This window comes from Quercus robur, chromosome 12 (genome assembly GCF_932294415.1).
Source record: "Quercus robur chromosome 12, dhQueRobu3.1, whole genome shotgun sequence".
Classification (NCBI taxonomy): domain Eukaryota; kingdom Viridiplantae; phylum Streptophyta; class Magnoliopsida; order Fagales; family Fagaceae; genus Quercus; species Quercus robur.
In genome coordinates this window covers 1,866,851-1,938,939 of record NC_065545.1, presented here as the reverse complement: position 1 = coordinate 1,938,939, position 72,089 = coordinate 1,866,851, and the positions used below count along the sequence as shown (strand labels likewise).

The following is a 72,089-nucleotide window of genomic DNA, read 5'->3' as shown; positions in this document are numbered from 1 at the left end:
GGATTTTTAGGAGTAAAGGAGTTCCAATCCCTCAAGACATCAGTTCCATGTCTACACCCTCTGCAATCAACAAGCTTACCTGCAAAAGGATAAGTGTTAGGCTTCCAGGAGAAGAAGATGAAGGTGATGAAGGAGAGGCTGCTCCAATGGAGACTGAAGCAGAAACAGCTGGACTTGCATCAACTTCAACACCTAGGAGAAGTGGCAAAAGACATAGAGCTTCAACCTCTGCAGACACACCTCCAGATGCTTTCCAGATCATTCTGGAAAGGCTTGATGGGATCAGGGCAGTCCAGAATGAGCATTCTGACAGGATGAGAGCCATGCAAGACCAGATTGATGTCTTGGCTGCTACACTTGACAGCTTCACAACTCAGCATGACAAGTGACCCTTTGGCCATTCCATGTCAAAAAGGGGGAGAAGTTCATTGATAATTGAGAAGCAGAAAAGCAGCTCTTAAGGGGGAGTAATTTGTTGAGGGGGAGTAATTAGTGTTTTTATGGTTTTTATGGTTCTAATACACTGGGTTTTGGTGTATAATTGTTTCTAACTCTTTTCATATACTCTTGGTTTAATCTTTAATATATGTTGATGATGTTATTCAGGTATTTGTTAGTTTGTACCCATATGCTTTTGTAAGCTTTTAGGGTTTATGTTTTATGCATAGTTTGTAGGCCTTGTGGTATGTACCATGCTTAAGTGCAGTCTTTAAGTTATGTTGAAATCAGTACTTTAATCTAAATGTTCTGCATTGTGATTGTTGTACTGTCACTCTTGTGCCCTTGTAGGATTGTTCCTAGATGCATATGCCATGTGAGCTATGCATTGGTTGAGTGTTGTACATACAAGTGTCTTGCCTTGTGCTTGTTAACTTGTATGTCCTTGTGTTCATTCCAAGTGTGAATGAATACTGTGATCACTACCTTGTGGTGTTCACTTGGTTGATCAAGCCATGGTTTGTTTATTAACTCCATCTTTGCTTGATCACATATTGCCTGTTTCATATGCATTTATAATTTTCTGCTTACAATGATCATGGTGTATTGTTGTGTTTCAGGAGTTTATGTTCATATGATTCAAGTGCTTCACAGCTTCTAGAATTAGGTGTGAGTGAGTTTTGTTCAACTGTTCCCAACTCACATGTTAAGTCTAGAGTCTGTTTTAGGGTTTTGTCACGGAATAGCCAAAGGGGGAGATTGTAAGGTTGAATTTATTCAACCATCTAATTGGCTTTATTCCGTGCCAAATTTGCTTGTAATTCAGCATTTAGTAACCCTGTATTTAGGTGGGATTGTTGTAAGGGTAGTGAGTGAGATAGTGTGAAGATTGCTCAAGAGTGTGCAAGAAAACAGAGTGTCGCGGCTGGGACTCGCGGCTGGACTCGCGGCTTCAACTCGCCAGAAGATGCACACGTGCCAAGCATGCTGGAAGATGAACAGTCATGCTAGCTGGAGCACTACAGGACAAAACAGGACAACTGGCCATACGGTTAACTCGCGACTGGAACTCGCGACTTAGTTAAGCCGCGAGGTCAAGCCGCGAGCCACCCCTGTTTTGGAAAAACCTGACGTTTCGCATTCCACTCCACTTCAGTATAAATACCCTTTTAACCCACGATTGAAAGAGAGCTTCCAGAGAGAATTTTGAGAGAGAAACCCTAAAGAAAAACCAGATTGTTTCACCCACAATCTCTACCTTAGAGTCTCATCAAATTCCCTCACTCTCTTCCTCTCCATTGTCAAATCCTTGAGAGGCCTTTATACCAAACCTGGTTCTCACCATTATCATCTCTGTGAGACAGACGTTTGGAGTTCTGGGAAGCAGTTAGGAAGGAGCCAATATTCATTGGTTGATGCTACGGTGTAGTAGCGGAATCCGGAAAGCTAGAAAAGAAAAAGGTTCGGTGCAACCTCGTTGGAGCAAGAAGCTTGGAGGGCTTAGGTGCATTGGGTAGATTAGGCTTGGAGGGTCTATTGCTGTCCTTGTATCCCAACTGTATTTTCTAGTGGATTGATTACCGCTTGGAGGGCGGCGGAGAGGTTTTTCGCCGAGGTCTTCGGTTTCCTCTTCGATAACATATCTGGTGTTATCGCTGTGTTTGCATCTTCCTTCCTCTCTATCTCTGCCTTTACATTATCTGATGTGGTTTATTTTGTTGTGGCTTAGATAGTTGTTTAATCAATTCCATGTTATAGCATATGTTAAGTTTCCGCACACTAGTTGTTTAACATATTGCGTGTGTTGATTAAATTGGTTTTTGGGGGTCTAAACGTTCAAAAGTGTATTTGTACACGTTTTTGAACTTTCAAAGATAAAGATAAATCACTACACAGCCTACACTCTAAATACTAACTACTATCTCAAATATTTATAATCCACATAATAATATAAAATTTACAAAAAAAAAAAAAGTGAAAAAAAAAATTTACCCTGCACTTGATTTTTTGAAAGTAAACTAATGTACTATACAAAAAGAAAAAGAAAAAAAAAAGGATAAAGATAAATCACTCCACATTCCACCCTCTAAATACTAATTACTATCTTAAAGATTTAGAATCCACTTAATAATATAAAATTTACCAAAGACATAAAAAAAAGAAAAATCAAAATTTACCCAGTACTTAATTTTTTTTTTTTTTTTTGGTATGATACTTTACTTGATTTCTTGAAAATAAAGTACCATACAAAGAAAAAAGGAATAGAAAAATCACTCCTATTGACACCCCATTTTGCAATTCGCATTTAACCTCACATGGAGGATAAAATGGTAATTTCACCTTGTAAATAAGCATCTTAATTGTGGCCACTTGATCCTTAATTTTATTTCATTAAAATGAATTGATGTTATAATGATCAAATTGACTGGTCATAAGTCCTAATCGCACTATCGGATTAAAAGTTATTATCAAATCAAGTTTTAGTGGCCGAGATGCACTATTACAAATTGAGTCCAACCATATGTGATTGATTCAAATTGGTTATAATTATAATTAATTTGAGATTAATGACGTGTCATAATTTGATTGGCTAGAATTACATTTTATTGTAAGGTTGCACACACTTAATTAATTGGATAGTCAAACATTAATTATTCAATGAGTAATTTCTGCAATTATTTTTTTAATTAAGGTAAATATGGAACTAATTAAGTCTGAAATGGGAGTGATTGGAGCCTATTAATGTTCAATTTGAGCATAGGAACGAGACAATTCCGGTCAAAATTGAGTAAGATATGATTTTTTGAATTTGGCTCTACAGGCTATTATAGTAGTTACGGGAAAACCAAATCTTGCTTGCTCATCACTCCCACCAATCTCTACATTTAATGTATCAGATTTCCGCAAAGTCTAAAACAAGGTCTAGGTTCATGATTCTTTTTTATCCTTTGTTAACCCTCATCAAATGACATTCTATTCATATTTTTTCTACCACTACTATATAAACCCCTTATCTCCTTCGTTCCAAGGCACACAGAAACACTCTCTCTTCTCCTCTCTTGAGTTCTAGTGAAGTTGAGTAGTTGTAGACACTCAATTTTGTAGCTATGATTTAATCAAGGAGAATGACTAAAATGATCATTCATGTACCCAAAAATCATGATTGCATTACATCCATTAATTTGTTCATTACATATCATAAAAATGATTGTGAGATTCTAATGGTCGTGACGATGTGCCCGGTTTCCAAATCGGACCATCGGATCGAAAGATATCGCATGATTAAATTTGCACAGTCAGCATGCATTGTGTCTAGGTAGAGTCGACCACGCATGATTAATTTAAATTAATTCTGATTGGTTAAACAATTAAAATTAATTAAATAATTTTGTGATTGGTTGATAGTTAGTGTCTAAAGTAGGATTGCTTGCATGGAAATAAAGGGAATAGTTGGATAACAATAAAATTGTGGATAATCTAGACTTTATCAAGATTTATTTTAGAGTATTTATCTACAAGATAATTGTTGCTGAAAAGACCTGAATTATCCAGAAAAGAGTTAAAATTTTAGAATACGGATTAAAAAACATGTCTAAGTGCAAGTCCCAGCTCAAGAAAACCTAAAAAAAGAGTCCAAAACGCACCCGAACATGAAAGCATGATTGGCATCCAAAAGTGCCATTTGGCTCTTTTGGAGTGTCGATCAACACTTTCAAATTGCCGAATGGCACACATTAGGGTTTTGGCCCTACGGTCTTCAGGTGACGTTAAAACACATCCTTTTCGACTTTTTAGCGGAAGGACGTGTCCTGGTTTGTATTCTAATCGTCTAAACTATTTTTTTGAGTCTCCTAGCCTCTATAAATACAGACTACATCTCAAAATTCAAGAGACTTTTTCACGCTTCCAATTTCTCATATTTCTGACCCCCCCTTTCTAATATTCTCTTTCTTACGTTAAAGAGATTCTGGAGGTTTTAGTCTTAAGAATTTCTTTTTGGTAAGCAAGGAATTTTAGGTTTCAAAGACAATTGCATAAATTTCTTTGAACACTAAAATATTCTCTTGAGAAAAAAAGAGTATGTCCATGCAAGAGGTAGCTTTTCTTTACTTCTTCTTTTATTTCTTTTAATTTTGTGATGCAAGAATAAATATGTGTTTAGTTTGATTTTGCAATGCTCATCTCATATGTTAATATTTTCTTTATTAGAACATGTTTATGATACTTTTATTGTTGAGATTTATTTTTTTATTTCAAAAATCTGCTTGTTGTCATATCTTTTCTTAATCAAAAAACTTATTTGCATCTTTATTAGATGCAGATCTGGATTTTCTCAATTAAAAACTGATTTGCATCTTCCTTAGATGCAGATCTGAATTTTTCTCAAATCAAAAATTGATTTGCATCTTCATTAGATGCAGATATGAATTTTTCTCAAATCACAAATTGATTTGCATCTTTCTTGGATGTAGATCTGAATTTTTTTTGAATAAAAAACTGGTTTGTATCTTCCTTAGATACAAATTTGAATTTTTCTTATTTAAAAAAATTGATCTATGTTTTCTTTAGATGTAGATCTAATTTTTTTAGCATAGCAGATTAAAAAAAAAAAAAAAAAAAAAAAAAAAAAAAAAAAAAAAAAAAAAAAAACGGATCATGAAAGTTTTGTTTGTTTTGTGCAGTGCATGTAACATAGATTTATTTTATGAATATAGTCCTCTTCTCAAAAAATCTTTTTCTTATTTTTCTTTACACATAAAAACAGATCTTATTTTTTTTCAATATACAAATCTGATTATTTTTATTATCATAAGACAAATCTGATTTTTCTTTCACCAAAAAACCAATTTTTTAGTTTTAAAAAACATATCTGATATTTTTTTTTGAACCTTAAGACTTTGATTTATTTAATAAACATAGATTTGAATCTTTCACTCCAAAAACTATTTTTTTTCTACACATAAAAAACAAATCTCATTTTTCTAAACCAAAATCAATTTTTATCAGAACACAGATATGATTTTTTAGTAAAGAAAAGGATGCAATCATAAATAAACTTTGATAGGCCAAAAACGAATTGACCCTTTGTGATAGATTAATTGATTAATTAGCCAAATTTATTAATTAATCAAAACATGCAAATGCGTGGTAGCACAAACAAATCACCAATAAACTAAGTATGCAATGGAAAATAAATTGACACAGTGATTTGTTTACGAATGGGGAAAACCTACACGGCAAAATTTCACTAGGTGATTTTAAGGTCACCTCCTAAGAATCCACTATTATCACAATGAGTGGTTACAAGTAAAGGAATCACAGTACCTTATACCAACCTACAGTTGAATCCTTACCCCAATACTCAGTTGGACTTCTTCATTAGTGACAATCTCTCCTTGTAATACACGGCTCCTAGTACAAGACTAACTAATTGCGCGGATCCTAGTACGCGACTTCAATCACCAACTAGAGAAGGTTGTTGGCTGCAAAGTTCTTCAATTCATTACACGATGGAGATCGAGAAGATGCTTGATCACAAAACCCTATGGTGCACAAACACAACAACTTCTACACAAGAAAGATGAACTAGGGCAAATTCTGTCTCCAGTCACAATTTGTTTGAACAAACTTTGCTCAACACTTGTACAACTTGTGTTCATTTTGACGGCCCTTAAAATAATCATTTTATATGTCTAGGGTTGTAAGAAAAGAAAGCCCAAACATACAATCACGGATTGTAGTCAAAATAGAACTGAAATTCAGTTTTTCATAAACCTCGATAGATGGCTATTTGTCGAGCTGTTGTCAAGCCACGGGGCTAGAACAACTCTTCAAACTCGATAGATGGCTAGCTGTTGAGCTTTAATGACAGACACTTTCTCAGCTTGAATCTTGGACAGGCTTGCATGGCTTTAACACTTGATTTTGAAACATGGTTTTTTGAAGTATTAAACACATCCTAGATCTACCAAAATATAAGTAAAGTGCGTTTTGTCAAAGAATTAGCCAATTACATAAAATAGTGACATATCTTCCTAACAAGTGAATCACATATGTCCTAACATACTTATGTGATTTAGTTTTGCTCATGTGTGCAACATTTCATTCATGTCATACATAAAGGGGTACATTAGTTATGAGAGTCTAGAAGACCAGACTCTGTCTGGGCGAAATGGGTACCTAACATCTTCCTATTCCGTAACCTAGCTTCCGAATTTAGTGTCTTTGGATAGGTAGACCTAGGGTTATCTTTGTTTTTTATTTTGGATAGATTGTAACTAGGACAAAAAGCCATGTAATTATTTGGTAGTTTGTAATTAAGACCCAAAGCCATGTAATACTCAATTTATCAAATATGTATTCTTTTTTATTAAATCAATGAGAATGGAAAAATTCAGTCATGTGTTTTGTATTTAGTTTTTTTTTTTTTTTTTTTTTTTTTGGGATAAAAAAATAAGTGGGGACTCCACACCACTTACCCAAAAAGAGAGGTGTCTTTCAAAGCACCCAAAAATCTCTTTTTTGAGAGGCACTTTTGTGGTCTCACACAGTAATCTTGTCATATCTTGGTCTTCTTGAGACTCACTCTCCCTCTCCTCATTCTTCTCTACTCCACCTTTAGGATCTCCACCAAGAATCTCCTCCTCCACTGTGTGGATCTTGCATATAGGTGTAATCTCTTTTCCTAAAATGTTTTATTTTTTTTAATATAGTATTATGATGAGATTGAGATTAGAGCATGCTAGTGTTTATTTAATTTCCTTGAATATGTTTGAATGTTCTTAAATGTTCATATGCATTCTTCACATATTTTTGGTTGTTCATCACATGTTCATGCATAACACTAGTTTAAATCCACATAAAAAATATAAAAAACATGTTTGTTTCATAATTCTTTCAAATCCTTGAATCTAGGATATCACCATCCTCACACATTCACTTGAATTTATTTTTCAATCCAAATGCAATGCTTAATAAATTGAATTAGGGTTTATCAAATGCACACACATTAAATTCAACATGCAAATTGATTAATAACATATTGGATGATATGATATGAATGTTGGTCACTATAGTCTAGAAGACCGGTTTCACCGGGTAAGGTGGGTGTGTAATATCTTCCCACCTTATAACATAACATCTGAGTTTAGATTAAGCGTTGATAGATAAATGCTTATCCTTGTAATTTTCAATTTCTAGATTGTAACTAGGAAACAAAACCATGTACTTTATCTTAGATTGTATCTAGAACTAAAACCATGTAATTTCTTTTGATCAATGTAAATTCATTTGCAAATCAATAAAATAAGGAATTTTTCAATTTTGGTTTTCTTATTTATTCCAATAATTAAATAAGTGGAAACTCTATTGTAAAACCCTTAATCCAAAGAGGAAAATATAATTAGTCCAACCTCTATTTTGAGAGGAATAACATGACTCCACCCATTTATGTGGGTTTGGCCCAACACCAAAAAAGGGCTGGGGGTGCGGTTTCTCACAACTTCACAGTCAACAATTTAAATACTAATTACTAACTATACACTCCTAGTAGGCAACCTACTATACTAGGTTACCAAAACATCATATTTGACGATTCCATCCTCATATTGGGCAGTTCCAACATCACATGTAACAGTTCTTTTGTCACATTTGATGGTTTCCTGATTTTTTTCTCACATTTGATGGTTCCATCCTCACATTGTGAAGTTCCAATATCACATATGACTATTCTTTTGTCACATTTGAATCACATGTGACAGTTCTTTTGTCACATTTGATGGTTCCCATATTTTTTCTCTCATTTAACAGTTCCATCTTCACATTGTGCAGTTCCAATATCACATGTGATAGTTCTTTTGTCACATTTGGTGATTCCCTTATTTTTTTTCCCATTTGACGATTTCATCCTCACATTGTACAGTTCCAACATCACATATGACTATTTTTTTATTACATTTGAATCACATATGACGGTTCTTTTGTTATATTTGGTGGTTCTCTTATTTTTTCTCACATTTAACAGTTTCATCCTCATATTGTGCAGTTCCAACATCACATGTGACAATTCTTTTGTCACATTTGTTGGTTCTCTTATTTTTTTCACATTTGACTATTTTATTCTCACATTGTGCAGTATCAATATTACATGTGGCAGTTCTTTTGTCATATTTGGTGGTTCCCTTATTTTTTCTCACATTTGACGATTCCATTATCACATTGTACAGTTTCAACATCACATGTGATAGTTCTTTTGTCACATTTGATTGTTCCTTTATTTTTTCTCACATTTGATGGTTCTATTTTCACATTGTGTAGTTTCAACATCACATGTGACAGTTCTTTTGTCACATTTGATGATTCCTTTATTTTTTTTCTTACATTTGACCGTTCCATCCTCAAATTATGCAGTTCCAACGTCACAAGTGACAGTTCTTTTGTCACATTTGGTGGTTCCCTTCGTTTTTCTCACATTTGACAGTTTCATTCTCACATTGTGTAGTTTCAACATCACATGTGACAGTTATTTTGTCACATTTGTTGGTTCTCTTATTTTTTTTCTCACATTTAACGGTTTCGTCCTCACATTGTGCAATTCCAACATCATATGTGATTGTTCTTTTGTCTCATTTGGTGGTTCCCTTATTTTTTTTCTCTCACATTTGACGGTTTTATCATTACATTGTGCAATTCCAACATCACATGTGATAGTTCTTTTGTCACATTTGATGGTTCCTTTATTTTTTTCTCACATTTGAAAATTTCATCATCATATTGTGTAGTTTTAACATCACATTTGACTGTTCTTTTATCACATTTGGTGGCTCCCTTATTTTTTCTCACATTTGATGGTTCAATTGTTAAATTCGGCAGTACCAATGGATTTAAAAAGCCATTGATTTTAAAATTCCTTGTTTGGGTCTTTTTATACAATGAAGGATTTGAAATTCCATTATTTGGATACCTAAATTTGGATTTGGATTTAGATTTAGATTTAAGATAAATAAATAATTTTTCCAATTTTTATTTTTCTTAAACTTTCTACATTTTAATTTTAGTAACAGTTGATAGGCCAAAAACGAATCGACCTCTTGTGATAAATTAATTGATTAAATAGCCAAGTTTGTTAATTAATCAAATTAACATGCAAGATGCGTGGTAGCACAAACAAATCATCAATTAAACTAAGTATGTAGCGGAAAATAAATTGACACGGTGATTTGTTTATGAATGGGGAAAACCTACACGGCAAAAACCCCACCGGGTGATTCTAACATTAATAGATTTTAAAAGCTTGATTTGATATCAATGGATTTAAAAAGCCATTGATTTTAAAATTCCTTGTTTGGGTCTTTTTATACAATGAAGGATTTGAAATTCCATTGTTTGGATACATAAATTTGGATTTGGATTTAGATTTAGATTTAAGATAAATAAATAATTTTTCCAATTTTTATTTTTCTTAAACTTTCTACATTTTAATTTTAGTAACAGTTGATAGGCCAAAAACGAATCGACCCCTTGTGATAAATTAATTGATTAAATAGCCAAGTTTGTTAATTAATCAAATTAACATGCAAGATGTGTGGTAGCACAAACAAATCACCAATTAAACCAAGTATGTAGCGGAAAATAAATTGACAAGGTGATTTATTTACGAATGGGGAAAACCTACACGACAAAAACTCCACCGGGTGATTTTAAGGTCACCACTCTCGAGAATCCACAATTATCAAAACAAGCGGTTACAAGTAAAAGAATCCTAGTACCTTATACCAATCTACAGTTGAACTCTTACCCCAATACCCAATTGGACTTGTTTTGTAGTGACAATCTCTCATTTTGATGCACGGCTCCCAGTACGTGACTAACCAATTGCGTGGATCCTAGTATACAACTTCAATCACCAACTAGAGAAGGTTGTTGGCTGCAAAGTTCTTCAGTTCATCACATAATGAAGATCAAGAAACTCCTTGGTTACAAAATCTTATGGTGTACAAACACAACAACTTCTTAACAAGAAAGATGAACTAGGGCAAATTCTATCTTTGGTCACAATTTGCTTGAACAAACTCTTGCTTAACACTTGTGCAACTTGTGTCACCTTTGACGACCCTTAAAATAATCATTTTATATGTCTAGGATTGTGAGAAAAGAAAGCCCAAATATATAATCACGGATTGGATGAAAAACATAATAGAAAATCTGAATTTCATAAACCTTGACAGATACCTTATTTGTCGAGTTGCTGTCGAGCCACGGGCTAAAACAGCTCTTCAAGGTTTGATAGATGCTAGTTGTCGAGTTTTAATGAACAACACTTTTCACATTTGAATCTTGGACAGACTTGCATGGCTTTAACACTTGAACTTGAAACCTTGTTTCTTGAAGTATTAAACACATCCTAAACCTACCCAATTACAAGTAAAGTGTGTTTTATCAAAGGATTAGGCAATTACATAAAATAGTGACATATGTTCCTAATATGTGAAACACATATGTCCTAACAACAGTTTTTTAATAAATACATGAGGTAATGAAAAAACCACTGATAATCCAATTAACAAGATAATGACTAAAAATCTATCATCTCAGCCAACTAATTTTTTTTTTTTTTTGGGCCAACTATTGACCACTAAAATGTTCTATATCAACATAAAGAGAGAACCCAAATTCATGAGTTTTTTCACAACATTTAAAACTCAAACTAATTTTTTTTTTCAAAGTTCTGAACAACTAAAAAGTTCTATATCAAGAGAGACGATAAAGTATCCAAAATATGTGTTTTTTGAGACAAAATTCAAAACAAAGAGACCATTGATACACCAATTGACAAGATAATGACTAAATATCATCCATCATAGCCAACTAAAAAAATGTCTTGCCAACTCTTTTCAACTAAAACATTTTAGAGAGAGTACCCAAAATACATGGGCTTTTTTTTTTTTTTTTTTTTTTTTTTTTTTAATAACAATATTCAAAATCTCAAACTAAAAAATTGTTTCAAAGTGGATCTTTTCTACTCTTTTTTCTTTGGCAAGGCTCAATTGCATAACTGATTGATACCAAATGTTGACGTGTTGTGGTGCAATAGGAGAATTCATCACTTTCTCCTTCCTTAGTCATAATTTCAACTTCATCATCCATATATTTTGCACCAACACCAATAGCTCTATACCTCCCACACAAGATCTCAATGTCCTCTAGTTGTTGCAAGACTGATGACTGCTTTCGTCAAAATGGCTTTCAAAAGAGAAAATGTGAGCCATTGCTTTATGTCAGCATGAAGGTACTAGAGATTTTCTGTAAAATGTGTGATGGGCAGTAATCAACAGCCATGCAGTGCTTACCAAATACCAACTCTTACCAAGCTCATTTGGCCCTCACATATACTTCCTTTAACCTATACAAACTCATATAGACATTTTCATGCAGTACTTCAACAAAACATAAATTTCCTTTGACAAACAAAACAAATTGATTAGTAGGAGTTTCAACAAGACCAAACATATCGCATCAGACATGTCGTAGTGAAGCTTAGTGACAGAGTCTCCATGGCCAAGCTTCTGAGCAACTACATACGCAATATAAGTCTTTGGGACCCATATCTGACTTTTTGGGCAATTGGAGAGAAATGTTTAAAATACACTTGTGTAGATGTGTATATTCCTTAAACGGCAAGCAACAAATAAACTCATCACCATGACATGGCAAGTGTTCAAATAAAGTAGATGGAGGCCAATCTTTTAACTTCAGTATCAAAGGCCATGAACGATAATCAAACTGACCTTCTGTATACCTGGTAAAAAACTGGCAGATGTTGATATTAGTCTGCGATTCATCACAATAATTAGTATAAAAAAACAACATTATCAAGGACTATTTGCATATCATTTTATTATGCCTGAGTAGATAGGTAGAAAGTAAAAACACTTTAAACAAGAAGGGAAAAGTAAAAGGAAAAACAATGACAATAACTCCAAAAAAGTAAATTGGTCTTAACAATCACTAGCGTGAATGAAGAACCACCAGAAAGTGGTGGTCCTCCAATTTTTAATGGGGCTTTTTATTATATACTAATTTGAGACTAAAAGGCAAGGGATCAATAAGAAGGCATTCATCTCCCCTTGAAATCAATTGGAAGGAGTACATGCAACTGCTAATTCTCAAGTGAGGAGTATTTAAAGTACTTATTTTTTGTAAATGACCCGGAACACTAATGAACAAGTTGCAGGATAGCATCTCCCTTTTTCCCTTACTTGGATTGAGTAAGATAACCATACTAAAACTTTATTCCTATTTCTTCCAGATTGAAAAACTATTATTAGTGGTCATCAAAGGTTGGGAATTGAATTACTGTGTTCAGAACTAAAAGGAACTTCCTGAGAATAAAATAAATTGAAAATTCCTAGAAAGAAAATCTCTTTTTTCAAGAATTTTCAAACAGTCTTAAAACTGATAAAGCACAATGTATCAAGCATAAACTTCAAGCTTCATAAATATTTTCTGAACTTGAATCTAATCATATTTTTCATCCAATTTTATAATTTTTGGAAAATAAATTAATTTGAAATATAAATCATTTTCATTATCTTTAAAAGTCAAAAACAAAAAATAGTAAGACCCAGATGAAATATTCTTGACTTGTAGACCAAAAACATCCTAAAGATTAGACAAGAACCATCTTAAAATGAAAACAAAAGATGGGGTTCACTATCTCTTTCAAGGTCTATATTACTTGAATGAAATTTAAAAATGCTATACCACACAATGACCATAGAGTTTTTATTTTTTAACAAACCAGAAACAGAGCATGCTAATTGCAAGTATACATGTTTTGTCATTCTCTCAAACACCTAGCATGCATGCCCACTAAAACATTGCAACTTAGATAACAAAAAGTTATAAACTTTATAGTGAGTATGAATAAATAACACAGTCTGATCAACCCAAAAAAAAAAAAAAAAAACAATAATACATACACACTACAACAAAATGTATTTTCAGTGACGAAAAAATTCGTCACTAAAAGTCCAGTTTTTCGTCACTAAGGACCTTTAGTGACGAAATTGGACTTTTAGTGACGAAACTCATTTCGTCACTGTAGCCCCGTCACTAAAAGTCCTGGTGACGAAAAATTTCTTCACTAAAAGTCTGATTTGATTTTTTTTTTTTTTTAACTTTTAGTGACGAAAACCTTTCGTCACTAAATGTTTTCCTCACTAAAAACACCATTCAGTGACGAAAATATTTTGTCACTAAAACACTTTAATTTATTAAGTCATATTTAGTGACGAATAATTTCGTCACTAAAACTATGTTCGGGTATATATAGTGACGAAAAAGTTTATCACTAAAACTATTTTTAAGAAAATCCAGACACATATAGCGATGAAAATTTTCATCACTAAAACCATTTCTTACAAAATTTTGCTACATTTAGCGACGAAATATTTCGTCACTAAAACAATTTTTTGTTGCTATATTTGTGACGATAAAATTCGTCGCTAAAACTTATTTTCTGTTTTTATTTTTTTATGGCTTTGATATTAACCTGTAACCTGTCATTATATTATTAAAACCTCATATTTGAATAACACATTTATTTCAACAACACATTTATAAAAAAAAAAATCCATACATTCCACAAGTAAAAAATAAAACAAATATCAAATTCAAACTCATTACATACAATAATTGTTTGCAATACAAACAATAATTCAAGATGTTTTATAACAATACAAAAAGGGTAGCATAATATAATTAGAACTAACAGAAGATGTCCTCATATGTTTTCAAGTAATGCCAAAAGTAAATCCCTAAAAGCCACCAATAAGAAATCTGCACAAATATAAAAACAATATTACATTAAAATCATAAAGTAAAAACATTAATTATGTTATAAGAAACATTTCTAACAACTCATTAAGAGTAACCACACCAATAAATTAAAATCACATTTGCAAGAATTGAAAAACACTCTCAATATATATTTGAATCACCTTATAATACCATGCAAGCCACCCGCTTGCTCCAACACAACATACCACCACAAATCCAATTTCTAATATCACAAGTATAGAGTTTTATAAGTTTTTAACTAAAATTTACTTACTTTGCTCAAGCTACAATAAATTAAGTAAAAACAAATTATAGCAGCAGCAAATTAAGATACAGTAAAACAATCCAATAGTTATAGCAGCTGCACACGTACAGAAGAAGAATTATACAAAGTAAAAATTATTAAAAACCAAAATCAGTAAAAATCATTATTATTATTATTATTTGATAAGACATACATACTATGTTGATTAGTCTGCTTCTTTTTTTAGTCATCTTCTAGCTTTGGAGTTTATGTCAGACATTTTTCATCTTCTAGTAGGCACACATGATTACGTTACCTTTTGGTCAATCTCTTGTAGCTCCTACCAATTTTTAATAATAATAATAATAATAATTTTTATTATTATTATTATTATACAAAGTAAAAATAATAATAATAATATTCTGTTGGCAATCATCAATATGCGTGAACCCATCCCTTCTCAAGGTAGAATGACTACAATTTGTATGTATTATTTATTTTAGATTGGGAGCTTTAAATATGCCAGCCTGTCCACTGTCCACCTATAAGCTATTCTAAAACCCGCATTTTCTCTTAACTCATAGCATAGCTACTCTTCTGTTTTCACCTGCATCAGCACTACATGACTCTAATAACATGCCTCCAATCCAAAAATGGAAATTTCCAGAGTCATGAAGAACTCTAAAATCATAATTTCCATTTACTTTCAGATATTGGATGAGAGTTTATATATTTGCACACAATAGTTTTATTTGTTCACAAAAATAGGATGAGGGTTTATTTATCTAGTACTCCACTACATACATTTGGTATTGTTCTTGTTGGATTATATCTTTAAGGTTTATATATATATAATTTTTTCTATTTCTATTCTGCAACAGTTGGACATATCATTAAATTCTTGATCTGACATAGGATAAACAATAAAAGAAAATTGCAATAAAGAAAAAAAAATTATAAAAAAAAACTTGGAGTCGACACCCAAGGTTGCATGAAGTTGACACCAAGGAAGATAGAAAGCATAGGAGTTAGCACCAAATTACTGGAAAAAAAAAATCCAAAAGAAAATTTATTAATCAAACAAAACTGTAAACTTTGTAGTACAATAGTGTATTTATGAAGAATACTATAAATACAAAAAATAACCTTGACTCTAGCAAATGAATAAAATTCAAATGAATTCTAAAATAAAACTAAATTAAAATAAAATTATCTTCACGTTTCCAGCATCATTCTCCCCCTAGTGGAGACAACACTTTCTATTCACATGGTAACTAAAAAAGGCACAACAAGATTTTTCCAATTCTGTCAAAGACAAAGTTTTGGTTACATACTTCTACGTGATTCAACTGATTGCTTCGCTGGACACTGCCAAGCCCTCAATCCAATTCCAGAGAATTGTTAAAACTTGAGACACCATCACTAGGTCCATAAGTTTACCTGACTCATTCAGGAAAATTTCAGCCCATTTCAATTAGCCCAATAATTTACCCAACCGATTTAAAACAGCAAAGGCAAAACCTTCACCCTTCCCAAAAAAAATAAAATAAAATCAAGCTTCTCATCCAACATGGCCCATTAAAAAGATAAATAAATAAAGTAAAAAAATCAACCTGGTGTAATTATTTTATAATTATTTTTTCGTTTGAAAAAAAAGGCCTAACCCATCACTTATGCCTAAGCCAGAGTCCTCCTTAAGCCCTTTTAATCCAAGGTTTGTGATCTATCTAGTGTTGCCATAAGCTATACTCAATGGGGTCAACTTTCTCCCACACCAGGAGAGTTGATGTAGACACTATATTAATGCTGATTGATTCCATTAGTCCAGATTATGGGATTTGAATTTTAATTTGACCATTTTAAGGGATTTGATTGCTAGCTAAATTATGATTTTATTTCCTTCCTTATTTGATGTAATCCAGTACCCTATTTAAAGGCCCAAAGTAATCTGATAATAAGATGAATATATAGATTAGAGATTTTCTATCTCTAGCTTTGTGTCAATTTTAAGCACTCTTAGATGGTGAAGCCTAGGGATTTCAGGCGGAAGAATCTAGTTGGTGAAGCCTAGAATTTTTCTTGTTATTCTCTTTTCCCTTATTTCTACTTCCTGCCCTTTGACCTATATCACTTGGCTAAGTACTTTCAATCTAGCTAGCTAGCTGCCTGTTTCACCCCTAAGCCTTGGACATTTGGTGTAGGTATTTCCAATTTTCAGCATCTTTTATTATTAATATTCTATCAAGCTGAACTATAGATCAAGTTGTTAAAGCCTATATGATATTTGCATAAATCAGTAGATTTTTCACTATGGTTTTATATAAAGGAAGAGTTTGTTAGCCTTAAAAGTTTTCAGATTGAACATCAGAAACTGTAAAGCACACAAAGACGCATATTTATAGTCTCTTAGAACATCAAAGACTTCTTTAACCAAAGACAATAAAGACTCAACTTCCTGGATGACCTGTGAATTTTGTGGCAATTTACTTGGTGGTGATGCAACTGGCACTGCAGGATTATGAAAAAAAGAGGAGACTTAAGTCAATTCAACAGGTCATTCTGAATCTCCGATAGTTAATTAGAAACTTTAGTTTTGAAAAAATGAATGTAATAAGGATGGTGTTATTTCTGGCATATTTGGGTGAACTGCAGGTGGATTTTGTCCCACTTTCCTTGGTGGTGATGCAACGGTTACTGTATTTCGTAAAAAGGGGTGGGGGGGGAGCAACTTAGAACATTCCAACCACAGATTTAGCAAAGGGGTGAAATTTGAGAAGTACTGGTCACATACCTGGAGTAATTGGTTCTAGGATGGGAGCCTTATTATCTGGTGCATTGCTTTGATGAGAGCTTGGTGACAAAGTTCCTGGCACACCTGGGTGGCTGACTGGTGAGTTTTGTGGCAAATTCCTAGAAGTTGCTACTAGAATTTTTCATTAAGACAAAGCAGCTAATTCAGAACCTATTTCAACTGGGAATACAGCACAACAAAAGCCTAATAAGTTTTGTACCTGGAGCAGCAAGTGGCATTGATGCAGCAGTCTTCTTAACTGGTGAAGGACTTGGCAGTATGGATGGTACATGTCCTTGAATAGTCAGAGGTGGAGGAGTTGTTCTATATGGTGGCGATACAGTTGGCGTGCTTGGTGACAAGGATGGTACAAGCATTCCTCCTTAAGAGCACAAGCATGTTTGATCAAATAAATAGAAAAATTAATTTGACTTGGGGTGTCATAAAATTCAGCAAGATGAACTTCCTTCAAATGTTCATGTTCAAGTTCAAGTTCATGGACATTTTCGTTAGGCTCAAGCATTCCTCGTTCAAAGTCATTTGGGCATGGCATCTGCAATTACAACAAGTGTACACTAATTCAATTCAAAAGCTAACCAGAACATGAGGTTTAAGCCTTAAAGTGATGCAAGATGGACACGACCTCAAAATAAATATGAACCATAATAATCTTTAACATCAAACTATATGGGAAACCTTGAATTGACGCACAAACCAATGTTATTCCAGCAGATGAGGCAACCTATTTGATGCCACAGACGAGCATCAAGGGGTTAATCCAAATAAGTATAAACTGTATAATGAACCTAGGCCCCATTATGCCATGATATAAGTACCCAATTCAATATAATTTTCAATTATTTACAGTGTGAACTTCAACATGGAAGTTTCTTTTAGTTTTGTAGGTACTTTACAGGAGCAAAACAACATATAGGACTTTTGATGCCTTTTTGAACAGGGTCTTTTGGCTAGATCTAAAAATGTCTTTTTTTTTTTTAACAAAAAAATAAGATTTTATTCCAGTAAAACTACATCATGATCAATACAAAACAAAAGATAGCCTAAAGAATTACAAGTAAAAGAGACTGAACTAGCAAACTCTACCACTGTCACTGAGACCTAGAAAAATTGGCCATTCACAAAGTAATTTAAGAAAAGAAAGTTTCATTTGACTAAACTTCTGAAATTTTTGACATTTTCAAAACTTCCACTTCCTAAACATTTCATGTTATTTCTACTATAAGGCAGAATGAACTTTTTGGCAAGCCTTTGAATAGGGGGAGATTGCAGTTAAATAGATATAAAGAGAACAAGCTTGGAGTAGCCAGCCATGAATAACAAAATATTATATCACTCACCATCATATAAAATTTCTTTAAAAGGGGAAAGCCTTTGAGAATAGCTATCACCTTCAAGGCGTCAAATTCCATTCTTTGAGAGAAACACAGCTCTAAAGTTTCAACGTTGCTGAAGATACCAATGCTCTTAGGTATGCAGAACTACACAAAGAAATACACGATTAGTCTTTTACTTGTACAAGTTGGACTAAAAGGAACACAAATTAAATGGAAGATATTTGACCCAAAAAAAGCACCTATTAAATTAAAGATTTTATTCTCACTACTTTGCAAACCCATTAGGGGTTTGCAAAAATAAGAAAGAAGAACAACCAAAGTGATATTGACCTCTTTGTGCACGTAAACAAAAAAAAAAAAACTACTTCTGCTCATCAGGAACTGCCTTAACCAAATCTATGCATAGAAATTAACATTATAAAACAACAATAGAAATTACTTATGAAACCAGAAATGATATTTGATATTTACAAATCATAGTAATAAAAGTAACATGTTATAGGGTGCCTCAAAAAAGTAAAAGTGAATTCAAAGTGAGTGAAAAGCAAAGAGGGAAAAAAAAGACATGTGAACAAAGAGAGATCCTTTTGTATGAAAGGTTTAAATGATTTCTCCAAGAACCAAGAAGAAGAAGATGAAGAATTAACAATCAAAGGAATATAAACCATATTGTGCCACGTAGTAAACAACAGATCAGGGAAGAGTAAAAATCAAACCTGAAAATTAAATTAAAATGATTAAATAAAAGAAAAAGTATCTAAACATTCTTCAAGACTCGATGAAGGTCATTTAGGTGTAGGATTTGATATTTCTAGGGTTTTCTAGTGACTTCAATCAATAAATAGGAAAAGGATTAAAAATCAAAATCACGATTTGTATGCCAAACACATAACCCAAGGAGGCGAAGCCATGAAGGTTTGAAAGAGGCAGCTAGAGGGAAGAACCCGTTAATTAGAGATCTCTCTCAAGCACTTGACAAAAGAAGAAATAGTATGTTTTTTTTTTTGGGGTTTTATAGAAAACCTAGATGACTGGTAGCAAATATCTTATTAAAATTAAATAAACAGACTAGATTATAACAAGTGAAATCTATAACTAAGATTTAAGTAAGTACCGTACCCCCCAAAAAATATGGGATACCATAGAATGACCCCTCTCCACAATAGGTTGTTGACCAATTACCATGGATGATGGATCCTCCATTCAAATAATATCAGCATTTGGTAAATAAAAAAAAAAAAAAAATGGCAAGCTATATTTTGATTGAATCAATTACCAATTTTAATATGGAAGATACGAAACTGTGCTATGAGCTTTTGGGCTCAGCCTCTTTGATTTTTAAATCAACTATATCATTTCTGTTTCTCTCACAATTAATCTACCTTGGAAATTAAACAAAAAAAGGAAAAAAAAAAAATTTGCCTTCCAAGGTCCAATCTTTGGCACCAGCCAAGAATGCCCCCATCATGGGTGTTTAGGACTTTTTAAGTAACTGATTATTTCTTGGGTCTATGTCATCTCCTGTTTCATACATATCAAATTGTGGGAGTCAAAAATATAAAGGACAAAGTTTAGTTATAAAATTGATTGTAGTTTAAAACTACAACCTTACTTAATATCTTTTTATTGGAGGTGAATTTTGACAATCCAACATTGGATTACATCTTCTTCTTATATCTTCCATGCTTGCAAAATTTCTAGAAAATTAAAATTCAATAGCTATGTCATCAATAAATTGTTTAAATTTCAAGTTTTTGTAGTTTAAAATTATGCATAAAATATAATTTTATAGATTATATAGTAATACTATCCGATTGACACAAAATTCGACATTTGTATTAAGAGTGTAAAGAACATGAAATTTAATAACTATATTTTTAAAATATGTATTAATGTTTATTTAATTGAGTAAGGTTGTAACCTTAGGTTACAACCAGTTTTGTAGCTAAATTTTGTCCAAACACACAATGGTGTAAACAAATCTTAAGTTCTTGATCAACACAACTAATTTATAGAGAGGGAATGAATAATCCACAATGGGAAGATTGAACAACTATTGAAAGTCAAGATAGATAAAATAGATGAAAATAATTGAAAAGAAATCTCTCCCCAAGGTACAAAACATGAAATTCAGACTGTTACAAAGTGCATTTTTCTCTCTTTCTCTTTTTTTCTTTTTCTCAGTTTTTTGGATCCCCTTTCTCTACGGGCTAACTCCTCCTTTTATCTCCCCTTCCTTCCTCCTTTCCAGCTGTACATTTTTTGGCTAGATGGCAGAAGATGTTTGTCCCATCAAACACTTCTCTTGCCATTCTTTGATCATAAGTAGAGATTTTTGGGGTGTTTCTATTGTTTAGGCTAGTTATTCATCATTTAATTTGACTGACATTAGGTAAGAGTATCTAATAAATGCATAGGTGACTGTTGGTTTGACTCTACGCCTTTCCCATTGCGCCCTCAGCAAGAATTTTGGGCCAAGGTATCGTCATTGATAGTTCTATTGAGGCCTTCCATGGATACGGGGTTCTCAAATTGTCTTAGCGTATGGGTTGGGCCACTTTACTCTATCTTGGATATGGACTTGTGATTTTGAGACTTGGGCCACACCCTTTACCTTTAAGTACACTTCCCCAGTCCCCCCCCCCCCCCCCCCCCCCCCACACACACACACACACACACACACACAATGTACAATTTCAATTCTTTAATAAAGATGTAAAATTTCAATTCTTTAATAAAGATGTAAAATTTCAATTCATCAATAAAGATGCACTTTTCAATCCTTTTGGTTTTCTTATTTTTCCAATTAAATAAGTGACGACTCCATGTAAAATCCTTAATTTAGGAGATGATAAAATGAGTAGAACCTTCACTCTTGAAAAACAATAACACAACTCCACCCATTTGCATGAGTTATGCCAAACCATTTGAAAGGTTGGGTTGGGCTACGGTCTCTTACAACTTCACATAACCAATTATGCTATAATTTTAAGTTTTTATTATTATTTATTTTTATCTTTTAAACATGACAAGGTTCATATAGGACAATTACATCTAATCCAAAGTTAGGCTCTAGCATGTCACGTGCTAACACTTTTTTTTTTTTTTTTTTTATTAAAATTTCTTTGTCACTTTTGGTAGACAATAGTGTACTGAATAATTTCTCCGTAGATAGAATCTACTTTTTATAGAAGAGAATGCAAAGCAGCTCAATGATTTTATTAAACTAGCAATACAAGATATAGAATCAAAGTTTCCTAGTTAAGATATACACAGACAACCATATAGAAAAATCTATATTAAAATTACAACAAATTAGTTCACATTCATAGTCAGATGACCAAAGAGTTTCCATGGTAAGTAGGGATGTCAATGTTTGACACAACCTACGAATATGATATAGGGTCAACCTGAAAGTGACACGATAATAAACGTATCATAAGCGGGTCAACCCGCATGATCGTAATTGACACGTTTGATACCCCAATTTATTTGTGTTAACTCAAAATAACCCATTTACCATAACTTGTTTAACTCGTATAATATATAAATATTCATTTTATTTTAGATTTTTCAAATGAATTTTATATCCAACCTACATTTTAAACTAAAAAAGAAGAAGAAGAGAGAGACATAAACTATGTTATAGTTTTTATACTTAGCATTTGATGAATTTTGTAGATACTATATTTTTGTTGAACTATGCTATTTTAAATTAGGGTTGAAGTGTATGCCACTTATTTTGGGATATAAAAAATTTATTTCTAGATAGATGTTATTTGTTGAACTATGTTATTTTGAATTTCGCTTTAAGTGTATGCACTTCTTTTGGAATGTAAATAACTTATTTCTAGATTGATGGTACTATATTATGGACTTAATATTTATAAAGTACTTTGATGTTATTTTGAACTTTTGGACGATGTGCTTTAAGTAATTGATGTTATTATTGACTTTCAAATTGTGTGCTTAATAGGTATTTTGATGTAATGAGTTTGTATTAAATTTGTTGTTTATTAAATGTATAACAATATTACTTAGGTGCTTTTTTGAAGCGGTTTAAAATGATTGAATTTGTGTCAATTCAACCTGTTTGAAATTAAGTGGGTTGAAATGGTTTGTGTCACATTCATGTCAACCCAACACAACCTATTTATTAAGCGTGTTAAGTAGGTCATCTTGTGTCAAAATGCTTCATTAATAAATCATGTTAAGGTTGAAAGGTTATGACACGATCATTAAATGGGTCAGCAATACCCCTACTACAGGGCCATAAAAAGCAAGGAAGACAATTCCGTACTATATTGGCAGGTCAACCAGTACAGAAACACTACCGATTCGTACTGCCCAAAATACTGGGGTATTTTGGCTCATTTTGGAAATTCCGACGAATTTCAGTGTGTTTTGGTGGTAAACTTGTTTTGGGCCGGTACAAGGTGAATGAGTTATTTATTTATTTATTTATTTATTTATATAGAATTTTTGGTACTTACAGATCTTTATCTCCAAATTGTTGGATGACATGATAGTCCAAATTTTAGCTTGCTAGACCATCCCTCACTTTGTCTTCCTCCTTAATTTCAGCACACCAGACGGCTCAAGAAGATCGTCCCTTTCTCTTCTTCTTTTCATTTCGGTGTACAACTCCTATCTTCTTGTCTACATCCTTGAAAGATGAAGTCCCATTTTATTTTAAAACGAGATAGTAGTCTTTATTTTTTGGTCCAAATGGTGAATGTTAGGTTCTAAGGCTTTAGGGACTAATGTATTAGAACTTCAATTTGTACATGTTGGCAAACCATGATCAAAACATTTAGTCTAGGTTTAAATGTGCTCAAAGTTTGGTTTGATGTAAGTGTTGTATTGAGTAATTGCAGGAAATTACTATTCAATTTCTGCAAGGCTCGATTGATCAAAAATTAGACTCGATTGATCGAAAATCGTGGATCACCAATTTTCTATAGAATTCTCAAACCAGCCCAAGCTCATATTGTAGGGTTAAGTGTTTCACTCCAAGTATAAAAGGAAAAACCCTAGCTACGTTTTAGAAGTCTTTATTGAGTTATGTGTTGAACCTTTTGTGAGATGTGAGAGGTGTTTACCTTCAAACAGGCACACATAGAGCTATCAAGATTAAGATTCACATCAAGAACTTAATGATTGCTTCAGTTGCTGCATAAAGAACTTTCAAGAAGATCTGAAACATTTGAGAGGTGTCTCAAAGTCATAAGTAGGAGAATTTGTGGTTGCTATAGATCAAGGAAAGAAGTAATACGTGGACTCGGAATTGTCACGTGGTCGTGATAGTAAGTCTTCTACAAGAGGTAGCAATAAGATGTTAATGGTATAAGTCTTATTGTATAAACTTCAATTCTTTCTTAGTAAATCTGTTTTTACCTTGAGGATAACTAGGTTAAATCGTCCCCAGGTTTTTTACCGATTTGGTTTTCCTGGGTCATCAGATCTGTGTGTTCGTTACTTTCTGTGTTATATTTGTTTTACACATATTTGTTTAACCTAGCTTTAATTAACAAACTTGTTAATCAACTTGGCTTAACATTAGGCTAAACATATTGTGTTAAGGTGTCTAAAAACTAACAGTGAATGTATTGGGACATGCACCTCAACAGAGCTTAATTTTTGTTTTTCTTCAAGGCATCAGATGATGTGCATTTACTGTGCACCATCAAGTTTTGACACTTGATGTGGTACTTGTGACACTTGAATTTACTTTTAGTTTTTCTTCAAGGCATCGGATGGGTGTTTGAACGGTTAACTATATATATATATATATATATATATATGGAGGTTAGAAGTATAGATTGGGTTAATTATAAATTTGTCTTAATAAAATACATGGTTTCAAACTTTAACTAAATAAGTAAGTATATTATCAAAAAAAAAAAAAAAGAAGAAGGTATTTATACTTGTATAAAACTGCGGTAATTCCGAAACGGTATATCGGTATTGATCGGTACTGAAATATATCGTTTTTTTACCAAACTGAAATAGTCTCCGGTAAAAATTGACTCCCTTGATAAAAAGGTTAAAATGAAACCACAATTATACTTTGTCATAACTATATAATTAAACTCAATTAATGCATATATATATATATATATATATATAAAAAGAGGTTTCTCTGCAACTAGATTTGGATCATCGCAACCTTCTCACTCTAGCAGTTGCAGGTTGGGGCTAAGACTAAACAAGGAGTCCATGAAGTCATCCTCCCATCCCTTAACAGGAAGAAAAAAAAAAAAAAAAAAAAAATTCATTAGAAAAAGTTAAGAGATTTTGAAACTCTAAAAGAAAAGAAAATTAATTTATTCAATAAGGAGAAAATTAGAGCTTTTTAAGATCATGCCTGACTTTTCGATGGGCTATTAACATTATTCTCCACCTGATACATGCCATAGAGATCATTTGAGCTCACGAGTTGTTGCTGTACACATTATAACAAAAGGGTTAGGAACTTAATTATGATAAGGAGGCAAAAATGTGTGTTTCAAAGTAATGTTAAGGAACATCAATATTTTCAATTCTTCATTGAGAAGCTATTAAACTAAGGGTCTGATTCCAAAATTATATAGTGTAAAGGTAAATCATTTATGAACTCAAAAATAGTTTTCTCTCTTAATAGGGTTTGTGTAGACTCATTGAAAGTAAGATATTATAGAATGCTTAAAATAAAACAAAAATTGAATTTTCATGGTTGAGGTAACGATCAGGGCTCTCCGCCAAAGCAAACATGTTGACATCAAAGTCCAAGTCCACTAGTTGTTCACCGCCTTGATTATGGACACCGTGACAGTAAATTTGGCATCAAGAATTATCATAGTGAATATGACAATGCAAACAATAAAATTTCTAGGCTAAAATTTTGAGTATTGTCAATGGTTACAAATTCTTGTGATTACTTGAGGTTTTTGTTAAAAAAAAAAAAAAAAAAAAAAAAAAAAAAAAACCAGAAACAAGCAAGTAGCGAACAATAAATTTAACTATTAACAATTTTTTTTTTTTTTTTTTAGCGAAAACTATTAACAAGTTGGGAACATAAAAAATCTTTCTTGCATTTGTAGACTAAAGAGGGAAACTAAATTTAGTACTATAAGAATAATTTAGATGTATTTGTTATAAAGCAAAATTGATACTGAAAAGCATTAGACATATACCTGGCTAAAAGTTGGTTCACTTAAAGGTGCATTCTCTTCAAGATTGGATGAACCAGATAGTTCAAGAATTTGAACTTCATTCACATGAGGATTCTCTTTAAAAGGTACTTCTTCCCCTCCTTGTTGCTACATATTTAAAGTAAAACAGTGGTTATTAAATAAGCAACTAAGAATATATATATATATATAAAATAAGTTTATAGATGAGTGATCTTTTAGATTTTGCAAATTAACTATATAAATTTTACTTACAAACTAGTTTGTCATCACTTACAAAAGGAAAAAAAATTCAAAATTCAAAATATTTATTTATTATATTATTAGGTGACACCAACCATATTCTTATCACATTAGTTTATAAGTTTTTTATGATAAAATTTATAGTATTTTTAGCATTTCATAAATTCATTCATAACCATTTAGATGATTTGTTGTTAATGAAAAAATAATAAAGTGATATCGATAGTAATCTCATATAAAATTCAGTAATAATTTGTTACCTCAATAAATTTTGAAACAAGTTGTGTTTTATGTATGAACCACTATAAACATAAAAACCAAACTCAAAGTGACATTTTGATAAAAGATTTTTTTTTTTCCAACACACCTGAGAAGGAGGTTGGTTGTAGGTTTCCTCCAAGAAAAGCTCATTGAGATCATCCTCCCCTAAGTTTGGCATGAGGGAAATGGCATTCAGCAGATCATCATAGGAATAGTCATTTTCTCGTCCATTTACAATATTGGGTTGTTGCTGTGACTGTGTTGGCAAGATTTGCAAATCATTTTCTTGTTGATTGACAACGTTAAACCATGGTAGCAATTTGTCTGCTTTCTCAAACCCATCAGAAGAAGACTCTCCTTGATCCATATTATTACCAAAAGTTTCATTCCCCATTGTTGCAAGAGCGATATTGTCACTGTGCCCATTCATCATCCCAAAGCCATTGCAAGGACCATTTGGTGCCCCATTGTCATTGAAACTCTTTTCACTTGTTCCAATTAGCTCTTCTCCATTAGTCATTTGGATTCCGGTATCAACGCCATTATTATAGCCAAAATTTAGAGCTGCATTAGAACTGTTGAGAGACCCCATATTTTTCTTAATGTCTGGAATATAACTATGGTTGAGAATTCTAGGTATTTCAAAGTCGGAGTTCAACAGGGAATCATTTAGAAGATGAGGCCTAATTGGTTGAGTTTGTTGTGGATATTTGTCATTACAATTTGAAGTATTCACTAGGCCATTCTTAGCATTATTCATAGGGCCACATGTCATATCTCTCAACGATGGAAAATTCGATCCAACATTGTTAGCAAAAGCTGGACAATTTGCTTGATGAAGAGAATTATTTCTATTGCCAAACAGTGTCTGTTGAAGATTGTTCAATAAGCGCCATTGCTCAAGTCCTAGTTGAGGCACAAAGTTGGAACTTGAAGCATTATGCTTAGTAGAAAAACGTGTAGGTTCTATGTTGAGAGCATTAAAGGATTCTCCATATCCAAACTGAGCTCCACTTGAAGATGCTCTGTTAGAAGGAATACCACCAAGGATAGAACCATTAAGTGTCATAAAATTACCTCCAAATCCTAGTTGGAGCATAGATGTTCTCTTTTGTTTTTGTTCTGGGAATTGGGGATAGTTTTGTCGAAATTTTTTGAATATGTGTGATGGAGGAAGACCAGAGGCAAAGCTTGATCTCAAGGATACGCCCTTTGAGGTGCAAAGACCTTTTTCCGCGACTTTCTTTAGGAATAAACGATACTTCTACAATATTCCCATGCATATACATAATCATCACTAAGGAATTATAATGATTAAGAAACAATAAACAAGATTGTGCATGAATGCTTTCATTTACAAACAATAATGATTACTAACAAATTAGACATTAATTCATAGGTGCACTTTGTTAATGATGATGTTGAATATGACATGTTACATGACTCCTTTGATGGTTTAAAAATTGTTAATTACAAGCTTCTTAAGAAAAAGACTAAGAAATTTCAGGAGAAATTCAGCAAGTTTGTTTGTGAAAAGGATACCTTAACCGATAAACTTACTGAATCTAATAAGTTGGTTGAGAAGTATAAGAATTTCATACGTTTGATGTTACATTCTCATGCATTTGTGCATCATGCATTTCTTTTAATGCTTTGTTTATGCTTTTTTTCTTTTCATTTGTTTTTGTGTGAGTAAAAATCCAAAAACACCAACAACAAAAAATCTAAAAATTTAACCATGATGTTTAGGCACATATCTCATGTAAAGTTTGATCTAATATCTTTGCACTAATGACATAATACATTTACGAGTTTAGTCTTGTTATATATGCATATTATAGTAATTGTGAGTAAAATCTAGACTTCTATGTATGGTTGTGGTAAATGTGTATTCGCATTTGTCATACTTTGTTTGTCTCTTGATTCGATTGATCTTGACATATTCATAGAATGGTTCATATATCTCTCTTCACCATTGTTTTTCTTTATGCTAAAAAGCTCTTAGAAAGTTGTATTTCGAAAATTAGTTTGAATAGGAAAAGGTGGAGTACAAAAATAATATAAAAAAGATAAAGAGTTGAAAAAGTCGTGCTTCGAAAACTAATTTGACTAGAAAAATGTGGAGCATAATATGGTTTATAGGTTAAATGTAAAAGCCAAATACTTATGAAAAAAGCATCTGTTTTCAAATGTATAGAAAAAAGTTTAGTAAGTTGAAGTTGCACTAAAATCATAATTTCTTATCTATATTTTTGCAACTGAGACTCAACTTCCGTATGTTCTAAACTTATCAATATCATATTCCAAGAATGTTTTGCTAACCAACATCAATTTCAACACATTATTTTTGAACGTGAGGGATCATATATACTCTTGTCTATTCATATTAAGGGTCTCTCATGTCTTAGTGTCATTATTGTATACCTTTTATGAGTTGGTCATTGAAGAATCATTTTAGAAATTCAGACAAATTCATACTTGATATTCAAATATGATACACAGGTTTATTGTTCACCAGATGCCTATCTCATTTATTTGTTTGTACTCATTTAAATTTGATGTGTTTGTACTTAATCATATTGTGGTTAAATCAAAAAGAATTTTTATTATTTTCTTTGTCTTTGGAAGTGTTTATCTATACCTTGTCGTCTCATGATTTTGAGTTTTTTATTTTATGTTGATTTTTAAAAAAATTCATGAAAATTTGTTTTTAAAAATAATGGTCAAAGTCATTCATGAGTGCTTCGCGAGTAACTCATGAGTGGACTCACTCCCAAGTGAAATTTCTTTGAAATATTACATTCAGTCAGGTTTTAGGCAGAGCCATTCACAGTTGGTTCACGAGTGACTAGGGGTTAGTCCAATTTACAAGTTGTTTTTAAAGAAAAATGGGCTTTGGGCAGTGGTACTCGCGGCAAGTGGCTTACACTCGAGAGTTTCCCGGATCAGTATTTTAAATGGGCATTTTGTGGTTTTCTTTTTAAAAGTTCTCCTCTCTCTCTTCCCCCTAAACCATCTTTTTTGATCTTTCCTCGTCAAAACCCAACCAAAAACAAGTGCATTTCAATTCTTGTTCATCTCCAAGGTAATTCATTACACTTTTATTTGTTTTTAATTCATACTATTTGAATATGAGGTTTTTATGTGTTGGATGTTGGCCCATTGTGGCATAATACTCATTCTTGTTTGAGCTTCATTACTCATACATCATGTGCCCCATATGTATTCTTGTCCTTGGTTTTAGCTTCAGTTCTTATCATCTTTCTTATCGACTCCTTTCTCATTCATGTACAAAAAGGGTGAGAAATTATAGGTCTTTTGTGCACTTTCTTAGGGAGAGAAATTCCATAAGTAAAGATGCATATATCAAGGGTAGAACACATCTTGTCAGGGGGAGTTGTTTTGTGTTGATCACTTTAAGAGGGAGACATCTTTTGTTTTATTTTACAATTATGAATATGTTTGTTTACTGTTCTGTAATTTACTTTCAATATTCCTTTTTGTTGTTCTTGTGACTGTGTTGTTTGGCCTTGACACTTTTATGATGCTTTGAGTTATCTTTTGTTTTATTTGCTTTCTTGTTCTCATTGCATTGCGTTTTTATGTTGAACATGCATACATCTATATGTTTTGTGCATTAATTATTGCATTTTGGATGATCTCTTGCATTGTTAAATGATCATTGTAGTCATTTTTACATGACTGTCATAGTTCATATCATGTTTACTTGATCGGTATTTTTGTTCCAAGTTCTTCACAATTCTTAAATTTAAGTGAGTGAGTTTTGTCAATGTTTCCAAACTCACGTTTAAGTCTAAAGTCTATTATAAGATGTTTTGTCACGAAATAGGGGAAGATTATTAAGTTGTGATTTTTTTTCTCATTACGTTTTGTTGGCTTTATTATGTGCCAATTTTATTGTAATTTATACATTTATTTCCTTGTATTTTTTGTGGAGGGGTTTAGTCTAGAGTTGGTGAAGAGTTGCACATTTAGAGGAGTTTAAGACTAACTTGTGAGTAGCTCGGGATTGACGCACTCGCGAGTGGACATGTGAGGAGTGCAAGAAATTTCAAAAGTTAGTTACAACTATGGTGACTCACAAGTAACTCGCAAGTAGGCCGGCCTACCCACGAGTCACCCATGAGTTCCACTGTGATTTTTTTTTTCCTAGAAGTAACCTTCCTCCTTTTTGAGAAAGAATTGTATTAATAGTTAATTAGCCTTAATTGATCAAACTGTAATTAAAATTTGGAGGTCTAAAACAACCAGGGCTGTCCAGCACCCGCCCAAACCTGAAGAACTGACCGGCCTAACGCCCTTCAATCCAATAACTGCCCAATTTGAGCGATGGTTTGGTAGGCCGTTGGTCATCGGCGCCAAGAACCCGACCCGCCCGACGCCTTTCGCAAATTGCAAATTTCGTTTGAAAATCGGTAAACCTAAACTCAAAACTTTGCCAATATAAAGAGATCTCGGCCAAATCTCGACAAATATAGCAAGATATCGGCCAGATCTTGAAGGATATGGAGGAATATTGGCCAGATATTGATAGATCTGGCCAGCTCTGTCAAGATCTGGCAAGATTTGGTCTAAATCCGACCGAATTTCAACCCTTGTAGCAAACTCGAAACTGACTGAGATGCACCCGAAACCAATAAGACCCGATCCAGCCGATCCAAAGCTCCACATGGGTCGGTTGTGAGTTATGCTTTCTCCCACCCGAGTCTTTTGGGTCAAGTCTAGGTTGGGCATAAACTTGACCCGGATCGACTTGTGGACAGCCCTAAAAACAATGCCTAATTATTGACTAGTGTGTTTTCAAAAACAAAACACACAGATGTAATGCAAACAAAAAGATAGAGGATTTTTCTTGACGACATTTTTTGTTAGGTTCTAAAGACTTAGAATCTTATATATTTAGAACTCTAATGTGTATTGTTGGCAAACCATGATCAAAACAAGTTGTTTAGTCGTGTTTAGACTTGCTCAAAGTTGTGTCTTTTATGTAAATTTGGATTTAAGTTGATGCAGATTTAATAAAGTAATTTGGCCTAGTTCGATCGATTGAAGCTTAGGCTCGACCAATCGAAAATCGGGCAGAATGCGTTTTCTGCAGAATTCCAACTCAGCCTTAGTTCATTTAAAACGTTTAGGGTTTTGTATTTTTGCCCTAGGTATATAAGACAAACCCTAGCCACGTTTTAGTGTTGTTCATATTGCTATTTGAGTAAATCTCTTGTGAGATCTATGAGAAACTTTCCTTTACACAAGCTTAGGATTATCAAGAAGGAGGTTCGTTCAAGAACTTGATGATTATTCAGTTGCTGCCATAAGAACTTAAAGAAACACAAGCGGATGTGCTTGTACTTGCTGGAGAATCCAAAAAAGAAGGAGTTCGTGGTCTCAGAGTTTGTACGTGGTCGTGTCAGTAAGTTTCTACTGGTGGGTAGCAATAGGATGTTAGCGGTCTAAGTCCTATTGTAAAACTTCGATTCTTTCATAGTGGATTCAGGTTTACCTTGAGGATAGCTAGGTTAAATCCTCCCCAGGTTTTTACCGGTTTGGTTTCCTGGGTGATCATATCATTGTATTATTTATCTTTCCGCTGTTTTGCATGATATGATTGTTTGATTGTGATAACCTAGATTTGGAATTTGGACTAAGTAATAACTTGGCTAATTACCTAGGTTAACCCAATTGTGTTTTTTAAGGGGTCTAAAAACCATAATTTTTTTTTCCCTTATGGCATCTGTAGTTTCTTTTTTCCCCCTTATAAAAAAGCTACACTTTTTTAGAATACAAAAATTTTCATTTAATTTTAAGAATTTGAGGGTTTTTTTTTTTTCAACATCAATTTGTGAGTGGCATCCATAAGAAGCTAACACTACTTTTCTCATTTTCTTCTTTTCTCTTTGGAGGTGAATTAATTAGGATGAAGACAATATCTTTTAATAAAATTGATGGTTTCACAAAATCATAATTAGTTAAATGAAAAAAATGATAGGATTTGATTGCATATGGATTACCCTAAAAATTCTATAAGATTTTGATCCGCTATTTGGCTTTCCACGTTATCTACAAATGAATTATCTCTAATTTAAGGAGTATAAAACCTAAAGAACTTTTGGAAATAAAGACATGAGATTTTATCTTGGAAATATTCTTTGAAAATAAATGGTTCTAGAATTTTCTGTTTCGTACATCTCAACAATTGACTGGACGTCTTTAGGACAATCTTTTTGCAACTTTCTTTTATGATTTTTGAGTTTTTAATGATCTATGTTCAATAATGTTCAGCAAACTGAATGTACAAGATGCTCAATTGTACATGTTTTATAATTAAATCCTAACAAATGACATTTAAAAAAGTAAATAAATTTTGATAGTTTTTATTTGTTTCCATTTTGCATGAATTTACTACGGCACATTGTTAAGGAGAACTTGACAACCAAGACCTAAGCTTAGCCAAAAAAGGATATATTAATTGGCTGGTGATCATATGAGAATTTTAAGAGTAGTGCTATAGATACAACATTTTCATGACACTTTTAGAACAAATTCTATGTAGTAGGTTGTTATTTGTTGTTATTGGTGGAGAAAAAAATAATTTCAATTATGAATTCAAATTAAAAACTCGTAACAACTTGCTACCTAATATTTGTTATGAAAGTATTTTAAAAATGTTGTGAGCATAGCACTTCTTAAATTTTAATTTAATGTAGAACCAAACCTGTAAATGACTGGCTACATTTCCTCTAGTTAAGCCCCACACATTCATGATCTCAAGAATCGTCTTCGGCACAGCCTCTGGAAGAATTAAAATTAGAAAGATAAACATTAGAAATGCAAACATAGAGAAATTGCAACTGAAAACTAAGCAAAGCATAAACAAAGAGGGAAAAGTATTTGTAATTAGCAAGAGATCTCTTACTATCCAAGCCTATATGATTTATGGCTTCCAAGAATCGACAGTGAAGTGAATTTGTCCAAACCAGCTTTGCCCTTTTAGGGACTCCCTGATTCATTTCATTCTCATCTTCCTTTCCCATTTTTGGGGCACCCTTTCTCTTGGAGTCCTTTTTACTACGTTTTCCTTGACAAACAGATGATGCTGCAGATTTTTGATCCTCGAAAGAAACAACCGATGATTCAGCTGGAATGTTTTTGATTTCTTCGATAGCAATAAATTTGCCTCTTTTAGCTGCAACAGCATACTGCCATACATTTTTGAGGTCTTTCGGGCTTACTGGTTTTACTATATAGAAAGCAACTCCACACTCTAAACTCCTCAATATGACACTCTCATCGTCATCAGCAGACATCACTGCATTAGATTGAATAATACATTTGGAAAAAAATTATAAACAAAATTGTGTTATAGCATTAAATAATCAAAATCCTATTAAAATATATAAACAAAATTGTGTTATAACATGAAATAACACTAAGAGGAACATTTTATAGATGAAAGCAATGGCTTTTTATTTAAAATTAGAATCATTGATGTAAAATGGCACTCACTAATTACAGGTAGCTTGAATTCTTCTTCGACTTCCTTTTGCAATTCAAGCCCATTCATTTCAGGCATATGCAGATCTGTAACAACAAGGTCGAATTTTTGCATCCGAAGAGTAGCCAAAGCATCCATTGGGTTTCTAACTGTCACAACTAAAGTAATAGCAACAAAGTTATTAGTTTACAAAGGAATCACTGTAGAAAGAAATGTTGAAACCATTTTACTACAAAGTACAAATTAAACAAGAGTGATTCTCACAAATATAACATTTCCCAACTAAGATTTAATTTTAAATACTTCAACATACTTGGTTCAAGAGTGTTAAATTAATTGATAGAAGGAAATTTGATCATTAATAAGCAATAATAACAACCCTTCCACAAAATTAACAAAAAAAATATATATATTTTATTACATGTAAAAACGAATAGAGTATATACCAAAGCACAAGCTAATACCTCCTACTTAGATCTAGTAAATCTTGGGAAAGGATTAAAGGCATATATAGTCTCTTGGTAAGAAAAGAATATTATAATTTTCAATCATTTATGTTAAGGAAAATAAAAATTGTAGTAAACAAGCAATAACTTTGAGCCAATGAAAAAGTAGATAGGATCAAAACATAATAGTTTGAGAGAATAAAATTATAAAGTTTTAATTTGTAATATATGTGAAAAAGAAAATAGAAGAATTAAATCTATTGTATGTGTTTCTCAAAAAAAAAAAAAAAAAATCTATTGTATGTGCAATAGATGAAGACACTAATTAAGATACATTTTCACTAAACTTTTTCTCATAGTAGAATGGAGATAAATGGATATATGGAATATCTAAAAACAAGTGAAAAACATGTATGCATATCAAATTAATGACTATAAGAAAATTCATGAAACATAATACTAACAATATAAGAAAAGAGATTCAAAGCAATCGTGTCAATAAAGAACATGAAAACAATAATCAATTAGTAGTATAGGGAAATTAATCAAAATAAGTTTTCGTGTTTTAGTAGAAAGCCAAGTATGGAAACTCAAATTCTCCCTTCAATTTCTTACACACAATGCAAAATGAAGAAATCTTTTAGATTAAGTCAAAAAACATGCACACAAGGCCTTACCAAATTAGTGCGATATGAGATCCATAAACAGAATACTAGAAAACAAGTGTGAGATCTATTTTAGAGGAAAATATTGATCGGAAAAATTAAAATTAAAAAAATCATATTTGTTGAAAGTTAATGAAATTCACAAGTTTATAGGCAGAAGAATATTAATCTATGTATGTATGTAATGCGAAAGCTAATTGTCCCCAAATACATAAATGAAATAAAAACGGTTGGAATGAAAGTGCTCTAATAGAAAGAATATTATAAAACATGTATATAAAGGCTTGTGAAAACCCTAACCATGCAATTATGTGTAAAATAAGAAGCTAAATACAAAGAGGATTGAAATCTTTAAACCAAAAAAAAAAAAAGTACCTTCATATTTCAATGTTCTAAGCATTGCAGAAACAATGGCAAGAGATGTAGCATCATCATCTACCACCAAAATATGGATATCTACAATGGAGGTTTTGCTTTTGAAAGATTGGTCTACTCTAACTCTCTCACCCACCATGGCCATGGTCAATATACTATGAACAAAAATGGGGAGAAGAGGGGGTATATATTTATAGTAGAAGGACCTAATGGAATCAAAAAGTGGATGCAAAGAATGTGCAACACTTGTAATACGACTGCATTTGTAGGGATAGATGGAAGGAGGGAGATTTTATCACAATTTTGTTTTGATTTTTATCTCTACAAAAATGTGTGCAATTTCTATCAAAAATTTTATTTTTTGACAAACAAGAGTATTTGGACATCTTTAAATATCTAACTATTTCCTCGGATATATACAGTCCCTCTCATCTCACAAATATCAAATTTTGAAGGGAATGTACATGCATCACCCCATAAATTTTCATACTAATTAAATTAAAAAATCTATCCCAACATAATCATTCAATGCAATTTAGCTAAAATAGAAGGTTTCTAAAGAAGATTTCACAGCCTTTTCATTCAAATTGCCTCGTACTTCTTAGTGGATGACCTTGTTTATTATTGAAAAAAGAAGACATTTTTAATGCAAAAATAGATGGTGTTTAGTTATGTCCATATTGATTTGATTTTGGCAATTTGCATTGGTAAAATAATGTTTCTTCTCTTTAAACACATTCGATTGCATCCATAATTAGCGAATCCACTTCCAACAACATAGTATTAGAGTTGCATTGCTTAAATATTTTCCAATTGCATCACTTGTATTATTTTTTGTTTATAAATAATTTCAACTTATTGCGTCCGCTCTTAACAATTACTTTTTTATTATTATTATTTAAGTTGATAATCACTTATATTAATTAAAACATGAAATGATTCATTTAAATAATGTATAAGATTGATATGAAGATGATCTAACTTAAATTTTAAGTATTCCTCAAATATTTATTGATAAAGGAAACATCATTTTGATGTGGAGTTACATAATAAGATTTTAGGATTTTTTTTTTTCCCAAACAAGTTATAACAATTAGAGAATCACATTATATTTTTGAATTAAATGACATTTAGTTCCTTTATTTTGTCATAAAAATCATATAATCATAATAACGACACGGGATATTGGGATCAATAGTAATAATGACTTACCATTAACGACCAATCATGCATCTTAAATACAAAATCATCTACGTGTCACAAATCTTTCTAATGCTTCATTCATCTTATTAATAAATTTTGGATCCTTTGAATATAACTCATTCATGTAATAAAAGGTTAAAGCAATTTAGATTTTACCACCAATCTAGCTAGTTGTCTAATATTATTATGGGAGGTATAATTAAAAGAAGGATTTATTCATATCATTTATTCTCATTTTAAATTTTAAGTGGTTACTATTTAAAGATGAAGAAAACAAATTCACATGACTTCATTGTTTTTTTCATTAAATTGGGATTTTGCTAATATATAAATTGAGATTTCAAGTTTTTTTTTTTTATTCAAGTTTTATTTATTTATTCATGAAATTGAGATTTTACCTCTTTTATTACTTAAAAAGAGGATTTCTACCCTTAAAAAGAATCAAAACGTTCACAAATATCAAACAAAGACAAACGTATTGGGCCAGTTTGGTGGGCTTCTGAAAGAATCTTTATGTATATTAATGGATCCATTTCTAGGTGTGCCTTATCACATATAGAATAGAAAATTACTCCTAAAAAATTTTGTTTGTCCACATCATAACATGTTTAAAGTAGGCAAGGATATAGTGAGTTGCAATTAGCTAAATAGGTAAAATGTTTTCTCCTTTCTTAAGAGATTTGATTGAATTTTGGTTACTCCAAAAATCAATTGGTATCTTGACTTGATGTTAAAAAACAATCCTTATAAAGATGAAGCCATAGAGACAACTATGTACCCTTATTACAATGGCTAAAAAAAAAAAAAAAAACACACACAAAACAACAATAATTATAATAATTGATTGATTTTTTTTTTCTTTTTTAAATTAAAAAATAGAGACAGAAAACTAGGTCTGACCCATGGAGATTGTAAAACCGCTGAATTAGTTTATATATAAAATTGTCTCTGCATTTCACTTTGAAATGACTCCATAGTATGGATCAAATCGAGTCAAATGTCTAAAATACCACATATGTAATTGCAATTTGCAAGTGATGCAGAGACATGTCATAGTATCACAGTGATGAAACGAGGTCCTCAGCCCACAATTTGAGAGCACTGCATTTCACTTAATTAAAAAGGATCCAAAATCCTGATCAAATCCTAATAATAAGTTGCTTAGATAAGGATGTACCATAAAGCCTAATCCTCATTAAATAAGTCTGAATTATTCTCATTTTTCATCAACTTATTTAGATGAGGAACTTGGAGTTAGGAGAGGCGACTTTGCTATGTGCGGCGGCTCCGGCCCTTAACTCTACTACTTTACTACTAAGAATTTTTATTTAAAATTTTTTAAATGGCTAAGTTGTTTGTTTTGGGTAAAAGAGATTGATTTAACTTAATATTTTTAGCTTTATTATTGGTAATTTTTGTTGTTAGGCTAATTTTTTTGGGCTTGTATATTTTGTTTTAGATTTAATCTATTAATTTTTTATGGCCTTTAGAAGTTGGAAAATGCTAAAACTACAAAATTTTTACAAATTTCTAATGTGGTGAATAGTTATTGACAAGTAAAAAGTGATGCAAGTGTGCAAACCAATAAGAATTTTCTACTTCAATAATTTGTAAAAACGTTGTAAAAACATTTGTGGCTATAACATTACTCTTAAAAGAATTGATAGCATTGTTAAGGGGAGAAAGTGTAACTTTATTGAAAAAAATTGCTAAAAATATTACCTATTAAAATATTAATATTTAAAAAAAAAAAATATTAGGGGGGCCATTGCGCCCCCCCCCCCCCCCCTCCCCCTAGTCCATGTATAGCTCCATCCATGCCCCCTCCACCCTCTAAAAAAAGAAAGAAAAGAAAAAGGCAAGCCTTGGCTCATCAATATTTAAATTATTTTATTAGAAAGAAAAAGTAATAAATAAATTTATAATTGGAAGTTCCAATAAGTAAAAAGTTTAACTTGAGACAGGTTTGAAGCTCTCTTCCTCCACCTCTCCCCCTTCCCCACTATATATCTATCTAAAAAAAAAAAAAAGAAGAGGTTTTAAGATCAATTTAATCCGATGACTTAGGGTGTTTGGATTGATGAAAAATGAGTTATATAACTTAGTTTTCATCACCCAAAACTCAAAAAATGTGGGACACACTGAAGAAATGCTTGTTTGGACAAATTCTTGAATTAAGTTCTCAAAACTCAAAACTTAAAATTTTGAGTTTGAGTGACGAAAACTGGAAACAGATTTTTGGGGTTTTCAAGTTGTGAGATTTGAATTTCAATGACAATCTTGGGGGGAAAATGGGCTTTTTCCCTTAATTTTTAAACTATGCAGCAATTTGTCCTAATTTTCAAACTATTTGGGTTTATGTCCCTATTTTGGAACTCGATTTTTTGAAAATTGAGTTCCCCTTATAACTCGAGTTTTCTTATTATCAATCAAATTATTACCGATCGGTATTTCGAGTTTTCTTATTATTGCCGATTGGTATTAATTGAGAAATTATTAGTACCGATCGGTACTAATTGAAATCTGATTATTACTGATATCAATAGAAATCTCATATGAAATTTAGTCACAGCTTGTTACCTCAATAAATTTTGAAACAAGTTGTGTCTTGTGTATGAACCACTATAAACATAAAAATCAAACTCAAAGTGACTTTTTGCTAAAAGATTTTTTTTCTAACACACCTAAGAAGGAGGTTGGTTGTAGGTTTCCTCCAAGAAAAGCTCATTGAGATCATCCTCCCCTAAGTTTGGCATGAGAGAAATGGCATTTAGCATATCATTATAGGAATAGTCATTTCCTCCTCCATTTACATTATTGGGTTGTTGCTGTGACTGTGCTGGCAATATTTGCAAATCATTTTCTTGTTGATTGACAATGTTAATCCATGGTAGCAATTGGTTGCATTCTCAAACCCATCAGAAGAAAAATCATCTTAATCCATGTTATTACCAATAGTTTTTGTTAGGTTCTAAGACTTTAGGAACTAATGTATTAGAACTTCAATGTGTATTGTGTTGGCAAACTATGATCAAAATATAGGGTCTAGGTTTAGGTTTGTTCAAAGTGTGATTTAATGTAAAATTGGAATCCAGTGTGTACGTTTTTAGACCCCTTAAACGCAAACAAATTAACCTAGTTATTTAGCTAAGTGATTAACTTAGGTAAATTATACAGATCTAGGTTAACATAGATAAATCATATAATTGAAATAGTGCAGAAAATAAATAACATAACGATATGATAACTCAGGATAACCAAACCGGTAAAATACCTAGGGAGGATTTAACCTAGCTATCCTCAAGATAAAACAGATCCACTATGAAAGAATTGAAGTTTACACATTAGTGACTTAGACCACTAACATCTTATTTCTATCTCGAGTAGGAAACTTACTACTATGATCACGTGACAACTCTGAGTCCACGGACTACTTCTTTCTTGGATTCACAGCAACCACAAGTACTCCTACTTGTGTTTCACTTTAAGCTCTTTATGCAGCAACTGAAGTGATCATTAAGCTCTTGACATGAATCTTGATTCTTGCTAACCCTAAGTATATATGAAGGCAAACACCTCTAGATCTCACAAGAAATTCATACACACTGCATAACATCAATTATAAAATGTGGCTAGGTGTGATGCCCCAATTTAATTAATTGTGTGATGTGTGTGGGTGTGTGATGAGTCCCACATCGGGTGTTTACTAGGTTAAACTAGGCTTTAATAACAACTGCAAGGAGCCTCAATTGTGACTAGAGCCTCAATTGTGACTAGTCCTTTTGAGGTATAGCGCAGATGTGGCTAGCGCTTTTCCTTGGGTCGTTACATATGGTATCAGAGCCGGCCTGGTAACCCTGTGTGGGCTCAGAGACACTACCTCACAAATTAGATCCTAACGAGGACATTAGAGATTTAAGTGGGGGAGATTATAATGCTCCAATATGATTGATTGTGTGATATGTGTAGGTGTATAATGAGTCCCACATTAGGTATTTACTAGGAAGATCTGAGCTTTATTAACAACTACAAGGAGTCTCAATTGTGACTAGTCCTTTTAAGGTATAGCGTAGATGTGGCTAACGCTTTTCCTTCGGTTGTTACACTAGGGTTTTTCCTTTTATACTTAAGGCAAAATATAAAACCCTACACGTCATACAGGCTTGGGTTGAGTTGGAAATTCTGCAGAAAAACAATCTACACAAGCTTCGATCGATCGAGTCTAATTTTTGATCGATCGAGCCTTGCAAATTTACACAATAAATCCCGTAGTACACTCGATTCCAACTTTACACATAAACACACTTTAAGTAAGTCTAAAACGAGACTAAACGTTTTGATCATAGTTTGCCAACATTACATAATGAAGTTCTAATACATTTAAACCTAAAGTCTTAGAATCTAACAAACTCCCCCTTTGGCAATCTATGACAAGACACATAATAAAACAAAATGCTCAAAGTTACAAAAATAGCCCAACCAAAAATAATTCAACCTAACTACTATCTATCAGTTGCAAGTGTAGACAGCAGCACGACTGAACCAACCTGTATATTCCTGTAACACTTAATAAACACATAAATACATGTGTGAAAAATACAAGTAAAACAAAATAAATTCTTGATTTCACATAACATAAAATAAAAGATATATATCATGAATAATCTCATAAATATAAATTGAAAGTTCAAAAACGTATACAAAAACACTTTTGAACGTTTAGACCCCCAAAAACCAATTTAATCAACACACGCAATATGTTAAACAACTAGTGTGCGGAAACTTAACATATGCTATAACATGGAATTGATTAAACAACTATCTAAGCCACAACAAAATAAACCACAGCAGATAATGTAAAGGCAGAGATAGAGAGGAAGGAAGATGCAAACACAGCGATAACACCAGATATGTTATCGAAGAGGAAACCGAAGACCTCGACGAAAAACCTCTCCGCCGCCCTCCAAGCGGTAATCAATCCACTAGAAAATACAGTTGGGATACAAGGACAGCAATAGACCCTCCAAGCCTAATCTACCCAATGCACCTAAGCCCTCCAAGCTTCTTGCTCCAACGAGGTTGCACCGAACCTTTTTCTTTTCTAGCTTTCCGGATTCCGCTACTACACCGTAGCATCAACCAATGAATATTGGCTCCTTCCTAACTGCTTCCCAGAACTCCAAACGTCTGTCTCACAGAGATGATAATGGTGAGAACCAGGTTTGGTATAATGCCTCTCAAGGATTTGACAATGGAGAGGAAGAGAGTGAGGGAATTTGATGAGACTCTAAGGTAGAGATTGTGGGTGAAACAATCTGGTTTTTCTTTAGGGTTTCTCTCTCAAAATTCTCTCTGGAAGCTCTCTTTCAATCGTGGGTTAAAAGGGTATTTATACTGGAGTGAAGAGGAATGCGAAACGTCAGGTTTTTCCAAAACAGGGGTGGCTCACGGCTTGACCTCGTGGCTTGACTAAGTCGCGAGTTCCAGTCGCGAGTTAACCGTATGGCCAGTTGTCCTGTTTTGTCCTGTAGTGCTCCAGCTAGCATGACTGTTCATCTTCCAGCATGCTTGGCACATGTGCATCTTCTGGCGGGTTGAAGCCGCGAGTCCACCCGCGAGTCCCAGCCGCGACACTCTGTTTTCTTGCACACTCTTGAGCAATCTTCACACTATCTCACTCACTACCCTTACAACAATCCCACCTAAATACAGGGTTACTAAATGCTGAATTACAAGAAAATTTGGCACGGAATATAGCCAATTAGATGGTTGAATAAATTCAACCTTACAATCTCCCCCTTTGGCTATTCCGTGACAAAACCCTAAAACAGACTCTAGACTTAACATGTGAGTTGGGAACAGTTGAACAAAACTCACTCACACCTAACTCTAAAAGCTGTGAAGCACTTAAATCATATGAACATAAACTCCTGAAACACAACAATACACCATGATCATTGTAAGCAGAAAATTATAAATGCATATGAAACAGGCAATATGAGATCAAGCAAAGATGGAGTTAATAAACAAACCATGGCTTGATCAACCAAGTGAACACCACAAGGTAGTGATCACAGTGTTCATTCACACTTGGAATGAACACAAGGACATACAAGTTAACAAGCACAAGGCAAGACACTTGTATGCTCAACACTCAACCAATGCATAGCACACAAGGCATATGCATCTAGGAACAATCCTACAAGGGCACAAGAGTGACAGTACATAAACCAAAATGCAGAACATTTAGATTAAAGTACTGATTTCAGCATAGCATAAAGGCTGCACTTAAGCATGGTACATACCATAAAGCCTACAAACTATGCATAAAACAATAACCCTGAAAGCTTACAAAAGCATATGGGTACAAATCAACAAATACCTGAATAACATCATCAAAATATATTTAAAGAATAAACCAAGAGTATATGAAAAGAGTTAGAAACAGTTATACACCAAAATCCAGTGTATTAAAACCATAAAAACCATAAAAAAAAACACTAATTACTCCCCCTCAACAAATTACTCCCCCTTAAGAGCTGCTTTTCTGCTTCTCAATTATCAATGAACTTCTCCCCCTTTTTGACATGGAATGGCCAAAGGGTCACTTGTCATGCTGAGTTGTGAAGCTGTCAAGTGTAGCAGCCAAGACATCAATCTGGTCTTGCATGGCTCTCATCCTGTCAGAATGCTCAGTCTGGACTGCCCTGATCCCATCAAGCCTTTCCAGAATGATCTGGAAAGCATCTGGAGGTGTGTCTGCAGAGGTTGAAGCTCTGTGTCTTTTGCCACTTCTCCTAGGTGTTGAAGTTGATGCAAGTCCAGCTGCTTCTGCTTCAGTCTCCATTGGAGCAGCCTCTCCTTCATCACCTTCATCTTCTTCTCCTGGAAACCTAACACTTATCCTTTTGCAGGTAAGCTTGTTGATTGCAGAGGGTGTAGACATGGGACTGATGTCTTGAGGGATTGGAACTCCTTTACTCCTAAAAATCCTCATAAGCAAACTTGGAAAGATCAATTTAGGCCTAGAGGTTGTTCTGGTCTCATCCACAATGGTGTCATAAATGTGGGAACTTATGTCTATGAAGTTCTTTTCCTTGAGATCCATCAAAAAGACTGCTCTAGCACAGTTGATTGTAGTCAATTTCCTAATGGGATAGAGGTTAAACATCATGATTATGGTAAGGCACCTCATGTCCACTGGAAAGGCAGTGGTATTCAAACATTTCCCTTCTCTCTGCCCACCTATCCTTTGTTGAATTGTTTCAATAGACACACTCCTGTCCTTGTAATTGATAAATTCTTCATCATCTAATCCTTCAAGCCCTAATGCATCATCTATGACATGAGCATCCAAGACAAATTCTTTACCCCTCACCCAGCAACTCAATTCATTATCCTTTATCACAGCATTTGAGTAAAATTCCCTTATTAAGGGTTCACACACAACAGGGAAACCACCCAAAAGCTTTTCCCATCCTCTTCCTTCAAAACAACTGGGAATAAAAGTTTGCCTTAAATCTTCCAAATCCACAAATCTCTCTTGAATGATTCCTGCATTCAAGAAGTTATCCTTGTATCTCTCAAAATGGTGAACTGACCTAAACAATCTAGGATCCATCTTAAGTCTTTTGTCAGCCTTCTTCGCAGTAGATTTCTTCTTCTGAGGTGAAGGAGCCATCTGTGAACAATCAGAAAAGGCCACAACAACATATAGCAATATATGTGCAGAACCAGTCAGAACCATGTAGTAAACAGAGAGAGATATCAACCAAACAAATGAACTTCAAACACTTAAACAGCAAGCTATTTAGTTCAAACATATGGATAAACCAAGCCTAGGATAGGAAACACATGAACAACATGGTGAAACTATCCTGAAGGCAGATGAATGACATAGAGGCAAATAATGGAAAAATGATATGACACTCAAACAAAATATTGATTCAAACAGAAGCTACCCACAGATAGACACACTAGAACATGCAAATCTAGCACAGTAAAACTCACAACCTCAGAACGAACCAATAGAAATCACTCAACAGCTCAAAGATCAGAATGAAATGAAATAAAATAAACACTTAGCTAAGCACAAGATGAAGAGCAATAAGCATATGGCAATCATTTAACACAAACTATAGCAGCAGAAATCACACGCTAAGCAAGAACAAGGAGCAGAGACCGAAACACAAACCCATTTCAAAAACACAATCAAATGCGAAAAAATCAAGGGTAAAAGCACAAAATTATGAAGAAAAGAGGGTAAAACAGAAAACCCATACCTGTAACTTGACGATTTTGAGCTACAAGAGTGCAACACAAGAGATTGGAAAAGGGAGCACGGAGTGTTTGGGAGGGAGAGTGTTTAGAGAGAAGATGAACAGTCACAAAAATTCGAGGGAAAAACTGAAAAAGTTTAAAAACTGCTCCTGTTTCTGCAAAACACGCGATTTTCGCGACTGGATTAAGTCGCCACACAGTCGCCAGCTCAAGCCGCCAAAGCACATAAGAACAAAATTTTGAAAAAATTTTTCTAAGTGTTTTTCGCGACTGGAAGGTCTACCCGCGAGTGAGTCGCGAGCTGAGCCGCGAAAATCTCTGAGTGATCCTCGCGACTGGACCTTCCACTCGCGAACAAGTCGCCAAACATGACCAGCGAAGATGCGACTGAGGCTCGCGACTTGGCTTACCCGCGACTGAGCCGCCAAAACAGGGCAAAACTGTATTTTTGAAATTTTCAGATTTTTCCAACAAAACACTTTCCAAAAACACCTAAAATACTCAAAAATCTTTTTGTGCTTGAATTAACAAAGATTGAGCATGTGAAAACACATTTTATCAAGTACAATCACACAAATGAATAAGGCATTTATTGAACATAAACTTGTGTGTTGTGTGTGGATATCAACAATGAGATAGTCCTTTGTCTAATGTGAAGCTTCAATGATCAATTTAACCAAGGCATACACAATTAGCACTAGATCATGTGACCAATCTCAATTATAGAAATATGAATATATGACCTCCCACATAACTTGATAACATAACTTGGAGCTTTTCATTTTGCTCCACTTTCAGCCATAACATTTGATCTTTTGAGGCAATCATCTCTCATTGTGAGAGGTATAGACAACATTTTTCTTTGAAGAACAGGCCTTTGGCCTTTTTGAAAGAAATTTCACTTTTAATACAAGGTCGCTTACCCTTTTTCCTAGTCAAATACTAGAATGTGCGACAGGCTTTTGCAGCTCAATATCTCTTTTCATTTGGAGATTTACATTTGGTGAGCTCTTTTTAGCAAAAAAAATAAAAAGTGGGAAGAGATATAGACACAAGTCTATGCATGTTTCAAGATCAACATAACCATTCACTAATCATTCATGACAAGTTTGAAGATCTATTTACAACAATCACATAGTGAAAGTTCAAAAAACGTGTACAAAAACACTTTTGAACGTTTAGACCCCCAAAAACCAATATAATCAACACATGCAATATGTTAAACAACTAGTGTGCGGAAACTTAACATATGCTATAACATGGAATTGATTAAACAACTATCTAAGCCACATCAAAATAAACCACAGCAGATTAATGTAAAGGCAGAGATAGAGAGGAAGGAAGATGCAAACACAGCGATAACACCAGATATGTTATCGAAGAGGAAACCGAAGACCTCGGCGAAAAACCTCTCCGCCGCCCTCCAAGCGGTAATCAATCCACTAGAAAATACAGTTGGGATACAAGGACAGCAATAGACCCTCCAAGCCTAATCTACCCAGTGCACCTAAGCCCTCCAAGCTTCTTGCTCCAACGAGGTTGCGCCGAACCTTTTTCTTTTCTAGCTTTCCGGATTCCGCTACTTCACCGTAGCATCAACCAATGAATATTGGCTCCTTCCTAACTGCTTCCCAGAACTCCAAACGACTGTCTCACAGAGATGATAATGGTGAGAATCAGGTTTGGTATAAAGGCCTCTCAAGGATTTGACAATGGAGAGGAAGAGAGTGAGGGAATTTGATGAGACTCTAAGGTAGAGATTGTGGGTGAAACAATCTGGTTTTTCTTTAGGGTTTCTCTCTCAAAATTCTCTCTGGAAGCCCTCTTTCAATCGTGGGTTAAAAGGGTATTTATACTGAAGAGGAGTGGAATGCGAAACGTCAGGTTTTTCCAAAACAGGGGTGGCTCGCGGCTTGACCTCGCGGCTTGACTAAGTCGCGAGTTCCAGTCGCGAGTTAACCGTATGGCCAGTTGTCCTGTTTTGTCCTGTAGTGCTCCAGCTAGCATGACTGTTCATCTTCCAGCATGCTTGGCACGTGTGCATCTTCTGGCGGGTTGAAGCCGCGAGTCCAGTCGCGAGTCCCAGCCGCGACACTCTGTTTTCTTGCACACTCTTGAGCAATCTTCACACTATCTCACTCACTACCCTTACAACAATCCCACCTAAATACAGGATTACTAAATGCTGAATTACAAGCAAATTTGGCACGGAATAAAGCCAATTAGATGGTTGAATAAATTCAACCTTACAATCTCCCCCTTTGGCTATTCCGTGACAAAACCCTAAAACAGACTCTAGACTTAACATGTGAGTTGGGAACAGTTGATCAAAACTCACTCACACCTAATTCTAGAAGCTGTGAAGCACTTGAATCATATGAACATAAACTCCTGAAACACAACAATACACCATGATCATTGTAAGCAGAAAATTATAAATGCATATGAAACAGGCAATATGAGATCAAGCAAAGATGGAGTTAATAAACAAATCATGGCTTGATTCAACCAAGTGAACACCACAAGGTAGTGATCACAGTGTTCATTCACACTTGGAATGAATCACAAGGACATACAAGTTAACAAGCACAAGGCAAGACACTTGTATGTACAACACTCAACCAATGCATAGCACACAAGGCATATGCATCTAGGAACAATCCTACAAGGGCACAAGAGTGACAGTACATAAACCACAATGCAGAACATTTAGATTTAAAATACTGATTTCACATAGCATAAAGGCTGCACTTAAGCATGGTACATACCACAAGGCCTACAAACTATGCATAAAACATAAACCCTCAAAGCTTACAAAAGCATATGGGTACAAACCAACAAATACCTGAATAACATCATCAAACATATATAAAAGTTTATCCAAGAGTATATGAAGAAAGTTAGAAACAGTTATACACCAAAACACAGTGTATCAAAACCAAAATAACCATTAGTTTAGAAGATGAGACGAAAACAAAAATATGTGTGTGTGTGTACTCCCCCTATCACTATGCACACTTCCCTTTGAACTTTTTCTCCCCCTTACTGAATGCTCTCCCCCTTTTTGTCACGAATAGCTAAAGACTCTCATCCAACTTCCGTTGAATCTCATCTAGCTGATTCTCCATAGTCTCGAGGCGCATTTGGACATGGTTGTTTGTGGAGTAGAGAAGTGCCACAAGCTCATCAACTCGTTTCTGAATATGCTCAAGAACACTGCCAACTCTGTCAGTATGAGAAGCAGTTTGTGCTTGCGGAATACCAGCCTGTGAAGCTTCAGGAACATCACGAGATGTAGATGTGGTATGTGCAGGTGTCTCTGAGTCAGGGGCAAATGAAGGACCCGGAGAGATGTGAGCATGTCTTGGTGATTTGGAGGAGTGACTTCTGCTTGCTTGAAGAGTGAACAAAGAAATGGGACGTTGACGAGTCAACATTTTACCATCTGCAGGAGGAGTAATGCCTGCATTAAGGATGAGCTTCATGACGAGACTGCAAAATGGAATGATTCCTCGAGCTGTAGATCGACAAGCGGTCTTCCTCAGGTTGTAGTAGATGTGAGCACATATATCAATAGGGGCTCCGGTAATGAGATCACACAGAAATATAGCTCTCCCAAGATTGATGAATGTAGTGTTGGACAGTGGGTAGAGATTGGTGAACATGATCAACTTCAGTGTGGTCAACTCAGGTGCAAACTTAGCGGTGCTGATGGAAGTTCCTGCACTAGACACCTCATGATCGTGTCCTAGGATTTGTAGAATTTCCCCAACCTCTGGATTTCGTTCATCATAGGGAGTTAAATTCACATTCTGAGGTCTGGTGATGCTGAGAAGATCTGCGATGGAGTCTGGGGTAACACTAAACTCTGTTCCTCTGACCCAGAAAACGAGGACAGGTCCAAGATCAGAGGCATTGGAGAAGCATTCTTTGACCAGCTCATCCATTGGATCATCAAAGTTTCCGAACAAGTTTGCCCAGTCTCGTTTCTCAAAGATTCGAGGGATGAATGTAGTCCCTAAGGTGTTGAACTCTACTACCCGCTCCACTATAGTTGTTGACTTGTCAAACACATTTAAGTAGGCGTGTGAGTTCAGGGGAACTCTGAATCTATCCTCATTGGGATCTTGAGATGCTTGAGATGATAGACGAGTCCTTTTAGCAACTGGGGATGCTGATTCGTCAGCAACAATGTCTTTACCCCTGGAAGATCGACGAGACATCTGCAAGAGAACAGACCAACAGAAAAGAACCAAGCAACAATACCCCACAAAAGATTGTCAACAAGATTCAGTATAAACAATATTTCAATATAAAAACCCAGACTGAATATAGTGCAGACCCAAACCACAGAAGCACAAATCAATACGTGCATCAAACTTGGTGAAAGTGCACCAAGACAAAGAGAGACGCAACAACTGTCATTGAGACAGGTTAACACGACCATGATATGCAATAACAAACAGCATATGAACATTTAGAACAGATAGCAAACATCACTCCAACAGAGACATGAACATGGGGAAAATATTTCAATCATGAAGAAACCTAACATCCACACATCAAGATTCAGGCAAGAGTAATGAGTAAGTCACATAAACACCAAACCCATTTCAGAAAAGATTCTCAGATTCAATAATCAGCAAAAATTCAGAACAATGAAAAACACATTGACTGCTCAGCATGAAAACGGGTGAGAACAATATCAAAAACAGGATACTCCAAACCCATTACACATAGAGATAAGAATAACGAACACAATACCAGTCCAAACAGTAACAGAAATATGCAGGAAAAAGAAACTGAGATTAAAAAATCAAAACCCATACCTTTTCTTGATGATTTGGAGAAGAAATGAAGCACCAAAAGGGTTTGAAAAATGGATTCACGAAGAGGTTTGGGAGAAAACAGCAGTTTTAAGAGAAGGTGAACAGTTACAAAAGTTCGAGGGAAAACTGAAAGAGGTTTAAAAACTGCTCCTGTTTCTGCAAAACACGCGATATTCGCGACTGGTTCAAGTCGCCACACAGTCGCCAGCTCAAGCCGCCAAAGCACTCAAGAGGAAAATTTTGAAAAATTTTTCTAAGTGTTTTTCGCGACTGGAAGGTCTACCCGCGAGTGAGTCGCGAGCTGAGCCGCGAAAATCTCTGAGTGAATCTCGCGACTGGACCTTCCACTCGCGAACAAGTCGCCAAAACTGACCAGCGAAGATGCGACTGAATCTTGCGACTTGACATACCCGCGACTGAGCCGCCAAAACAGGGCAAAACTGTATTTTTGAAATTTTCAGATTTTTCCAGCAAAACACTTTCCAAAAACACCTAAAACACTCAAAAATATTTTTGTGCTTGAATTAACAAAGATTGAGCATGTGAAAACACATTTTATCAAGTACAATCACACAAATGAATATGGCATTTATCAAACATAAACTTGTGTGTTGTGTGTGGATATCAACAATGAAATAGTCCTTTGTCTAAAGTGAAGCTTCAATGATCAATTCAACCAAGGCATACACAATTAGCACTAGATCATGTGACCAATCTCAATTATAGAAATATGAATATATGACTTCCCACACAACTTGATAACATAACTTGGAGCCTTTCATTTGACTCCACTTTCAACCATAACCTTTGATCTTTTGAGGCAATCATCTCTCATTGTGAGAGGTATAGACAACATTTTTCTTTGAAGAACAGGCCTTTGGCCTTTTTGAAAGAAATTTCACTTTTGATATAAGGTCGCTTACCCTTTTTCCTAGTCAAATACTAGAATGTGCGACAGGCTTTTGCAGCTCAATATCTCTTTTCATTTGGAGATTTACATTTAGTGAGCTCTTTTTAGCAAAAAAATAAAAAATGGGAAGAGATATAGACACAAGTCTATGCATATTTCAAGATCAACATAACCATTCACTAATCATTCATGACAAGTTTGAAGATCTATTTTCAACAATCACATAGATTTCAAGATTTTTCCCATAGTGATATGAGTGCATGAAGACAAGTAATGTTCGAAAATGCACAAAGCCATTAGCACAAAGGTACACGGCAAAACGAGTTTTAAGACAAAACTCAACAAAGTCAATCATGCTTTTTGATTTTCAAATTTTTTTATGTAATTTTTGGATTTTTGACTCAAGAAACAAAAAGATTGATAAAACACAATTAAGAAAAATAATCACAAACAAACAAACAAAATCAAAAGCAACAAGCATACCGAACAAACATAGTCACAAAGCATAGGAAGTATTAATGCATGGACATGTTGTAATGCTTATGCATGAGTACCCCTTTTCACCCACACGGCACTTGCGTTTGGGGTGATTTCCTTAAAGGATTGGGTACGGGAGTTAGGGCTTTCAAACCTTTGTGAGAAGCTTTCCAAGCAGTTGGTGAATGCACCAATCATCTTCATCACGTCCATCATTCCGGGATCTCCGTTTTGCTCTCTAGGTTGATCCCCTGCCCTCGTTCTCCTATCAACTCTTGGTCCTCCTGACCTTTGAGGAATAGCACTGTTCTTTGCTCTCAGCTTTTGGGAATTTGGTCGAGTGTGCCCTTGAAGTCCACAATAATGGCACACATACATTCCTCTAGGACCTCTTTGTGGTCGAGGACGTGACTTGGCACGAGACTCAGACCTGCCCACATACTGATTACGATGATTCAGCATCCGTTGGTCCACCACATCCTTCTTCTCCTCTACCTCGAGCTTCACATCAATAGGGTCAGCTGCAACTGGATCTTTGGCTTTGACAAACTTCACTTCTTTGGTGACATTTCCAGTTGAACTACTTCCTCCGCTATATCCCAGTCCGGATTTGTCTGAGAAGCTCTTTTGAGAAGATATAACATCGTCAAGCTTCTTGGTGGTGACCCTCTCTATTTTTGCATTTGCTTGAACAACCTCACTTTCAAGAAATCTAACTTTAGTGTAAGCTTCGGAGAGCTCACCATTCAAAGTTTCAATCTCGCATTTGGCCTCCCTATACCGGATTAGGAGACTTTTGTAGTCCTCCTCAGCCTTCTTCATCTTTCTCACAGCAGCCTTGGCCACCCTTGTGTATTCACCATATTTCTCCAAAAGTGAGTTGTAATTTTCTTGAAGAGTAGCTGTGCTTTCTTCTTCTTCAGCTTCCGATTCTTCAACAATTCCTAGTGAGTCATCCTCACTATGTTCTCCAAGGTCTTGAACAAGCAAATTCAATTCATCCGAAGACTCAACATGAGCAATAGTCATGAAAGCTGAGTAGTTCCCTTCTCCATCACAGCTCTCTTCAGATTCTGAGTCGGATGAGTCTGAATCACTCAAGGTCGTGGCATACACCTTGCCTTTTGATTTCAAATAATTAGGACATTCCCTCTTGAAGTGTCCATGCCCGTTGCATTCAAAACAAGTAACACCTTGTGTGGATTGGGATTCTTTTCCATCTTTCCTCTTGAAATCCCTCTTCTCCCTTCCAGAATTTTGGAAATTTCTCTTATCATCAAATTTTCCATTGTTTTTGAATTTCAAAAACTTCTTGAAATTTTTAACAAGATAGGCTACATCCTTGTCAACCATATCTTCTCCTGACGAGCCTTGATCTTCCACCTTCTCATTAACGGTCTTTAGAGCAATGGATTTACCCTTCCGTTGATTTGGCAGCGACATTTCATATGTCTGTAGAGAACCAACCAGCTCCTGCACCTTGATGTCGTCAAGATCCTTGCTCTCTTCAATGGCCGTCACTTTAGCACGGAAACTTTCCGGCAATGATCGAAGGATCTTCCTTACAATCTTAGAGTCCTCCATCTTCTCCCCCAAGTTAAACTTGCTGACAACCACTTCATTTAACTTCCCATAGAACGAGTCGAAAGACTCATCCTCACTCATCTTGAGCTCCTCAAACCGAGTGGTCAGCATTTGTAACTTGGTATCTTTCACCTTCTTCGTGCCTTCATAGGTTGTTTCCAGAATCTCCCATGCATCTTTGGCAATAATAATGTGAGAAATCCTGTGAAATTCATCTGGAGACACACCACAGAAAATAGCATTTAGTGCTTTACTGTTAGCATTAGATGCAGTAAGTGCTGCCTTATCCCATGTGGATTTGGCTGCTTCAGGTTTGGTCCAACCCATCTCAACAGCATCCCACACGGATTCATCAATAGAGCATAAAAAGGCTCTCATACGAACCTTCCAAAATGCATAATTACTTCCATCAAAATATGGAGGTGCATTAAGGGATTGAGACCTATCCATCTCAAAAAGAAAGGGAGTCAAGGATCACACAATGGTAATAAAACCAAACAGATGTGTACCCGCTCTGATACCAATTGAAAGTTCAAAAAACGTGTACAAAAACACTTTTGAACGTTTAGACCCCCAAAAACCAATATAATCAACACATGCAATATGTTAAACAACTAGTGTGCGGAAACTTAACATATGCTATAACATGGAATTGATTAAACAACTATCTAAGCCACATCAAAATAAACCACAGCAGATTAATGTAAAGGCAGAGATAGAGAGGAAGGAAGATGCAAACACAGCGATAACACCAGATATGTTATCGAAGAGGAAACCGAAGACCTCGGCGAAAAACCTCTCCGCCGCCCTCCAAGCGGTAATCAATCCACTAGAAAATACAGTTGGGATACAAGGACAGCAATAGACCCTCCAAGCCTAATCTACCCAGTGCACCTAAGCCCTCCAAGCTTCTTGCTCCAACGAGGTTGCGCCGAACCTTTTTCTTTTCTAGCTTTCCGGATTCCGCTACTTCACCGTAGCATCAACCAATGAATATTGGCTCCTTCCTAACTGCTTCCCAGAACTCCAAACGACTGTCTCACAGAGATGATAATGGTGAGAATCAGGTTTGGTATAAAGGCCTCTCAAGGATTTGACAATGGAGAGGAAGAGAGTGAGGGAATTTGATGAGACTCTAAGGTAGAGATTGTGGGTGAAACAATCTGGTTTTTCTTTAGGGTTTCTCTCTCAAAATTCTCTCTGGAAGCTCTCTTTCAATCGTGGGTTAAAAGGGTATTTATACTGAAGAGGAGTGGAATGCGAAACGTCAGGTTTTTCCAAAACAGGGGTGGCTCGCGGCTTGACCTCGCGGCTTGACTAAGTCGCGAGTTCCAGTCGCGAGTTAACCGTATGGCCAGTTGTCCTGTTTTGTCCTGTAGTGCTCCAGCTAGCATGACTGTTCATCTTCCAGCATGCTTGGCACGTGTGCATCTTCTGGCGGGTTGAAGCCGCGAGTCCAGTCGCGAGTCCCAGCCGCGACACTCTGTTTTCTTGCACACTCTTGAGCAATCTTCACACTATCTCACTCACTACCCTTACAACAATCCCACCTAAATACAGGGTTACTAAATGCTGAATTACAAGCAAATTTGGCACGGAATAAAGCCAATTAGATGGTTGAATAAATTCAACCTTACACATAGATTTCAAGATTTTTCCCATAGTGATATGAGTGCATGAAAACAAGCAATGCTCGTAAATGCACAAAGCCATTAGCACAAAGGTACAAGGCAAAACGAGTTTTAAGACAAAAACTCAACAAAGTCAATCAAGCTTTTTGATTTTCAAATTTTTTATGTAATTTTTGGATTTTTGACTCAAGAAACAAAAAGATTGATAAAACACAATTAAGAAATATTCACAAACAAACAACCAAAATCAAAAACAACAAGCATACCACACAAACATAGTCACAAAGCATAGGAAGTATTAGTGCATGGACATGTTGTAATGCTTATGCATGAGTACCCCTTTTCACCCACACGTCACTTGCGTTTGGGGTGATTTCCTTAAAGGATTGGGTACGGGAGTTAGGGCTTTCAAACCTTCGTGAGAAGCTTTCCAAGCAGTTGGTGAATGCACCAATCATCTTCATCACGTCCATCATTCCGGGATCTCCATTTTGCTCTCTAGGTTGATCCCCTGCCCAAGTTCTCCTATCAATTCTTGGTCCTCCTGACCTTTGAGGAGTAGCACTGTTCTTTGCTCTCAGCTTTTGGCAATTTGGTCGAGTGTGCCCTTGAAGTCCGCAATAATGGCACACATACATTCCTCTAGGACCTTTTTGTGGTCGAGGACGTGACTTGGCACGAGACTCAGACCTGCCCACATACTGATTACGGTGATTCAGCATCCGTTGGTTCACCACATTCTTCTTCTCCTCCACCTCGAGCTTCACACCAGTAGGGTCAGCTATAACTGGATCTTTGGCTTTGACAAACTTCACTTCTTTGGTGACATTTCCAGTTGAGCTACTTCCTCCGGTATATCCCAGTCCGGATTTGTCTGAAGAGCTCTTTTGAGAAGATATAACATCATCTAGCTTCTTGGTGGTGACCCTCTCTATTTTTGCATTTGCTTGAACCACCTCACTTTCAAGAAATCTCACTTTAGTGTAAGCTTCGGACAGCTCACCATTCAGAGTTTCAATCTCGCATTTGGCCTCCCTATACCGGATTAGGAGACTTTTGTAGTCCTCCTCAGCCTTCTTCATCTTTCTCACAGCAGCCTTGGCTACCCTTGTGTATTCACCCGACTTCTCCAAGAGTGAGTTGTAATTTTCTTGAAGAGTTGCTGTGCTTTCTTCTTCTTCAGCTTCTGATTCTTCAACAATTCCTAGTGAGTCATCCTCACTATGTTCTCCAAGGTCTTGAACAAGAAAATTCAATTCATCCGAAGACTCAACATGAGCAATCGTCATGAAAGCTGAGTAGTTCCCTTCTCCATCACAGCTCTCTTCAGATTCTGAGTCGGACGAGTCTGAATCACTCAAGGTTGTGGCATACACCTTGCCTTTCGATTTCAAGTAATTAGGACATTCCTTCTTGAAGTGTCCATGCCCGTTGCATTCAAAACAAGTGACACCTTGTGTGGATGGGGATTCTTTTCCATCTTTCCTGTTGAAATCCCTCTTCTCCCTTCCAGAATTTTGGAATTTTCTCTTATCATCAAATTTTCCATTGTTTTTGAATTTCAAAAACTTTCTGAAATTTTTAACAAGATAGGCTACATCTTTGTCCACCATATCTTCTCCCGATGAGCCTTGATCTGCCACCTTCTCATTAGTGGTCTTTAGAGCAAGGGATTTGCCCTTCCGTTGATTTGGCAGCGACATCTCATAGGTCTGTAGAGAACCAACCAGCTCCTGCACCTTGATGTCGTCAAGATCCTTGCTCTCTTCAATAGCTGTCACCTTAGCACGGAAACTTTCCGGCAATGATCGAAGGATCTTCCTTACAATCTTAGAGTCCTCCATCTTCTCCCCCAAGTTAAACTTACTGACAACCACTTCATTTAACTTCCCATAGAACGAGTAGAAAGACTCATCCTCACTCATCTTGAGCTCCTCAAACCGAGTGGTCAGCATTTGTAACTTGGTATCTTTCACCTTCTTCGTGCCTTCATAAGTTGTTTCCAGAATCTCCCATGCATCTTTAGCAATAGTAATGTGAGAAATCCTATGAAATTCATCTGGAGACACACCACAGAAAATAGCATTTAGTGCTTTACTGTTAGCATTAGATGCAGCAAGTGCTGCCTTATCCCATGTGGATTTGGCTGCCTCAGGTTTGGCCCAACCAATCTCAACAGCATCCCACACGGATTCATCAATAGAGCATAAAAAGGCTCTCATACGAACCTTCCAAAATGCATAATTACTTCCATCAAAATATGGAGGTGCATTAAGGGATTGAGACCTATCCATCTCAAAAAGGGAGTCAAGGATCACACAATGGTAATGAAACCAAACAGATGTGTACCCGCTCTGATACCAATTGAAAGTTCAAAAACGTATACAAAAACACTTTTGAACGTTTAGACCCCCAAAAACCAATTTAATCAACACACGCAATATGTTAAACAACTAGTGTGCGGAAACTTAACATATGCTATAACATGGAATTGATTAAACAACTATCTAAGCCACAACAAAATAAACCACAGCAGATAATGTAAAGGCAGAGATAGAGAGGAAGGAAGATGCAAACACAGCGATAACACCAGATATGTTATCGAAGAGGAAACCGAAGACCTCTGCGAAAAACCTCTCCGCCGCCCTCCAAGCGGTAATCAATCCACTAGAAAATACAGTTGGGATACAAGGACAGCAATAGACCCTCCAAGCCTAATCTACCCAATGCACCTAAGCCCTCCAAGCTTCTTACTCCAACGAGGTTGCACCGAACCTTTTTCTTTTCTAGCTTTCCGGATTCCGCTACTACACCGTAGCATCAACCAATGAATATTGGCTCCTTCCTAACTGCTTCCCAGAACTCCAAACGTCTGTCTCACAGAGATGATAATGGTGAGAACCAGGTTTGGTATAATGCCTCTCAAGGATTTGACAATGGAGAGGAAGAGAGTGAGGGAATTTGATGAGACTCTAAGGTAGAGATTGTGGGTGAAACAATCTGGTTTTTCTTTAGGGTTTCTCTCTCAAAATTCTCTCTGGAAGCTCTCTTTCAATCGTGGGTTAAAAGGGTATTTATACTGGAGTGAAGAGGAATGCGAAACGTCAGGTTTTTCCAAAACAGGGGTGGCTCGCGGCTTGACTAAGTCGCGAGTTCCAGTCGCGAGTTAACCGTATGGCCAGTTGTCCTGTTTTGTCCTGTAGTGCTCCAGCTAGCATGACTGTTCATCTTCCAGCATGCTTGGCACGTGTGCATCTTCTGGCGGGTTGAAGCCGCGAGTCCACCCGCGAGTCCCAGCCGCGACACTCTGTTTTCTTGCACACTCTTGAGCAATCTTCACACTATCTCACTCACTACCCTTACAACAATCCCACCTAAATACAGGGTTACTAAATGCTGAATTACAAGCAAATTTGGCACGGAATATAGCCAATTAGATGGTTGAATAAATTCAACCTTACATAAATCAATAATCAATGTAGCACAATGTGAAGCAAGAAACAAAAGTAAAAACATAATGTCTCCCTCTATCGTATACAACTCATAAAAAAGAAGACATCAAAATAAATACATCATGAGCTAGAAAAAAAGTACAAAGTGAAGCACCTAGATACAATCTAAAACTCCGAAGCTCCAAAACAACAAAAAAATCTCCTTTTATCAACAAAAACTCCATCCATATGTATTCCCCTTTTTTTTGACAAATTGCCAAAGGGCAATCACTCATCATCAAAAGGAGGTGGTGGAGGTGACCATCTAAAAGTCGCCAACTCTGCACGCAATGCCTGTAGCTTCGTGAGCATGTCCACCAAGAGCTGACCATAAGCCGCCTGAACGGTTATGACAGTGTCCAACATATGATGAATGCTTGAATCATTTGAAGTAGAAGGTGGAGGATCAGCAGCAGTAGTCGGATCAACAAATGCATTTGTAGTCGGATCACCTAAAGAAGGAGGAGGAGGAGGAGGTGCACTAGAGGAAGACTCTACTCTAGGGCGTTTAGAGCTAGCTCTCATTTGAGTAGCTCTCTATCGAAGGAAGGTGGCACCTATGGGAGCTATGATGTGAAAAGGCTCAGACGTCAAAAACTCTTCTAAACCTAAATGTAATAAAATCTTATGAATAAAAGCGAGAAAAAACAGACTATGAGCAGTAGAATTACTCCTATGAACCTCAACCAAAGATCGAATGAAAAGATGAGGAAAACTCATAGGAGCATCTGTGACAAGAGCATACAAAAATGCATCTCTCTAGAGGGCAAGTGAGAGATGGGCTAAATAGAATGGCAAGAAATCTGGAAAAAAAGATAATAAATTTCAGTCAACTCGTGAGAAGTGATCTGAGGATCAGTACCCCACTAGATAGAAGACCCAATAAGATATGACATAATATCATCAAAGGGAGGAGACTCATCGTAAGGATAAACAGGCTGACGAACCAACGGTACCCCAAGAGTAGAGGCCACTACCGAAGGAGTAATGGTGTACTCTTCACCCTGTATCCAACTCTTCACAAACTAAGTGTTGGAGTCAATGGAGTGGATAGAGAGGTTCAAGTAGAACTCTCTGATCAAGGTAGCTGAAGGAGGAGGGTCAATGTCCATCAATGGCAACTAGCCCCTATGCTCAAAGTTTCTCCTAATCCCAGGGTTAAGCTCATCTAAAACTACCTTTCTCTCAGCCCACACAGATCTAAGAATGTTCAACTTCTCATATGTCTCTTGGTTTTTCTCACTCAAAAACCTCTCACTATCAAAAGGAGCAGAAGAGGATGTGGATGTCCTATGAGTTCTAGTCTTCCTAACCATGATGCTTAGTTTGGAATAGGATAGACAGAAAAAGACAAAGAGGAAGAAGAAAAAAAAAACAAAGAAAACCCAAGGGCAAACTGCATCAGACACAGTTAGAGCAAAAACAATATAAAAAATAACAATCTATATGATGCATGAATAGTAATAACACATGATGCATGCTCTAATGTAGTAAGAATAATTCAATTATACATTAAAAATCACAAAATTGGCTTAAACATAGAGTTTATATCAAAAACCCCAAATTTTGAAAACCCACTTTCAAAATCAATTGATCATTACACAAGTTAGATAATAGAATGTAATGACCAAATGAATCAATAACACAAGCCAATTTCACCAAATTTAGCTTAATTGAACAAAATCCCCAAATCGGGTAGTTTCAAGCCCTAGAAATTTCAATTTTTCCCAATTCATCAAACTGATCAAAGTAAACCACAAAGATCATGTTTATATCATCCCACAACAAAAACCCAATAATCAATTTTGAAAGAAAACATCGAAAACACCAAAAATCCCAAATTTCTATAGGTTCGAAATTTTCCCTTAAATGCATGAAAACTGAAAATAAACAAAAAAAGGAAGGGTAGAATAGTCTTACCGGTGCTAGAAGACAAAAACCCTTGAAAATTTTGAGGGAAAACGACAAAAATTGGCTTAAGATGGATCAGTTGAAGAGAGAGAGCCAAAAAGTTTTTGAAAAAGTTTGAAATAGTGATGAACACGTGAAAAACTTATGCTTTTTAAAAAAACTCTCTTAACGATTTTCGATTGATCAAAAAATAGATTTGATCGATCGAAAATTATTGTCAGTTAATCCAGCATCAATCGAACATCGATCGAGCCAGACAAATTCAAACCAAAATTTTAATTGCAATTTCGATCGGTCAAGCAACAAGTTCGATCGATCAAAAATCTGGAAAAATCAAATTTTTGAAAAACAGAGCAATTTTTATGTAGAAACTCCTCAAAGCATGGTATTTCATGAATAAAATGCATGAGTATGAAATTTCAAGTTTTTCAAAAACACTTGTATTTAACCTAGAGCTCCCAAAAACAAAATTTTCAATCAACTTGTCCTCAAATTTCAAACTTTAAACACATTTTTGCATTAGAATCAATGAATTTTTAATCTTGGATGGCCACAACAAGATCACACACAATAACATGTACAAAGTTTAGCAAATAGTAACTTGTGTAGTGTGTGCAACTAACAAAAATTTGAGATACATGTGAGGTGATATGTGAATAGTAAGTAATCACAATTTCTACAAAATTCATCACATAAATTTGAAAGAGACTATCACCTAAAGAGTTACATCATATAACTCCCACATCTCCTAGAAGACAAGCTTGCAATCATATAGGTTTCTTGATTTGCCTCATAATGTACACACCAATTTTATTTGATTAGAAACTTATTGAAATAGCCAAGATAATATACATACCAATTTTAGTATTTAAACCGAGGTTACACCTTATATTTTTTATGTGCATGTGTTACACTTTCTCGAGCACAAAATCTTATGATATGCACTAAGGTATTTATGATTGGCTAGTAAACAGTGGTGAGATGGCATGTGACTTCAAGATCAAGATCAAGTGATCAAAAACTATAAACATTTTCCCACACAACATGCACTACAAAGCTTAAACTAGTAAAGTGCAATAAGATAAGCTCATCCAAACTAAACAAGGTACATAAACATGTTATGTAAAGATAATATGGCCAACCTTGATTTCAAATTCAAGAAAAAATAATGCAAAAGATATTTTTCTTCCCTTTTCCTCCTTTTTTTTTTAAAAAAAAAAATGGAAAAGAATAGCAAAAACAACCTAGTATGAAATGCATGAATATTATGCAATGCAAATCCTAGAAAAAACAAAAACAAAAACAAAATAACAAAGAAGAATGGTCACAAAGAGTAGAACGATGAAGCACAAGGACCATGAGAGCCAAGGATGACTAGGGACATAGAATCACACCAATTACTTGACGAAGTGTCTTAAACTTACTTCTATCAAGAGATTTGGTGAAGATGTCAGCATTCTGACATTCAGTAGGGATGTATTCAAGAGCCATAATCTTCCTTTCAACCAAATCCCTAATAAAGTGATATTCAATCTCTATGTGCTTAGTCTTAGAATGTTGAATAGGGTTTTTAGAGATATCAATAGCACTAGAATTATCACAATAGACAACCATGGTGTCTTGTGATATCCCATAATCACTCAAAAGCTTTTTCATTCAAAGCAGCTGTGAAAAACAACTTCTAGCAGCAATATATTCTGCTTCTGCAGTAGACAGAGAGGCAGAATTTTGTTTTTTATTCATCCAAGCAACAAGATTGACTCCTACATAAAAACACCCACCAGTAGTGCTTTTTCTATTATTGGCATTGCTGGCCCAATTTGAATAAGAAAATCTAGTAAGAGACAGATTTGACTCTTTGCTATAAAACAATCCATAATCACAAGTTCCATCAACATATTTTATGATTCTTTTAACAGCATTCAAATGTGAAATTTTAGGATTAGATCGAAACCTAGAACATACACCAACACTGAAAGCAATATCAAGACGACTTGCAATTAAATACAAAAGATAACCAATCATGTTTCTATATAATGTAACATCAACAGACTCACCCGATGGATTATTGGTTAACTTTGTATTAGCAACCATTGGTGTTCTAGCATGTATAACCTTATCAAGTTCAAATCTCTTGACTAGATTTCTAGCATACTTTGCTTGGTTGATGTAGATTCCAAAATCCGTTTACTTCACCTACAATCCCAAGAAATAAGTCAATTTACCAACCATACTCATTTCAAACATTGCCTTCATTTCATCTACAAAAGATTGAGCAAGAGAATCATTAGTAGCACCAAAAACAATATCAACATAAATTTGAGCTACTACAAAATAATTCTTATCATTTCGTATGAAGAGAGTAGTATCTGCAAATCCTCTTTTGAATCCATGCTTAGTGAGATATGCAGTTAACCTATCATACCACGGCCTGGGAGCTTGTTTCAAATCATAGAGGGCTCTCTTTAACTTGTAGACATCATCTGGTCTGTAAAGATCAACAAAACCCTTTGGTTGTTCAACATATATCTCTTCTTGCAACATTCCATTTAAGAAAGCACTATTGACATCTATTTGATACAACTTGAAATTTAGATAACCTGTTATGGCCAAAAGTATCCTAATGAATTCCAGTCTTGCTACCGGTGCAAAAGTCTTATCAAAATCAATCCCTTCCACTTGTGTGTAACCTTGAGCAACAAGTCTTGATTTATATCTAATGATTGTACCATGTTCATCTGACTTGTTCTTAAAAATCCACTTAGTTCCAATCACATTTACTCCCTTTGGCCTAGGAACTAATTCCTACACATCATTTCGAACAAATTGATGAAGTTCTTCATGCATAGAATTAACCCAATCAGTATTTTGAAGTGCTTCATCCACCTTTTTCGGTTCAAATTGGGATAGAGAGCATGAGTGAGTAATTACATTTAAGGTTTTGGATCTCAATCTCATGTTATCATTTAGACTACCCAATATATTTGTGGCAGGGTGATTTAACTTTACTTTAGAAGATGGATCTTTGACCAGAGATGTGGAGGTACCTTTTTGTTCTGATGAAGGACCAATCTCTCTTTGTTATTGTTGAGTTTCATGAATCGGTGTGGATGGTTCTGAACTTGATGGTACTGAAACAATAGCATTCAATAACAGTAGCTCTTCATCACTATGCTTCCCAACATAATCATCAGGAATAGAATTCTCAACCTCCATAGTCTTTTCTTGAATCGGAAGAGAATTTTCTGAATGAGGTTTTGAACATAGTTCATCATTGATCACCACATTTGAAGACTCCATGACTGTTTTAGTTCTCAGATTGTATAGTATGTATGCTCTACTAGTGGATGAGTACCCCAGAAAGTATCCCCTTGTTGCTCTTTGCATTAAATTTTTCTAGGTTCTCTCTATCACGTAGAATGTAACAGTCACTGCCAAATATCTAGAAGTATTTGACAATAGGCTTATTTCCTCTCCAGAGTTCATAAGGAGTTTTCTTGGAATCAGGTCTGAAATACACCCGATTGCAGTGTTAACAACTTCTCTCCAGAAGGACTTAAGCAACTTTTTGTTGTGTAGCATGACATGATCCATCTCTTGAACAACCCTATTCTTCCGTTTCACTATTCCATTCTGTTGTGGTGTCTTGAGTGAGGAGAACTCTTGATGTGTGTCTTGATCATTGCAGAAGGTAGCCAACTTTGTATTTTCAAATTCTCTTTCATGATCACTTCTAATTCTGATGATCACTTTTAATTCTAGCTATCACAGTACCTTTCTCAACTTGCAATTTCTTGCACAAGTGTATCACCTTTTCAGGAGCCTCAGCTTTATCTCTCAAAAGCACAACCCAAGTATATTTAGTAAAATCATCCATAACAACTAGAATATACTTCTTTCCACCTAAACTCTGAACTTTGACAGGACCCATAAGATCAATGTGCAACAACTCAAGAAGTCTTGAAGTTTGAACTTCAATTATAGATGGATGCTTGGACTTCACTTGTTTACCCATCTGACATGGTCCACAAATGCACTTTTCTATCTTCTCAAACTTGGGCAAATCAATAACTTCATCACACTTGGAAGTCTTCTCTAATTACTTGTGACTTGCATGTCTCAACCGTTGATGCCATAAGTCTACTTGATTGATCTTTGCACTGAAACACTTGTTACTTATATTTGGTGTTATACTATAACAGTTGTCAGCTATCCTTACACCAATACATATACAATCATCTCCTCCATCAAGTATCTCATATTCATACTTGGTGAAGAGAACATTCAGTCTATTGTCACAAATCTAACTGATGCTGAGTAAGTTAGCCTTCAACCCATCAACATACCAGACATCTTCAAAAACTGGCAACCCTGGAAAGTCCACAGTTCCTATGCCTCTGATCACAGATTTGCTTTCATCTCCAAATGTGATTGTCCCAATCTTTCCTTCAAAGAGTGTCTTGAATAACACTTTATTTCCTGTCATATGCTTGGAACAACCACTATCCAAATACCAAAGACAAGAATCACGTGCCTTTAAGGTGGTTAAAGCAGTATAACACACATAATTATCATCACATGAAATTATACCAAGATGCTCAAGAAAAGACTTAACAAAAGCAACAAGAGACATGAACCACAAGTAGATAAGTTGAAATATTAGCAATAAGAACTTCCAAGGATCCATGACAACAGGGGTCAAGGATCAACTCTTAGATCAAAGGATCTAAATGCTAGAGCTAACCAACTCTGATACCACTTGTACGTTTTTAGACCCCTTAAACGCAAACATATTAACTTAGTTATTTAGCTAAGTGATTAACTTAGGTAAATTATGCAGATCTAGGTTATACATAAATCATATCATTGAAATTATGCGGAAAATAAATAATACGATGATATGATAACCTAGGAAAACTAAACCAGTAAAAAACCTGGGGAGAATTTAACCTAACTATCCTTAAGGTAAAACAAATCCACTATAAAAGAATTGAAATTTACACAACATCCTATTGCTACCTCGAGTAGGAAACTTACTACCATGACCACGTGATAGCTCCGAGTCCACGAACTACTTCTTTCTTAGATTCACGGCAACCACAAGTACTCCCACTTGTGTTTCTCTTTAAGCTCTTTATGCAGCAATTGAAGCGATCATCAAGCTCTTGGCATGAATCTTGATTCTTGATAACCCTAAGTATGTATGAAGGCAAAAACCTCTAGATCTCACAAGAGATTCATACATACAGTATAAACATCAATTATAAAACATGGCTAGGGTTTTCTTTTTATACTTAAGGCAAAATATAAAACCCTACACGTCATACGGGCTTGGGCTGAGTTGAAAATTATGCAGAAAAACAATCTGTACAAGTTTCGATCGATCGAACCTTGCAAATTTACAAAATAAATCCTACAATACACTTGATTCTAACTTTACACATAAACACACTTTGAGCAAGTTTAAAACAAGACTAAACGTTTTGATCATGGTTTGCCAACATTACATAATGAAGTTCTAATATATTTAAACCTAATGTCTTAAAACCTAACAGAGTGATTGTAGGATTTATTGGTCAAAATTTGTAAGGCTTGATCGATCGATTGAAACTTATGCAGATTTAATTTTTTGCAGAAATTCCAATTCAGCCCAAACTCATATGACATGTAGGGTTAAGTGTTTTACTTCAAGTATAAAAGGAAAAACCCTAACTACATTTTAGAAGTCTTTGGAGAGTTGTGTGTTGAATCTTCTGTGAGATCTAGAGGTGTTTACCTTCATACACATACATAGAGTTGTCAAGATCAAGATTTACATCAAGAATTTGATGATCTCTTCAGTTGTTGCATAAAGAACTTTAAAGAAGATTTGAAACCTTTGAGTGGAGTCTCAAAGTCACAAGTAGGAGAACTTGTGGTTGCTATAGATCAAAGAAAGAAGTAGTTCGTGAACTTGGAGCTATCATATGGTCGTGGTAGTAAGTTTTATACTCAAGGTAGCAATAGGATATTAGTGGTCTAAGTTATATTGTAAAAACTTCAATTCTTTCATAGTTAATCTATTTTTACCTTGAGGATAGTTAAGTTAAATTCTCCCCAAATTTTTTATCGGTTTGGTTTTCCTAGGTCATCATATCGTGGTGTACTTTATATTTCCACATTATTTGCATGATATGATATTATTGTGTTAATTTAGAACTAATTAATTCATCTAAGTAATCACTTGGTTAAATAATTCGGTTAAACAACTTGTGTTAAGAGGTCTAAAAATATACAGTTTTATTCGCCATTGTTGCAAGAGTGATATTGTCATTGTGCCCATTCATCATCCCAAAGCCATTGCAAGGACCATTTGGTGCCCCATTGTCATTGAAACTCTTTTCACTTGTTCCAATTAGCACTTCTCCATTAGTCATTTGGATTCCGGTATCAATGCCATTATTATAGCCAAAATTTGGAGCTATAATAGAACTGTTGAGAGACGCCATATTTTTCTTAATGTCTGGAATATAACTAACGTTGAGAATTCCATGTGTATCAAAGTTGGAGTACAATAGGGAATCATTTAGAAGATGAGGCCAAATTGGTTGAGTTTGTTGTGGATATTTGTCATTACAATTTGAAGTATTCACTATGCCATTCTTAACATTATTCATAAGGCCACATGTCATATCTCCCAACGATGGAAAATTGGATCCAACGTTGTTAGCAAAAGCTAGACGATTTTCTTGATGAAGAGAATTATTTCTATTTCCAAAAGGTGGCTGTTGAAGATTGTTCAATGAGCGCCATTGCTCATGTCCTAGTTGAGGCACAAAGTTGGAACTTGAAGCATTATGCTTGGTAAAACGTGCAGGTTCTATGTTGAGAGCATTAAAGGATTCTTCATATCCAAACTGAGCTCCACTTGAAGATGCTCTATTAGAAGGGATACCACCAAGGATAGAACCATTAAGTGCCATAAAATTACCTCCAAATCCTGGTTGGAACATAGATGTTCTCTTTTGTTGTTGCTATGGGAATTGGAAATAGTTTTGTTGAAAATTTTTGAATATGTGTAATAGAGGAAGACCAGAGGCAAAGCTTGATCTAAAGGATACGCCCTTTGAGGTGCAAAGACCTTTTTCCGCGACTTTCTTTAGGAATAAACGATCTGCAATATTCCCATGTATATACATAATCATCACTAAGCAATTATAATGATTAAGAAACAATAAACAAGATTGTGCATGCATGCTTTCATTTACAAACAAAAATGATTCTTAACAAATTAGACTTTAATTCATAGGTGCACTTTGTTTATGATGATGTTGAATATGACATGTTACATGACTCCTTTGGTGGTTTTAAAATTGTTAATGACAAGCCTCTTAAGAAAAAGACTAAGAAATTTCAAGAGAAATTCAGCAAGTTTATTTGTGAAAAGGATGCCTTAACTGATAAACTTAATGAATCTAATTTTTTGAAATATGTGTGGGTGAAAAAAATGTGTGAAAATGCGTGTAATGTTGTTTAAAAACTGAAAACTTGTTATTAAACAACTCTACCAAACGGGGCATTAATTTCACAATGTATACCCGGCCCAATTTGTTTTAGAGACTGCTAGTTCATTTGAACCATGGCTTCAAAAATGGGTTCAGCAAAAAAGAGAAGAAAATACAAGATTGGGCTCAAAGTCTAGTGCTTATCCACTACAAGGGTTTGGTTGGCCCAAGCGAACCCTCACGTAAAGAAAGAACATGGATAAAAAGTACACATGTCAAGCAACCACATTGCGTGGACATGTAGAATTTACCAACTTGAGTATAATATGTGAGCAAGTAAGTAAAACCCTAACCTTGAGCTTAAATTAGCGTCAAAGATATGGATTTTAATTAACTCAACTGATATAGTTTCTGATTGTTGAATAAAAGATTTAAGGTTCAATCTTCGCCTACACTAAAAACTAATTGGTTTCTTCATCTAATGATAAAGAGCTATTATCAAGAGCGGATGATATAGGTTGAAACTCTATTAAAAAAAAAAAAGAAAAAAAAAGCATCAGAGATAAGCATATTACATATTCCTCCTTGTTCTCATCTTATAGTTATCTAATGCCGTCATTTACTTTTATTAGATAATTAAAACTTAAAATACGTATGAAGAATTTATACCTAGGTTTTATTATGATCAAATAAGCTTATTGGCAATGTTTTTTCAAGAAGAAAGATAGCATCATTGCTATGACCTCTTATCTAGTGTACAGCACTTACGTCCATAGGGACACTATCAAACATACATACTTACCAGATTGGTCCTTTTATTTTCTAGTCCAAATGAGGACATTTGCAATGAAAATCTTAAATACACAATCTTGCAATAACACCCTCATTTAATATTAATTTGCAATGTCTATTGATACTATAAATGAGTAATGCTACCGCCACTAATTTTTTTGCAATATTTTACAAATTGTTAAGGTGGTAAATTTTTACATGTGCTCATTTGGACTTACTATTTACATTACATTTTTACTACTAATAACTACTTACCATATTAGCAATTTAAAAAACAATTTGTAACTCTAGCATTTTTTCATTATAAATTAGTGTCTAAATAAATAGATAAGTGGACAGATTAATCTTGAATCAAGGTATTGAGTAAATTGTTAAATTTTTTATAGCTTTTTATTTTATTTTTATTTTTTATAATGTTAAAGTTATAGTTTAGGGTGGATATTTTTCACTAGTATATTAACGTTTGTTTGCATAACAAACAAGCTTACCTCGTTCGATATTGTGTATGTTTGCTTTTTTAATAAACAAGTCAAGCTTAAACCCAAGTTTAGATTGGATTATTAAATAAGTCAAGCTTAAATATAATAATGTATTTGTGAACAAAAGTTTCTGAACATGAGAAGCCTGATTACTATATGTAATATTATATTTTTATATGTATACTAGTCCAAAAATCTATTTATAAAGATTTGAAATTAGATTGTATAAGTTTGTAAATAAGTTCATATGAAAATAAATTATTATTTAAAGCTTATTGATGAAATAAATAGTCAATTTGTAGTAAAAATTTAGAGACTGTGAAAAGATAAAAACATTGTTAGTAATGGTATAGGAAAAGAATAAGTTAATTAAATAGCTTTTGAACAAACTTGAACTTGCTCGACAAGAAAATGAACTAAACTTGAACATATAATCTTGTTTAGTAATAAGTTTGAGATTGGCTCATGTTAAATAATAATAATAATAACAAGCTTGAACTTGTAATACTCGTTTACAATCCTACACATGCATATGTTAGGATTTATTTTGGGATGTCTAATGTTGTGATATAGCTTTTATTGTTTTGCTGAAGATATATGACCTTGACCATTAGAATTGAAAGCCTTTTATATTTCTACTTCCATCTTACTCACTTTCATTTAATTTTTGTACAGCTTTGTGGAGCTGCAAATTGGAGAGTGTATTTTATGCATGAGATATATGAATCATTTCCTTCATAGCATAGGGATTCAATATGGTTTTATGAACCTATTAAAGGTTGTATTACTTCTCAAAGTAAAACATATTTTAATAGGATCTTATTAATGGACGCCCTAAAGACAATTGTTAATAATTTATTTTAAGAAAATTTTGATACAACTTTTATGAAAAATAGAAAAAATTATCAAAAAATTAATTGATTTTTTCTTTTTTCATAAAAACTTTTCTAAAATAGTTTATTAACAAATGTCTTAGAATTTCCTTTAAAAAAAAAAGTCTTAGAGCATCCTTTATCATTTTCCATTTTAATATAATCATCATCATGTTTTTATATTCTTACAAATAACGGTAACATTGCAGACCAAGACGCGAGTCGAATGAAATGGAACGAAGGAGTGTAATTATGAAATATAAAAAGTCCAAAGACTCACAAGAAAAAGCAAAGGCTTTAATGGAAAATGTCATTTTGTATGTGCAATGATATGATTTGCAGTAGCTAGTAGTGTTGTTAAAACGGTCCAGCTCACGCACGGTCCAAACATGTACTTGTCATAGCCATGGTTTCTCTCTGTGGCTAGGGTCAACTGTCATTCACATGGGATCGAATTTGACTGCCTAGCTACGTGTAGCCCTATCCGACAGAAAGCTTATTGGCATTTGCATGATGGGAGAAAATGTAACTGACAAAGTTCATCAAAGCGGTACATTGCCATTCCATAGCTTTTATGGGTTTTGCCCTGAAATGCATGGTGTAGTTCCTCTCTGTCAGTGCGTGCATCTTGTGTGTGTTAAATTTCAGGGCAAAACCCATAAAAGCTATGGAATGGCAATGTATCGCATTGATGAACTTTGTCAATTACATTTTCTCCCATCATGCAAAGGGTTTTTCCCTGAAATTTAACACACACAAGATGCACGCATTGACAGAGAGGAATTACACCATGCACAATTTTTGAGTCCACCACTAAAAACCAAGAAAGCAAGATCTTAGCTAGACAACACTGTTAGGATCATGTGTTTTAGTATTGTTAACCATGCTAAATTATGTGTCTTTTATTGAGTTTTGATATGTTTTAAAATTGTAATTGAAGACCAAGTTGAAGACACAAAGTTTACTCAAGAAAAACACATTTTCAATATGTACCTCGATAGAAGTCTCGACACCTCTCGATAGCAACTTGATAGATCGAGATTTTGTTCTTGATAGAAGTCTCGATAGATTGAGTTTTGTGGATAGGCAAAAATTAACAACGCGAAAAAACTCATAATTTATTCGTTTGAAATCCAAATTGAGATTTATTTGAACCGGTATTTAAAGGACATCATAAGCCATCTATTAGAGGGTTTTTCAGAGAGAGAAATACTCCATTTATGCAGCTAGGGTTTTGTAACCAAGTTTTTTCTATTTCACCCAATTCTAAAAAGTTTCGTAAGGTTTTCTTTTTGAAAACTTAACCTCCTCTTATAGAAGAAAGAGTTCTTGTTGCATTTCTTGTATGCCTTTGGATTCTATAACCAAGCAAATTCTTTAGGATCAACATTGAAAATCTTATTGGTGTTTCTATGTGAAGCTGTTGCAAATCAACTACAACAATCAAAGGATTGCTGTGGAGTTAGTCACGTACTAGGATTTGTGCAAAAGAGTTAGTCACGTACTGAGATCCGTGCAAAGGGTTAGTCACAAATTAGAGGTTTGTGCATCAAGGGAAAAAAGACTACTACAAGATCAAGTCCAATTGGGTATTAGAGTAAAAATTCAACTATAGGTTGGTATTTCGGGATAGGTCAAGGGTAGTTGGTAAGATTCCTATACTTGTAACCACTTTATTGTTGATTAGTGGATTCTTGGGAGTAATGGCCTTAAAATCACCCCGTAGATTTTTTGCCTTGCGAGATTTTCCACATTTGTTAACAAATCACCGTGTTCAATTTATTTTCCACTACATTTAGTTTATTTGGTAATTTGTTGGTGCCTTCACGATTTGCATATAATTTGACATAATTAATCAACTTGGGTAAATTGAATTAATTAACCGGAGTCAAGTTATCTTAACCCAACAAACACAAATGTAACTTGGACTTAAAAAAAAAAAAAAGTATGGAGAGAGAGAGAGAGAGAGCTAGACGTTTTGAAATGAATGGCTACGTAGTCTTTCTTGCAAAAGTTTTCCTTCTTGTGATTGTGCACAGACCTAATTAAAGCTCTACCCGACAAAGAGGTATGTCAATATCAGTCTTTGAATGCAGAACTAACTAGCTAGGGTAATTCTATCTTTCATTCTTTTTCCCCTGAAAAACAAAACAAAGCCTTAGCAGGATACGAGATCTAGTACTGTTCGTGGTTTCGGGTGAAGCTTTGTTTGTGTTTAGAACCTTATTTAATGGAGGACTTTGAACTGGCAACTGTTTGACTACCGTATTTGTTTGGAAATGATATGCTGGAAAATTAAGGCCATCAGATAAAAATTTTATCTGAAGTAGAAAAGGTCTATCACATGGAACGAGTTATATACATAGTACTTGGTGGTGTTTTTTACCCACATAATGTTCTCATTGAGTTCGTTGTGTCGTATTACTTTGTACTGGTATACGGAAAATCATGAAGGCTGATCAATTACATCAACTATAATTCAAACTCAATGTACCTTAAGCTTTGAATTAATTTACAAATTGAACTCTTAACTTTTTCAATTCAGATTTTTCAGTTCCCCCCTTCACTATAGCATTTTAACTTTTTTTTTTTTTTTTTCAATTTAGAATTTTTTTTTTTTTTTGTCTAATTCAATTCAATCTCGTCGTTAGTTTTATTATTCTTTTTACTTTCCAAAACAAAGTCATTTTGAAAAGATCAACTTCATGGTGTAGATTGGATGGAATGACTATATAAAAAAGAATTTTAAAAAAAAGATATAAATGAACCTTTTAAAAATTGAATTGAAATAAGTTCAACGTTAG

The 72,089-nt window shown here is 34.6% G+C and overlaps 2 protein-coding genes across 4 annotated transcripts; both read right to left on the bottom strand.

Annotated features, from left to right (window-relative positions):
* Nucleotides 1-14,109: 14,109 nt before the first annotated feature.
* LOC126710284 (classical arabinogalactan protein 7-like) lies at nucleotides 14,110-18,900 on the bottom strand. 3 transcript variants are annotated; one of them, XM_050410671.1, is made up of 4 exons: nucleotides 18,671-18,900; nucleotides 17,533-17,865; nucleotides 17,313-17,444; nucleotides 14,110-14,277 (listed from the first exon to the last, which is right to left on the bottom strand). In XM_050410671.1, the coding sequence occupies exons 2-4, from the start codon at nucleotides 17,687-17,689 to the stop codon at nucleotides 14,222-14,224; spliced, it is 345 nt and encodes a 114-aa protein (XP_050266628.1). In that variant the 5' UTR covers nucleotides 17,690-17,865; nucleotides 18,671-18,900; the 3' UTR covers nucleotides 14,110-14,221. The 3 variants fall into 3 exon arrangements, 1 of the variants encoding a protein (XP_050266628.1); XR_007649614.1 differs by lacking the exon at nucleotides 17,313-17,444 and having other exon boundaries at nucleotides 14,112-14,277; nucleotides 18,671-18,894; XR_007649615.1 differs by lacking the exons at nucleotides 14,110-14,277; nucleotides 17,313-17,444 and adding an exon at nucleotides 15,621-15,961 and having other exon boundaries at nucleotides 18,671-18,894.
* Nucleotides 18,901-25,028: 6,128 nt separating this feature from the next.
* On the bottom strand, nucleotides 25,029-58,272 carry LOC126710194 (two-component response regulator ARR12-like). Its single transcript, XM_050410577.1, has 8 exons — nucleotides 58,010-58,272; nucleotides 35,343-35,497; nucleotides 33,868-34,014; nucleotides 33,278-33,670; nucleotides 33,077-33,153; nucleotides 26,450-27,607; nucleotides 25,843-25,968; nucleotides 25,029-25,112 (listed from the first exon to the last, which is right to left on the bottom strand). The coding sequence occupies exons 1-8, from the start codon at nucleotides 58,270-58,272 to the stop codon at nucleotides 25,029-25,031; spliced, it is 2,403 nt and encodes an 800-aa protein (XP_050266534.1).
* Between the last annotated feature and the right edge of the window lie 13,817 nt (nucleotides 58,273-72,089).

Excerpts from the sequence above, each read along its gene's own strand:
- LOC126710284 (XM_050410671.1), bottom strand. The coding sequence starts at position 17,689 with ATGCTTGTACCATCCTTGTCACCAAGCACGCCAACTGTATCGCCACCA. Across the intron at positions 17,445-17,532 it reads AATGCCACTTGCTGCTCCAG|TAGCAACTTCTAGGAATTTG; the intron begins GTACAAAACTTA and ends GAAAAATTCTAG. Across the intron at positions 14,278-17,312 it reads CCTAGAACCAATTACTCCAG|ATTTCTTATTGGTGGCTTTT; the intron begins GTATGTGACCAG and ends ATATTTGTGCAG.
- LOC126710194 (XM_050410577.1), bottom strand. The coding sequence starts at position 58,272 with ATGAGAGCTAGCTCTAAACGCCCTAGAGTAGAGTCTTCCTCTAGTGCA. Across the intron at positions 34,015-35,342 it reads TAGAACATTGAAATATGAAG|TTGTGACAGTTAGAAACCCA; the intron begins GTACTTTTTTTT and ends CTATTACTTTAG. Across the intron at positions 27,608-33,076 it reads ATGTAGCCAGTCATTTACAG|AAGTATCGTTTATTCCTAAA; the intron begins GTTTGGTTCTAC and ends GGAATATTGTAG.